Raw genomic sequence first — 72,089 nt, forward strand, 5'->3', positions numbered from 1 at the left:
ACAAAGTTTCAGGTGAATCGGAGTAGTGTAGAATGAGAAAGTCGAAATTACTATTGCTGTTCTGGTTTTACCCGAATGTAAGACTTGCGCCTGTAATTGGTTATTTTGGCTGGAATTGCTTCCGAATTGGTTGTTGAGGCCTTCTGATGAAATTTATCCCTGTTTCTTAGCTTTCAGATGGTTTTGGAATTTCTAGATTTGGACTTGGAGAGCCTGAGTTATGAGGTTTCCGCTAGAATGCGTTTTGGTGAATCTGTTTTACGTTTTTGATGTAGTATCTTGCATTTTTGACCTGTTTGCACTCAAAACTGGGTTGAGTGACCTTCTGTGATGTTGTAGCCCTGTCTTTTAGCTTCGAAATGGTGGGTCTTGTACCCTCATCTGATAATCGTAGTGAAATTGATGCCAATACCGTAAAATGAGGACAAAAACTATTTTTTTTCAGGGCCAAAGATAGTTACATTTCCGAAATTTCTGGTTTCCTTTAATGTTTGTATATGCTTATGGAACCCTAATGGGGTCATGTTTGGCCTTGGTTTATGACTCGTTATCGAGTCTCATTGTATTTGTTTGCATGTTTTAGGACGTGACCGTGGTGCACAACGTTCTTTTGACGGAAGTGCATGAAACCACATTTGCGAGCTTGGTGAGTGTACTACTCACTTGTGTGTTATTCTATGACTTTGATACTTGAACTTGAGATGTTGAATGTTAATTGATTGAAATGAGAGTGTACTTTATCACTCTCACTTATTGTTTCGCATGTTATTGGAAAGTTATTGGAATGTTAAATGAAATGTTATATGAAATGAAATACATGACTTGGTGTCGTTTGGACGAGTCTCCAACGACTACAATTGTTATCCTTGAGCTCAACTCCATTGGTAATTGATTGAATCGAGCCGGCGAGGGCTTGGTCGTGCCAATTAATGTGCCTTGGGGCAATGTTATATGGAATCTTGTAGTATGAGAGACTCTCGATTCCGGTTTACTCGAGTAATACCAAAGTGCAAGTGTTTGGAGTTCGGGCCCGGTAGGGGAATGTTAGGTGGAAGGAATGGAAGTAAAGTGGAGTCTACGGTTGGTCATTTTTGAACATTGACGGAGTGTCAATGACATCCGATCAAGAAATGCAAACAAGGAAAAGGGCTCTTGAGAGCCATCCGTATCCTTTTCACCACCACTAATGTGTGCCTTTGTTTACTTTTGGTATATTGAAATGAAAAGCTTTATGTTTACATGAACTTGGTTGCTTAAGTCATAGTATCTCACTGGGCAATTAGCTCACACCGTTCCTTTTGTTTTCCTTACAGGCATATGACTACTTTTGGAATGATTCTTGCTAGTTGGTTACTGAATGAACTAGATGAATATCTCTTTTGTATTGTATATCAAGTGGGACCCTAAATGTATCTTTAGGGCCGTTTTCACTTTAATTTGGCAAACCAAACATGTAGTAACTGTTGGATTACTTTTGTATGCCATTGTGGCTTGTAATTGCAAAATGTCAAGTGTATATGTGTTTTAATATTTGGTTGGGTTCTGACGGGTCGGTTACTATTCATGGCCGGTTACTATTCATGGCCGACTCCGAATTTCATTTGTTTTATGTTGGGTAATTTTACCATTTTGACTGGTTTACGCGCGTTATAAGTTCCGGAACGCAATAGATCGCTCTAAACTGTATCGTTAGTCCTGGCGAGAGCTGGGCAGGCAATCCGCTAACCCCTTTGGTTCGCCTTAGGGGAAGGTGGGGCTGTCACAGGTGGTATCAGAGTCTAGGTTTGATTTAGCCTGGGTGTTATAGGAATGCTTGATTTGAGGGTTTATTGTTTATGGCCTTTAAGATTATTTATGGTTAATTGCTCTTTTGGTGTAGGATGGACGGATCTAGTGGACCAAGTGGTGACTCTGTAGGCGAGCGACCTCGCGGAGCACTCCCAGTGATTCCATACCAGATACGGTCAGGAGGGGCCGTCATGCGCTGGAGCCCGTCTAACCGTCTCCGACGGTGTGAGTGTAAACATAAGTATGCCTATCCGAACACTCTCGTGTTTGCAGTGGACAGGGAGCGTAAGGAGTTGGGCTGAGAGAATACTCGACTTGAGGCCGAGGTGTCTCAACTTAGGGCGGCCAATGAGAGACAGGCCGTGCGCGTTGAGGGCCTGAAGTACGACGTACTTGAGGCAGAGGATAGGGTTGATGACCTCTGCGCTCAGCTGAAGGAGGTCCAAGAGCGCGAGAGTAAGCGAGCTCGCAAGGTAAAGAATCGAGCCGCTTCGATCCTGAACCTTTGCGCCGAGGTGGTCGAGGGCGTGAGCGACGAGGACTCCTGTGCGGGGTCTGAGGCTGAGGTTGGATCCACTCCATCGGGTGGGTCTCATAACTCGTAATCGGTCTAAGCTACGACTCCTAGAGTTGTTGTGGATAGTTTTGGTCTTGTATATAGGGCGGATAGGGAGTAGGGCCTTAACTAATCATTTTGTGCGGCTAGATTAGCTACGTGTATATTCTTTTGATGAGGCCATTCCCTTGGGGATTGTCCATACTTGTAATTGACTTGACTGAACTTGACTTGACTGATTGTATATATGTGTGTTGTTTGTCTTGTTTGTAATGTATATATATGTGTGTTTGAAAAGTTTTTAGTTTACTTACATGCAATGTTTTATATTGGTTTAGTACCATTGCCTAGACCAAGTAAAGTTTATGGAAGGAACACGTAGTGGACGGGGACGTGGGCGCGGAAATAGACAACCCACACCGGATAGGGGTATTGGGGAAACCTCTACTGGACCTAACCCTGACCCTAATGTGCAAATCGCTGCCGCCATGCAGCAAATGACTAACTTGCTAGCACAAGTGGTGCAGCAACAAGGCCAGAATACAAACCCTAATCCTGGAAACCCTGGAAACCCTGGCAATCATGTCGAGAGCGAAGACAGAGCTCTCGAACGTTTTCAAAAGTTTGCTCCACCCAAATTCATTGGGGGACCTGATCCGGATGTTGCCGAGCGATGGCTCGAGAAAATGGTTGATATTTTTGCGGCTTTGCACTATACCGATGAACGGCAGGTGACCTTTGCTGTATTTCAATTAGAAGGGGCGGCCCGTTCCTGGTGGAACGTCATACGACAAAAATGGGAACGGGAACAAACGCCCAGGACTTGGGTGAATTTCATTCGGGAATTTAACGCGAAATTCTTCCCTCCTCTAATTCAGGAAAGGAAGGAAGACGAGTTCATCCGACTCCGCCAAGGAACTCAATCGGTGGCGGAATACGAGAGCCAGTTCACCCATTTGTCCAAATTTGCGCCTGAGCTGATCATGACAGAGCAAAGGCGAATCAGGCGTTTCATTCAGGGCTTGAACGTCGAAACTCAAAAGGACCTCGCAGTGGCTCAAATCAATACTTTTAGCGAGGTCGTAGAAAAAGCCCAAAGGGTAGAGAGTGCTCGATTGCAAGTCCGGAACTTCCAGGCGAAAAGCGAGGCTTTCCTGGAAGCAGTTCTGGACAAGGGGACAAAGGTACTCCCTCCAAGTTTGGACGCGGAGCTGGAGGTGGGCGACAGTCAGGTTCCGGCAGAGGGGCTCAGTCTAGGGGCGGCCCAGCCGGGAGAGACCAAGGTGGAAACTTCCAGAGGGGCTCAGGTTCGGCGTCTCGTGGACCTTGCGGGTACTGCGGAAAGCCGAATCACTTTGAAGACAATTGTTGGAAGAAGGGAGGCAAATGTCTGCGTTGAGGAAGCGCAGACCACCAGCTTGCTACCTGCCCACTCATAACGCAAGACGGAAGGGGAACTCAAACCACGCCAAAGACCAATACGGGACCGAATAAGGGGAATGAGGCGAAACCTAAAGTGCCAGCTCGAGTCTATTCCTTAGAACCTCGACAGGTCCCAGAATCCTCAGAGGTCGTAGAAGGTACGATCCCTATTTTTCATCATTTTGCCAAAGTTTTAATTGATCCTGGTGCCACCCATTCCATTGTTAACCCTGAATTCATGTGTGGCATCGATATAAAACCTGTTAGTTTACCATACGACATAGAAGTTAGTACACCTACGGGGAATCAATGCTTGGTTACTAGTATGGTTTATAGGGATTGTGAAGTGTGGGTAGGAGAGAAAAGATTGTTAGGGGATTTGATAAGTCTGGTCATTAAGGGGTATGATGTGATTTTGGGTATGGATTGGCTAGCCAGGTATAATGCCCAACTGGATTGTAAAACGAAAGTGGTGGAATTCTGCATTCCTGGTGAGGCGACCTTAAGGTTGGATATAAGGGGTAGGTTAGCCTCATCTGCTTTGATTTCGGGCATTCGAGCTAGGAAATTGCTAAGCAGAGGAGCGCAAGGATTTTTGGCCTTTTTGATTAACACCCCCACGGATAAGTTGAAAGTGGAGGATGTGGCCGTAGTGAAGGAATTTCCGGATGTGTTTCCTGATGAATTAGTAGCCTTACCTCCGGAAAGAGAAATTGAATTCAAAATAGACCTGCTACCGGGAGCCTCACCCATCTCAAAAACACCATACCGAATGGCTCCTGCCGAGCTCAAGGAGCTAAAGTTGCAATTACAGGACCTTCTGGAGCGGGGATTCATTCAAGAGAGTGGGTCTCATTGGGGAGCTCCTGTACTGTTTGTAAAGAAAAAAGATGGGGGTTTGAGGATGTGTATTGATTATCGGGGCCTGAATAATATTACAATTAAAAATAAGTATCCACTGCCCCATATCGATGAGCTATTTGATCAATTGAAAGGAGCGGTGGTTTTCTCGAAACTGGACCTCCGCCAAGGGTACTACCAGTTATTAATCAGAAAGGAGGATATTCCGAAGACCGCCTTCAATTCGAGATATGGGCATTACGAGTTCGCAATTATGCCCTTTGGACTAACCAATGCTCCTGCCGCCTTCATGGACCTAATGCATAGGGTTTTTAAGCCCTACCTGGATCGATTTGTAGTAGTCTTCATCGATGACATCTTGGTCTATTCCAAGACCCGTGAAGAGCATGAGCAACACTTGAAGACTGTCTTGCAAACCCTGAGAGACCATCAACTGTATGCCAAGTTCAGCAAGTGCGAATTTTGGCTGGAGAAAATTGCTTTTCTGGGGCACGTAATTTCTCAAGGGGGTATTTCAGTCGACCCGGCGAAAGTTGAGGCTGTGACTAATTGGAAGAGGCCAGAAACTCCCACAGAGGTCCGCAGCTTTCTGGGACTGGCTGGATATTACCGGCGTTTTTATCAAGGACTTCTCCAAACTAGCCGGTCCTCTAACCGATTTGACGAAGAAACATGGTCGGTTCTTATGGAAAGCCCGAAGTGAGACAAGTTGTCAGGAATTAAAGAAAAGATTGACCATGACTCCAGTTTTAGTCTTACCAAACGGGGTGGACGGATATGCTGTGTACACTGATGCATCCCGAGAAGGCCTGGGTTGTGTATTAATGCAAAATCGAAACGTGATCTCTTTTGCCTCGAGGAAGTTAAAACCCCTCGAGCAAAATTACCCGACCCACGATCTGGAGCTAGCTGCAGTTGTTTTTGCTCTGAAGAAGTGGAGGCACTACTTATATGGAGTAACTTTCGAGGTTTACTCCGATCATAAAAGCTTGAGGTATCTTTTCTCACAGAAAGAATTAAACATGAGGCAGCGACGGTGGATGGAATTTTTGGAGGATTACGACTGTACCATCAACTACCATCCGGAAAAAGCAAACGTGGTGGCCGATGCCCTAAGTCGCAAAGCTCAGGTCGCGAGTCTAATGATCAAAGAATGGGAATTGTTAGACTCCGTGTGTGAATGGAAACCCTGCCCTGGGAGCCATAAGGTGATTTTTGGCAATATTAAAGTGACTTCTACCTTCTGGGAAAGGATTAAAGAAGGTCAAAAGGAAGATGCACTGGTGCAGAAATGGGGAGAGAAAGTGGGAAAAGGAGAAACCACTGATTTCAATTTTGGTCCTGAGGGTATTTTAAAATACCGAAACCGAATAGTGGTGCCGAAGGATAAATCATTGAAAACGGAGATTCTAGAGGAAACCCATCGATCCAAGTATACAATCCATCCGGGTAGTAGTAAGATGTATCAAGACCTGAAAGGAAATTATTGGTGGGACAATATAAAGAAGAAAATTGCTCTGTACGTGCAAAAATGTCTCGTTTGCCAACAAGTTAAAGCAGAGCATCAAAAACCATCGGCCTTGTTACAACCCCTGCAGATACCTGAATAGAAGTGGAAAAACATCACCATGGACTTCGTTTCAGGTTTGCCGCGAACGCAGCGAGGACACGATGCCGTTTGGGTGATCGTCGATCGATTAACGAAGTCGGCCCATTTCTTGCCGGTGAACATGAAGTATTCCATGGACAAGTTGGCTCAACTGTACATGAACGAGATCGTAAGGCTACACGGCGTTCCAGTCAGTATCGTCTCTGATCGAGATCCACGTTTTGTATCTCGGTTTTGGCAAAAGTTCCAGGAGACTCTAGGGACGAAACTCAACTTGAGCACAACCTATCACCCTCTGACGGATGGACAATCAGAACGAACCATTCAAACTCTCGAGGACATGCTACGAACTTGCATTCTGGATTTTGGAGGCAACTGGGGTCAACACATGACCTTAATAGAGTTTGCATACAACAATAGCTACCATTCGTCGATTCAAATGGCTCCATATGAAGCATTGTATGGACGAAAATGCCGATCACCAATTTACTGGGATGAAGTTGGCGAGAAGAAGACATTAGATCCAACCACTATTCCTTGGATGGAGGAAGCTCGAGAAAAGGTCAAGTTGATACGGCAACGACTCCAAACAGCTCAAAGCCGACAAAAGAGCTACGCAGACAATCGAAGAAAAGACTTGGAGTTCGAGGTTGGAGACAATGTATTTCTTAAAGTCACACGTTTACGAAATGTCACAGCGGGCAAAGGAAAGAAGCTCCAACCGCGGTTCGTTGGACCCTACAAGATTCTCCAAAGAGTAGGAACGGTAGCGTATCGATTAGAGCTGCCGTCCAGTCTTTCTCGGATTCACGACGTTTACCACGTCTCGATGCTAAAGAAATACTATCCCGACCCAACCCATGTCTTACAACCAGAGGAGATAGACGTAGACGAATCGCTTGCTTACGAAGAAAAACCTGTCCAAGTGCTTGACCGAAAAGTCAAAGAGCTAAGAAACAAGCAGATTCCATTGGTGAAGATACTGTGGAGAAACCATGGGGTAGAGGAAGCTACCTGGGAAGTGGAAGAGGAGATGCGAACGAAATACCCTAACCTTTTCGTGAATTAAGGTGAGAAATTTCGAGGGCGAAATTCTTTTAAGGGGGAGAGAGTGTGAGAACCCGTAATTTTCATTTTCTAGGTTTCTCGCATTTTTATGGCTTGTTTTCTGCATTTTCGTGCTTAGGAAAAATTCTAGATGAATTTAAGGAGCAGATATAATTTTTAGATCTTTTTTTCTAGTATCGAATGGATTTTTAGAAATTAAGAGCGTATACCGGACGTGGGACCCACTAGTTCGAAAAGTTCAGAAAATTTCGGCCAACTAGGTTAAGTTTTGAATACTGGAATTAATTTACCGGGTGTTAAGAGATAAGTAGAGGGTGCTAAGTGGATTGGTATAAGAGAGACAAGGTAGGTAAGTATTTATTAAAAGGTGACAAGTGTCACCATAGGAGTGGTTTGACCTTTTTGAACACTATTCACCTTTTTACCAATTTGGTTAAAATAACTTAAAAATGACCCAAAAATCATCAAAAAATCCTCCATGGTGGCCGGCCCTCTCATTCTCTCTTTCTCTCTCTCTTACTCTAAGCACAAGGAAGAAAACTCTTCAAGCTTGCTCCAAATCATCAAAACCAACCATCCAACCTTGATTTTGCCCCATAAAACCACTTAAGGAGGTGTTGGTGAGTTGTTGTGTGAAGTTATTTGAAAAGTTAAGGTGTCCAATAGCTCTCTCTCTCTCTTGTTTTAAGGTAAGTTGTGAAGAACCACCCTCCTCCCTTAATTGATGCTTAAATCATGCTTAGTGGTAGTATGAGATGCAAGTTTATGGGTTATTTCTTGATTTGTGGTTGAAGTGATGAAGTTTTATTATTTTTGGGGATTTTTTCTGTTTTAATATAAGCATGATTGTGTGGCTATCTATGATGATTAGAAATGGTATATAATGACTCTAGGAGGTGGAAAAAGTGATTAATTGCAACCAATTTCTGGTTTGGAAGAAATTTCAGAAAATTAGGGTTCTTGAGGAAGCATTCTGCCCGAATTTTTAGCTCCTAGTTAGAGGCCGAATTGGCCTTCGCTTAAAACATGAAAGTTTTAGGGAATGACATTGTAGAGGTGCCTACAAAGTTTCAGGTGAATCGGAGTAGTGTAGAATGAGAAAGTCGAAATTACTATTGCTGTTCTGGTTTTACCCGAATGTAAGACTTGCGCCTGTAATTGGTTATTTTGGCTGGAATTGCTTCCGAATTGGTTGTTGAGGCCTTCTGATGAAATTTATCCCTGTTTCTTAGCTTTCAGATGGTTTTGGAATTTCTAGATTTGGACTTGGAGAGCCTGAGTTATGAGGTTTCCGCTAGAATGCGTTTTGGTGAATCTGTTTTACGTTTTTGATGTAGTATCTTGCATTTTTGACCTGTTTGCACTCAAAACTGGGTTGAGTGACCTTCTGTGATGTTGTAGCCCTGTCTTTTAGCTTCGAAATGGTGGGTCTTGTACCCTCATCTGATAATCGTAGTGAAATTGATGCCAATACCGTAAAATGAGGACAAAAACTATTTTTTTTCAGGGCCAAAGATAGTTACATTTCCGAAATTTCTGGTTTCCTTTAATGTTTGTATATGCTTATGGAACCCTAATGGGGTCATGTTTGGCCTTGGTTTATGACTCGTTATCGAGTCTCATTGTATTTGTTTGCATGTTTTAGGACGTGACCGTGGTGCACAACGTTCTTTTGACGGAAGTGCATGAAACCACATTTGCGAGCTTGGTGAGTGTACTACTCACTTGTGTGTTATTCTATGACTTTGATACTTGAACTTGAGATGTTGAATGTTAATTGATTGAAATGAGAGTGTACTTTATCACTCTCACTTATTGTTTCGCATGTTATTGGAAAGTTATTGGAATGTTAAATGAAATGTTATATGAAATGAAATACATGACTTGGTGTCGTTTGGACGAGTCTCCAACGACTACAATTGTTATCCTTGAGCTCAACTCCATTGGTAATTGATTGAATCGAGCCGGCGAGGGCTTGGTCGTGCCAATTAATGTGCCTTGGGGCAATGTTATATGGAATCTTGTAGTATGAGAGACTCTCGATTCCGGTTTACTCGAGTAATACCAAAGTGCAAGTGTTTGGAGTTCGGGCCCGGTAGGGGAATGTTAGGTGGAAGGAATGGAAGTAAAGTGGAGTCTACGGTTGGTCATTTTTGAACATTGACGGAGTGTCAATGACATCCGATCAAGAAATGCAAACAAGGAAAAGGGCTCTTGAGAGCCATCCGTATCCTTTTCACCACCACTAATGTGTGCCTTTGTTTACTTTTGGTATATTGAAATGAAAAGCTTTATGTTTACATGAACTTGGTTGCTTAAGTCATAGTATCTCACTGGGCAATTAGCTCACACCGTTCCTTTTGTTTTCCTTACAGGCATATGACTACTTTTGGAATGATTCTTGCTAGTTGGTTACTGAATGAACTAGATGAATATCTCTTTTGTATTGTATATCAAGTGGGACCCTAAATGTATCTTTAGGGCCGTTTTCACTTTAATTTGGCAAACCAAACATGTAGTAACTGTTGGATTACTTTTGTATGCCATTGTGGCTTGTAATTGCAAAATGTCAAGTGTATATGTGTTTTAATGTTTGGTTGGGTTCTGACGGGTCGGTTACTATTCATGGCCGGTTACTATTCATGGCCGACTCCGAATTTCATTTGTTTTATGTTGGGTAATTTTACCATTTTGACTGGTTTACGCGCGTTATAAGTTCCGGAACGCAATAGATCGCTCTAAACTGTATCGTTAGTCCTGGCGAGAGCTGGGCAGGCAATCCGCTAACCCCTTTGGTTCGCCTTAGGGGAAGGTGGGGCTGTCACAGGTGGTATCAGAGTCTAGGTTTGATTTAGCCTGGGTGTTATAGGAATGCTTGATTTGAGGGTTTATTGTTTATGGCCTTTAAGATTATTTATGGTTAATTGCTCTTTTGGTGTAGGATGGACGGATCTAGTGGACCAAGTGGTGACTCTGTAGGCGAGCGACCTCGCGGAGCACTCCCAGTGATTCCATACCAGATACGGTCAGGAGGGGCCGTCATGCGCTGGAGCCCGTCTAACCGTCTCCGACGGTGTGAGTGTAAACATAAGTATGCCTATCCGAACACTCTCGTGTTTGCAGTGGACAGGGAGCGTAAGGAGTTGGGCTGAGAGAATACTCGACTTGAGGCCGAGGTGTCTCAACTTAGGGCGGCCAATGAGAGACAGGCCGTGCGCGTTGAGGGCCTGAAGTACGACGTACTTGAGGCAGAGGATAGGGTTGATGACCTCTGCGCTCAGCTGAAGGAGGTCCAAGAGCGCGAGAGTAAGCGAGCTCGCAAGGTAAAGAATCGAGCCGCTTCGATCCTGAACCTTTGCGCCGAGGTGGTCGAGGGCGTGAGCGACGAGGACTCCTGTGCGGGGTCTGAGGCTGAGGTTGGATCCACTCCATCGGGTGGGTCTCATAACTCGTAATCGGTCTAAGCTACGACTCCTAGAGTTGTTGTGGATAGTTTTGGTCTTGTATATAGGGCGGATAGGGAGTAGGGCCTTAACTAATCATTTTGTGCGGCTAGATTAGCTACGTGTATATTCTTTTGATGAGGCCATTCCCTTGGGGATTGTCCATACTTGTAATTGACTTGACTGAACTTGACTTGACTGATTGTATATATGTGTGTTGTTTGTCTTGTTTGTAATGTATATATATGTGTGTTTGAAAAGTTTTTAGTTTACTTACATGCAATGTTTTATATTGGTTTAGTACCATTGCCTAGACCAAGTAAAGTTTATGGAAGGAACACGTAGTGGACGGGGACGTGGGCGCGGAAATAGACAACCCACACCGGATAGGGGTATTGGGGAAACCTCTACTGGACCTAACCCTGACCCTAATGTGCAAATCGCTGCCGCCATGCAGCAAATGACTAACTTGCTAGCACAAGTGGTGCAGCAACAAGGCCAGAATACAAACCCTAATCCTGGAAACCCTGGAAACCCTGGCAATCATGTCGAGAGCGAAGACAGAGCTCTCGAACGTTTTCAAAAGTTTGCTCCACCCAAATTCATTGGGGGACCTGATCCGGATGTTGCCGAGCGATGGCTCGAGAAAATGGTTGATATTTTTGCGGCTTTGCACTATACCGATGAACGGCAGGTGACCTTTGCTGTATTTCAATTAGAAGGGGCGGCCCGTTCCTGGTGGAACGTCATACGACAAAAATGGGAACGGGAACAAACGCCCAGGACTTGGGTGAATTTCATTCGGGAATTTAACGCGAAATTCTTCCCTCCTCTAATTCAGGAAAGGAAGGAAGACGAGTTCATCCGACTCCGCCAAGGAACTCAATCGGTGGCGGAATACGAGAGCCAGTTCACCCATTTGTCCAAATTTGCGCCTGAGCTGATCATGACAGAGCAAAGGCGAATCAGGCGTTTCATTCAGGGCTTGAACGTCGAAACTCAAAAGGACCTCGCAGTGGCTCAAATCAATACTTTTAGCGAGGTCGTAGAAAAAGCCCAAAGGGTAGAGAGTGCTCGATTGCAAGTCCGGAACTTCCAGGCGAAAAGCGAGGCTTTCCTGGAAGCAGTTCTGGACAAGGGGACAAAGGTACTCCCTCCAAGTTTGGACGCGGAGCTGGAGGTGGGCGACAGTCAGGTTCCGGCAGAGGGGCTCAGTCTAGGGGCGGCCCAGCCGGGAGAGACCAAGGTGGAAACTTCCAGAGGGGCTCAGGTTCGGCGTCTCGTGGACCTTGCGGGTACTGCGGAAAGCCGAATCACTTTGAAGACAATTGTTGGAAGAAGGGAGGCAAATGTCTGCGTTGAGGAAGCGCAGACCACCAGCTTGCTACCTGCCCACTCATAACGCAAGACGGAAGGGGAACTCAAACCACGCCAAAGACCAATACGGGACCGAATAAGGGGAATGAGGCGAAACCTAAAGTGCCAGCTCGAGTCTATTCCTTAGAACCTCGACAGGTCCCAGAATCCTCAGAGGTCGTAGAAGGTACGATCCCTATTTTCCACCATTTTGCCAAAGTTTTAATTGATCCTGGTGCCACCCATTCCATTGTTAACCCTGAATTCATGTGTGGCATCGATATAAAACCTGTTAGTTTACCATACGACATAGAAGTTAGTACACCTACGGGGAATCAATGCTTGGTTACTAGTATGGTTTATAGGGATTGTGAAGTGTGGGTAGGAGAGAAAAGATTGTTAGGGGATTTGATAAGTCTGGTCATTAAGGGGTATGATGTGATTTTGGGTATGGATTGGCTAGCCAGGTATAATGCCCAACTGGATTGTAAAACGAAAGTGGTGGAATTCTGCATTCCTGGTGAGGCGACCTTAAGGTTGGATATAAGGGGTAGGTTAGCCTCATCTGCTTTGATTTCGGGCATTCGAGCTAGGAAATTGCTAAGCAGAGGAGCGCAAGGATTTTTGGCCTTTTTGATTAACACCCCCACGGATAAGTTGAAAGTGGAGGATGTGGCCGTAGTGAAGGAATTTCCGGATGTGTTTCCTGATGAATTAGTAGCCTTACCTCCGGAAAGAGAAATTGAATTCAAAATAGACCTGCTACCGGGAGCCTCACCCATCTCAAAAACACCATACCGAATGGCTCCTGCCGAGCTCAAGGAGCTAAAGTTGCAATTACAGGACCTTCTGGAGCGGGGATTCATTCAAGAGAGTGGGTCTCATTGGGGAGCTCCTGTACTGTTTGTAAAGAAAAAAGATGGGGGTTTGAGGATGTGTATTGATTATCGGGGCCTGAATAATATTACAATTAAAAATAAGTATCCACTGCCCCATATCGATGAGCTATTTGATCAGTTCCAAGGAGCGGTGGTTTTCTCGAAACTGGACCTCCGCCAAGGGTACTACTAGTTATTAATCAGAAAGGAGGATATTCCGAAGACCGCCTTCAATTCGAGATATGGGCATTACGAGTTCGCAATTATGCCCTTTGGACTAACCAATGCTCCTGCCGCCTTCATGGACCTAATGCATAGGGTTTTTAAGCCCTACTTGGATCGATTTGTAGTAGTCTTCATCGATGACATCTTGGTCTATTCCAAGACCCGTGAAGAGCATGAGCAACACTTGGAGACTGTCTTGCAAACCCTGAGAGACCATCAACTGTATGCCAAGTTCAGCATGTGCGAATTTTGGCTGGAGAAAATTGCTTTTCTGGGGCACGTAATTTCTCAAGAGGGTATTTCAGTTGACCCGATGAAAGTTGAGGCTGTGACTAATTGGAAGAGGCCAGAAACTCCCACAGAGGTCCGCAGCTTTCTGGGACTGGCTGGATATTACCGGCGTTTTTATCAAGGACTTCTCCAAACTAGCCGGTCCTCTAACCGATTTGACGAAGAAACATGGTCGGTTCTTATGGAACGCCCGAAGTGAGACAAGTTGTCAGGAATTAAAGAAAAGATTGACCATGGCTCCAGTTCTAGTCTTACCAAACGGGGTGGACGGATATGCTGTGTACACTGATGCATCCCGAGAAGGCCTGGGTTGTGTATTAATGCAAAACCGAAACGTGATCTCTTTTGCCTCGAGGAAGTTAAAACCCCACGAGCAAAATTACCCGACCCACGATCTGGAGCTAGCTGCAGTTGTTTTTGCTCTGAAGAAGTGGAGGCACTACTTATATGGAGTAACTTTCGAGATTTACTCCGATCATAAAAGCCTGAGGTATCTTTTCTCACAGAAGGAATTAAACATGAGGCAGCGACGGTGGATGGAATTTTTGGAGGATTACGACTGTACCATCAACTACCATCCGGAAAAAGCAAACGTGGTGGCCGATGCCCTAAGTCGCAAAGCTCAGGTCGCGAGTCTAATGATCATAGAGTGGGAATTGTTAGACTCCGTGTGTGAATGGAAACCCTGCCCTGGGAGCCATAAGGTGATTTTTGGCAATATTAAAGTGACTTCTACCTTCTGGGAAAGGATTAAAGAAGCTCAAAAGGAAGATGCACTGGTGCAGAAATGGGGAGAGAAAGTGGGAAAAGGAGAAACCATTGATTTCAATTTTGGTCCTGAGGGTATTTTAAAATACCGAAACCGAATAGTGGTGCCGAAGTATACAAACCGAATAGTGGAGAAATCATGGGGTAGAGGAAGCTACCTGGGAAGTGGAAGAGGAAATGCGAACGAAATACCCTAACCTTTTCGTGAATTAAGGTGAGAAATTTCGAGAGCGAAATTCTTTTAAGGGGGAGAGAGTGTGAGAACCCGTAATTTTCATTTTCTAGGTTTCTCGCATTTTTATGGCTTGTTTTCTGCATTTTCGTGCTTAGGAAAAATTCTATATGAATTTAAGGAGCAGATATAATTTTTAGATGTTTTTTTCTAGTATCGAATGGATTTTTAGAAATTAAGAGCGTATACCGGACGTGGGACCCACTAGTGCGAAAAGTTCGGAAAATTTCGGCCAACTAGGTTAAGTTTTGAATACTGGAATTAATTTACCGGGTGTTAAGAGATAAGTAGAGGGTGCTAAGTGGATTGGTATAAGAGAGACAAGGTAGGTAAGTATTTATTAAAAGGTGACAAGTGTCACCATAGGAGTGGTTTGACCTTTTTGAACACTATTCACCTTTTTACCAATTTGGTTAAAATAACTTAAAAATGACCCAAAAATCATCAAAAAATCCTCCATGGTGGCCGGCCCTCTCATTCTCTCATTCTCTCTCTCTTACTCTAAGCACAAGGAAGAAAACTCTTCAAGCTTGCTCCAAATCATCAAAACCAACCATCCAACCTTGATTTTGCTCCATAAAACCACTTAAGGAGGTGTTGGTGAGTTGTTGTGTGAAGTTATTTGGAAAGTTAAGGTGTCCAATAGCTCTCTCTCTCTCTTGTTTTAAGGTAAGTTGTGAAGAACCACCCTCCTCCCTTAATTGATGCTTAAATCATGCTTAGTGGTAGTATGAGATGCAAGTTTATGGGTTATTTCTTGATTTGTGGTTGAAGTGATGAAGTTTTATTATTTTTGGGGATTTTTTCTGTTTTAATATAAGCATGATTGTGTGGCTATCTATGATGATTAGAAATGGTATATAATGACTCTAGGAGGTGGAAAAAGTGATTAATTGCAACCAATTTCTGGTTTGGAAGAAATTTCAGAAAATTAGGGTTCTTGAGGGAGCATTCTGCCCGAATTTTTAGCTCCTAGTTAGAGGCCGAATTGGCCTTGGCTTAAAACATGAAAGTTGTAGGGAATTACATTTGAGAGGTGTCTACAAAATTTCAGATCAATCGGAGTAGTGTAGAATGAGAAAAGTCGAAATTCCTATTGTTGTTCTGGTTTTACCCGAATGTAAGACTTGCGCCTGTAATTGGTTGTTTTGGCTGGAATTACTTCCGAATTGGTTGTTGAGGCCTTCTGATTAAATTTAGCCCTGTTTCTTAGCTTTCAGCTGGTTTTGGAATTTCTGGATTTGGACTTGGAGAGCCTGAGTTATGAGGTTTCCGCTAGAATGCATTTTGGTGAATCTGTTTTACGTTTTTGATGTAGTATCTTGCATTTTTGACCTGTTTGCACTCAAAACTGGGTTGAGTGACCTTCTGTGATGTTGTAGCCCTGTCTTTTAGCTTCGAAATGGTGGGTCTTGTACCCTCATCTGATAATCGTAGTGAAATTGGTACCATTACCGTAAAATGAGGACAAAAACTGTTTTTTTTCAGGGCCAAAGCTTGAATCGAGCCGGCGAGGGTTTGGTCGTGCCAATTAATGTGCCTTGGGACAATATTATATGGAATCTTGTAGTATGAGAGACTCTCGATTCCGGTTTACTCGAGTAATACCAAAGTGCAAGTGTTTGGAGTTCGGGCCCGGTAGGGGAATGTTAGGTGGAAGGAATGGAAGTAAAGTGGAGTCTACGGTTGGTCATTTTTGAACATTGACGGAGTGTCAATGACGTCCGATCAAGAAATGCAAACGAGGAAAAGGGCTCTTGAGAGCCATCCGTATCCTTTTCACCACCACTAATGTGTTTCTTTGTTTACTTTTGGTATATTGAAATGAAAAGCTTTATGTTTACATGAACTTGGTTGCTTAAGTGATAGTATCTCACTGGGCAATTAGCTCACACCGTTCCTTTTGTTTTCCTTACAGGCATATGACTACTTTTGGAATGATTCTTGCTAGTTGGTTGCTGAATGAACTAGATGAATATCTCTTTTGTATTGTATATGAAGTGGGACTCTAAATGTATCTTTAGGGCCGTTTTCACTTTAATTTGGCAAACCAAACATGTAGTAACTGTTGGATTACTTTTGTATGCCATTGTGGCTTGTAATTGTAAAATGTCAAGTGTATATGTGTTTTAATGTTTGGTTGGGTTCTGACGGGTCGGTTACTATTCATGGCCGGTTACTATTCATGGCCGACTCCGAATTTCATTTTTTTTTATGTTGGGTTATTTTACCATTTTGACTAGTTTACGCGCGTTATAAGTTCCGGAACGCAATAGATCGCTCTAAACTGTTTCGTTAGTCCTGGCGAGAGTTGGGCAGGCAGTCCGCTAACTCCTTTGGTTCACCTTAGGGGAAGGTGGGGCTGTCACACTATTAATTCATTTTGGATCCGTTTGGATTGGATACTATTTCAAAAAAAAAATTAACTAAAACAATACTATATCACTTTTTATAATACAATGTATTTAAAAAAAATAAAAAGATTAAAAAATTATATTTAAAATAATATTATAATATTTTTTAAACATTATAATAGTTAAAAGTTGTGTGGCTAAGTAGGATATTCAAATATGAAAAAAAAAGTTAAAAAGAAAAAAAAAAGAATGATAATAGATTAGATTATAAAATTGGGGAAACTCGTCTTAAATTTTTTAATAATTCTATTTTGTCCATCAATCAATCCATACCCCACCCACTAAACCATCATCAATCAAAAAATTAAGGAGCCCCACCACTTCCATCAACCCTCCCTCCCTCTTGACCTTTTCTAACAAAAGTTAGAAATTTGACTTTTATAAATCTAGATTTCAGAAGAAACCTCAAAAGTCGGTAACTTTTATCAACTCCCGAACCGATGTGGGATGGCAACCCCGCAAGGGCACTTCTATCAACCCAAATCCCACAAACTTTCCAATCCCATGCGCCGCTCACGTGACTCAACTAAACTGAGTTAGACTTTTAAAACCCCCAAAAAAAAACCAGAAGAAAAAAATAACAACCAATTTTATCAAAACAGCAAACAAAAAAAAAACACTGGCCTAAGAATTCGGTGAGATGGAGAAGCCGGCCGCTGACGGAGGTTCAAATAGCCATTTCCGCCGTTACTGGAATTCCCATTGTTGTTATTAAGATCAGTAGGCAGAGATAAATCCTTATTATGGTTCTTACGAGCCGCCGATCAACCCCGACCACAGCTCTCAGACCACCCGGCTGCAACCCGGAGGAGTCGCGGTTATTGCCTTTGTCCCGGACTTTGGCCTGGAATTTCATACAACGCAGCCTTTTGCGGCTCCCCCACTGTAAAATGAAGTCAGACGACGTCGTAGCAGGGGACCTGGTCTCATTGCTACTATTATAGTGGTGGTTAGGATTCGAATTCCTCTCCATCCTTATCTCCACCTTTTCTGGCCTTTTTTTTTTACTTACACCTGTCGGACAAATCACCACTGTAATTAAATTTCTTTATTGCAGCATTTAACTGGAGTTTAACAAATAAAAGTCACAAAATTAAGACCAAATCAGAGTTGGTGATCAATTATTGACCATTCAGGATTTGTTTGCTAAAATTTGGAAATTCTGGGTTTCTAAAGTGGTACTAACACTGGATTTGGAAGACGAGTTGGTTTCCAGGAGAAGATCTTATCAATTCATATGAGATGGAAATTACATTTTTCAAGAATAAAAAATGGAGGAAATGGACAAGTTTAGCCATTTATATTCAAAACAGACACCATTGAAGGGAGGAAGAAAGAAGGGGAAAGGATAAAAAGCGTCATCCTCTTGAGCCCAAAATTGCGTATACAGTCAAGGGAGCAATTAGAAAATAAAATGCTTCTCTTGAAAAAACAGAAACTGAAAATTTTCTGGGAGAAACAGCGTATGAAGAAGATTTTTTACCTTTCATAACAGGGTTCGTTCAATGGAACAAATCTCTGAGTAATTCAATTGGATTGTAAAGATAAAAGGCAGGGAAAATCCCAAAAAACAAAGGTTTCCATCTGAAAAACTATAGAAAAAGAGCAAAAGTTGAACAAGAAAACATTCTGATCACCAATTCCAATGATCTGACAGGCTTTTGCTTGCTGAAATTTAGACCAGCAAACAGGGGCGGAGGGAAGGGGGGGCCAGGCTCCAATTGTTAAAAAAAAAAAATTTAAGTAAAAAAATTTTTATTATATTGTCTTGCCTCCAAATATTGATAAAAAATTTCACTTTGCCCTCCCTCCGATTGTTATAAAAAAATTTCTAAGTAAAAAAAATTTTTCTTATATTATTTTGCCCCTCCAAAATATTGATAAAAAATTTTGCTTTGTCCCCTCCTAAGGACCCAAATAATATGTTTGAGAGTTATTTGGACAAATAACAGAGACTCCCCCCTAATTGCAATTCCTAACTCCGCCACTGCCAGCAAATGTTCTGAAACTCTTGCTTGGGAATCCAAATAATCACATTAGCTCAAAATTATGCTGAAATTCTGTAATCAAAGAAGTTGCTCATGAAAATCTTGGCAATCACTTTGGAATCTCTATCAGAAAGACCTTAGTTTTGATACATCACACGAGTCGGCCTCAAAATCTGTAAAAACAAAACCCCATAAAAAATTTCACCAGTTTATTGAAAATCAAACATCAGCAGTAGATGAATTCTCTGATTTTGGAAAATGAAAGGAAAAAAATTTAGTACCTGAATTTGTATTTATACACTTGGATTTCATTTTGAAAACTCATATCAACAACCGAGAACCAACAATGGTTCTGATCGTCTTTAGTCCTCAGAATTAGGAACTGTTTCAAGTAAATCAGAGCTTTAATCCTCCGTCTGAATTCCAAATCCGATCTTCACCAACCCAGAAACTGATCTTCCGACTTAAAAATTCCTGCAATCTCCCCCGTCGAACAAAATTCATCAAAAAAAGACAAGCTTAAATTGCCAAAGATTCATACAAGAAAATCCACGAAAATCAAATTTCCAATACCATCACTAACCTCCAAAGCTTCAGGATCAGACAGAAAAATGAGATTTCTAAGGAAACTCAAATCCCAGTCCACAGAATTCTTCTGAAAACAACTCCAATTCCTCTTTGAATAATGTATCTGTTTAACAAAAAACAGGCAACATAAGATCAATTTTCTCAACTACTACAGATAAGCTGGGCCTTTCACCACAATTTCTCAGTACAATTGTAACAGAGCAGCAGGCAGGCAGATCTCTATCCTTCTTAGTTCAAGAAAATCCATCCAACATTTTCACCTACCCAGATGTTTCCAGCGAAATCAAGACGCTCCGCTGCTTCTATTTCTCTTTCTAGATTCTTAAAAGAATATGGCAGAAAGGAAAAAGAGAAAATTCAGAGAAAGAGAGAGGAGAGTGCTGTTTCCTTCTTCTTCTTCTTCTCAACATAAGTAGATAACGTCCCAAGTGAATTCAGCCAAAAGTTTCGTCGTCCCCTCACGTGCCCGGCATGTGGATTGGAAGCATCATGTTGTTCGCGCATCGCGCGTTAGTTCCCCATCTGGCTTCACCTGTCAGTGTCCCATGTGCCCGTACTTCTTTTTTTCTGTTCTTCTACTGCATTTGCTCTCTTTCCGCTACCTTTTCTCTCTCCATTTTTTTTTGGGCAATGTTGCTCTGTCGCTTACCCAGATACAGCCTCCACTTCCATCTTGTCTATTTACTTTAGGGTTTACATACACAGAGCAGCAAATACCTCTCCGCCGCTTTCCTCACCAAAAAATTATACTACCAAAATCTTCAGTAGCGGTGAGCTTCCTTTCTCTTAGCTTCTTTTTTTTGTTTGGTCAATTTGCAGCTTCCTTATTTTTATCAGTTTGCAGCTTTCTCTATCTTTTTTTTTTGGGCAATGTTGCTCTGTCGCTTAGCCAGATGCTCTAAACCCTGGTACAAAAGCTTGTTGAGGTATCTGGTGATGCATTGTCTTCTTACAACGCAAGAAGTATTGAGCCTTTGTCTCTCGCGCGCTCTGGTTGCAACGGTCCAAATCATGTGCCGTCCGTTTGGTTCTCCTCCCCCTTCAGTGTAAGTTTTTTTTCCCCTTTTGTAATGCAGCTCCTGTTTTCCTCTTTTCTTCTGAGTTGAGTCTGTTTTGTTGTCCAGAAAGGTGCAATCTTGGTCTTTTCCTCTGTACGTTTTAGGCTAGAGTTGATATGTTTCGTCCTTTATTTCGCTTGGCCAAGCTAGGACCTTTCTTGCCTTCTCTAGATCTTCTGTTTTGCTCTCCGGAGAGGTGCAATCTTGCTCTTTTCCTCTGTATGTTTTCTGAGTTGTCATGTTTCTTTAGATTTCTTTTCTTTCTACTTCTACCGTATGTTGTTCTCCGATCTCTTCCCCTTCTTCTTGCCTCTAGGGTGTTTCTTAAATTTCCGCCACCGCCCCTCTCTCTCTTCCCTTTTTCCTTTGCCTGTCTCTCTTCCTTTCCCTCGTTCCTTCATCAGTCCACTACTGCTGCTATTGGTTAAGACGGAACAACTTGCTCTGGTAATTCCATAATTTTTCTTTCCTTTTTTTTGAACTATTTTATCTTAGATGCTTTGAATGAATTCCAATTCTCCTCTGGACCAGAAAGATTGAAGAGGTTTGTCTTTGTTTTCTTTTTATTATCCAGCCATATTTCTTTCTTTTCTTCCATTCTTCTCATTTAGTTTTTTTTCACAGGGAGCTGCCTTTTTTTTTCCTTTTTTTAATCATTCTTTGGAATACTTGGTAGCATATTATTTACGGAATCTTCTTCATCTGTTATGATGTTAAAGTTTTCTTCATCTGTCCTCCTATTAGTAAATAAAGCATATTTTCTTCATCAATTTGATCCTATGTTGTTTTAAATCCTATAAGCAGATATAATGATCTCACTTTGTTTTGTGTTTCATTTTGAAGGGAATCGAAATGCTTTCACTTGGCTCATTCAAGACTGAAGCTATTCTTTTGGTAAGTGAAGGAAGCTTAGTAACTTAAATAAACTTAGTTGTATAAATGCAATAAGATTAATTGAAAGGTGACGACTAAGACTGTGTATGACAAAAAATTTATTATTGTGTATCAATGTTTTGTCAGTCAATATGCTTTGATAGATACAAATGGACACACATGTATTTATGCATTTTTTTCAGTATTCCCGCTCTAATTGATGCATCTTCTAGATTGCACTATCCTACCATTTGTTTACTATGATGTAATATATATGTTTTAAATTTGCAGGCTGGACTTTTTGTATATGACATTTTCTGGGTCTTTTTTACCCAAGTAATGATTAGTGTTGTTAAATCTTTTGATGCTCCTATCGAGATACGTGTGTCATATTGCGTTCTGTATATCTTTAACAGAAATTCTTGTACTTGGATTCTGTCTATCATAGTTTGCAACTAAGTGTAATAATATATACATTCTACAGTTTTTGTTCCCAACGGCTGACTCTGCAGGTCTGTTTTCAATGCTAGCTCTTGGGGATACAGTAATTCTTGGTATGGCTTTTATTCTAATTGTTCTAATAGTTGTTGTCAGTTTGTCATCCTCATTTTGGCTGCTATGTTGAGAGTCCATGGCTAAGTTTTTGAATTTGATGTTCAATTGTTTTTCTTCCTCGGCTGCTTATAAGGGAACACATGTATCCGGTGATGAGATTTATCATTTTTAATCCAACCCTCTCCACAGCATTGCATTTTTTACTATTTGGAATAATTGTGTAGCTTTTCGTTTTCATCTCTAAGCTTCTTATTTGGTTGGTGATCCCTTGTGATGTGTGCATGGTTCTAAATTGTATGAAGAAATACTCGGAAGCATGCTAAGTAAAATCTGCATCTGTAATTTATATATCTCAGGGATTTTTGTGGCATTGGCATTGCACTTTAAAGTTTCTTAGGGGGAGCAGAACCAATATTTCAAGAGTGCTTTTGTAGGATACTCTGTTGGTTTGATCCTGACAATAATTATCATGAACTAGTTTCAAGGTGCACAGGTAGGTGTTTTATGCATGTCCTTACCTTTGAAAGTAGATAGATACATTTGAGAAGTGTAAATTTGTTCCAGTGAGGGTCCATACTTCTCATTTTGTTGATCCTTTTTAATGGTTATTTATTTAGGCTGCACCCTTGTATATTGTACCGGCTGTCATTGAATTTTTGGCTGTGCACGTCTTTTGGAAAGGAGAAGTGAAACCAGTAAGTCTTTTGTGATCATGAATTTATTTTATAACTGTTGTTAAATGCTGAACTTCTTTCTTTCCTGGTGTATTATAGTGAAATGACTTTATGCATGTCTTTGGGAGATACTTTTAAATGGCCGGAGAGCTGCCTGGCTCATGGCCACTTAATTTTAAACTTTTGCAACTAAGACAATGAAAATAAAACTAGAGATAGCAACTAGCAATACAAAATCAACGAAGGTATTATTGTTTAATTTTTTGGATTCTGAATTTTTTTCATAAGTTCTTTTCTGAAGGTTCGAGTTTTGCTTGCATATTTCTTATGTATGATTGAATGACATTCTGTAGATGGAAAGGGCTACCAATAGAATGTTTACTTTTTGGACTGAAATTTTTTATGAATTCTTCCCTGAAGGTGCGAGTTTGCTTGGCATGTGCATGAGTAAACCACATACTATAGATGGACTGGGTTACCGATTGAACCTTTTAATTATGACAACCTTAAACAAGAAGAAAATTATATTTAGAAGTTTTTAAGTTCCATAATCTGTCATGCTACATTTTAGTTCAATCACAGTACTGGTTCTGAGTACCTTGATCTTGTACATAAGTTTAATTTTATTGCTTACATGATAAATTGTCATAAAAGTGAAGTATGGAGTAGCCCAACAGTATGCAAATTTTAGTTCGATCATCAAGCACTGGTTCTAAATACCTTCAGCTTTAATTTTGCACTTTTATTCTAGAACTAAAAGTAGTTTTTTTTTTAATTTTGCACTTTAATCCTTCTGCTTTGGTTGCTTTTATTCTGTAATTAGTGCGTTTTGGTAAGCTTGACGAACCGATCCTTCTGCCTAATCTTGATATTTACCCTTTTACCTGTTTTCCAACATTTGGTTGATGGCAATGCCTCTATAATTGAGTCATTGGTTTCCTTTTTTTGTCCTTTTTTTTATAGAGTAGTCATTTTGTCTCTGAACTGATATTGTGACAAACTAACTCGTCTTTTGGTTGACTGATTTGTAATAGATATGATAGGAGTTGTTTTATATATTTTACCAGTGAGAAAGGCACTTTTAGATGGTGTTTCTGTTGTTGCTAGAGATTACGTTGTTAATCAAAGGTGATTCCCGGTGCTTGGATCTTTCCGTGTTGCTTTTGTTGGCTCCTATATTTTTTGAGATTGCTGACTCCTTGTTGTTTATGTTTGTTGCTATAGTAAGAAGCCTGTGCTTCTGACATTGTTCCGTGATTTTTGAGACTGAAGTGGGATGGACCAATGTAGATGCTATGGGGTCTATTGAGTCCAATCCAGTTATTATTGGTATTAGACTCAGAGTGAATCCCTGATAATTGTGAGATCTGTTTCTTTGTATATTCAGGGTTCCTTAGTTAATTTGTGTTAGGCTATTGTGTTAGTGGTCACTATGCTATCATTTTTTTCTTGGTACTTTTCCCTTCTGGGCTTTAAATCACGGATTGTTTGCTAAGTCATGGCAAGCTAGAATGTTATATTGATCTTTTGAAAGGTGACATTTTTTTTAGGCACTCTGATGGAAGGTGAACCTTATTCCTTTTTTCAACTGATATCTTTGAATGTTTTTCCCTCGTCCCAGGAAAAATGTTTTTTTTTTTTGGTAGGAGGTGCCAACATGTTCTTGCTTAATATTGCATTAAGTGGTGCGATCCACGTTTGAATTTGCGTATGCCAAATTGTGAATTCAATGGTTTGTTGATAAGCACTAATTCATTGATCTCCAAGGAAAAAACGTCAAGGATATGGATAGAATTTGAAACTTTTATTCAGACAATGCTTAAGAATGCGCAGTCTAAAAATATAGACATGGCCTAGGATTGCTTCGAGGCCCGTGAGCTTCCCCACTATGTTTTTGTTTTCTTTCTTTATTTGCTAATCAATTTAATAAAGCCAATTTCACCAATTAAACAATTTAAGACAAGGTTCAACTAGCTACCCTAACAATCAAAAGAATAATTTTCTCTAAGAAAAAATAGAAATGACCTTAAAATTAGCTAAGGAGCAAAGGCTGCATGTTACATGTCTTCCAAAAGACATCCGATAAAATTTATTGTCCAAAAAGCATAAAGAAATCAGTAATCATTCATCCAATCACTCCAAAAATTTGGTATTCTCCAACTTCTAGCAACTTCACAGTCATGCTAAAATTTGTATCACTCCAACACCTTTATTGTAAAGACCAATATAGAAGGACATTTAAAAAAAAAAAAAGGGCAGAAGGGCTGGTTGTCAAATACATGCAAAATAAATATGGTCATAAATATATAGGCATGTTGTTCATATATTATTTCCAGCTATTAATCTTGAGCTGTAAATGAATAGGCATTTTTCTCATTTGATATTCATATTCCCAACTATTAATCATGAACTGGGCATATAAGCTTTTATTTCTACCGCGCGGAGCGCGGTTTATACCTCCTAGTTCAGATGAAAACTACAAAACAGAATGACATAGTCTCTCTCCCTTTCCTTCAAACCCCTGGCTTTATACCCTCCCTCTTTTTTTTTTGACGGCCCAAATGTCTCCTCGTTCCATACGTCATCATCTTTGTTAATTCCACCGTATTCGTCGTTAATTCGTCGGATGGAATCTGCACACATTTAACATTTTCACTCTACCCCCTCAAATTTTAAGCCTATTTTACCTCGATATTTCAATTGCATCACTCAATTACTCTGCACAATTTATTTGACCCAATCCAGACCAACCTCAATATTTTGCTAAATGAATTTTTGGTTTTACCAATTTTGTAAAAGAATTATGTAGTACCCCCAAAAAATCATAATTCATTTTCAAACCAAATCTAACAAAACTATTTCATATGTCTATTTTTCATTTTTTTTCTTCCCACATTTACGCTATAGTTGGTTTTTTAGCGAGAGAGCAAGGTTTCACTGACAATTTATTGTTCTGTCATCGGGCAATGTAATTTGAGTGTAATTACATAAAATTATATGATTTGATCATATAGAATGAAAAATTATTTGAAGAGGGATATAAAATTTATCAACTCCTACATAAATGTATATTTTCCAAAATATCAATCTAGGGAAAAAAAACAATTATTATGCTAATATAGGACCTTTATGAATTATAAACATAAACTATGTGAGATGAGGACATTAAAGTTTTTAATTATCTATGCAAAATTAGGACCTTTATGATATTATAAGCATCAATTATATGGGATGAGGACATTAAATTTAAAAAAAAAAAAAACTGCAGATTGTTCACAATATTCAACTACATCAAAAGAAAATCTAATGATATAAACAAAAAGTCATTTTATCATAACTTTGGTTGGATTTTTACATACTCTAAAACAACAATTTTGCACTTCTCTAACTAGTGAATCATTTCAAAAAGGTTGATTGTACATTACTCCATTTATTCTATGATCTATGCGTATATCGTATATTTACAATTTCAATCAATTGACAAATAAATGTATTGACTTTAGTTCGTTTCCCTTGAAATGTTAATGACTTATTTGTCTGCAATTTTAGAGAGCTACCAAAACCATTTCTCTCTCTCTCTCTCTCTCTCTCTCTCTCTCTCTCTCTCTCTCTATATATATATATATATATATATATATATATATATATATATATATGTTATAATGTTACTTCTACGTTCAGAACAAGCATGTCAAAAAACATTTTTTAGTCGCGTTAGAAACTTCTAAAATTTCAAAATGTCTGATGCTACTTTAATTTTACTTTTTATGTACTGATTCTAATTCGCCTCACCATATGTTCTTGAATCTACTCATGAATTTCTTACGTGTGGTGTTTGGGCTTATTGTGTCGATGCACCGATATTAGGCGGAAAAAGATATGTTAAAAACAAGGGATAATTGCAGAAACCTCCCCTGAGATTTTTGACATTTGAATTGACCTCCCCTCTAGGTTTTGAAATTGCATTCACCTCCCCTGAACAATAACAATTCGTTGCAGAAACCTCCCTGACAGCTTTTGTAGAAGTAAGATAAGAAATTTCTTCCAATTTTGCCCTCTTCTTGCTTGACAATTATTATTTGCTTGACAATTGCTTAACTAATTATCTAATTAGTTAATAGTTAAACTAATTAACTATTAACTAATTATCTGATTAATTATTAACTAATTAACTAATTATCTAATTAACTAATTAACTAATCATCTAATTAATTAATTAACTAATTAACTAATTTCTATTTATCTAATTAACTAATTAACTAAAATTGTTGTCTATCCGAAACTAACAAACTATTTGCATGTTAAACTAATTAACTAATTAATTGCTTAACTAATCAACTAATTAACTAACTAACTAATTAACAGACTATTTGCATGTTAAACTATATGCAGTACGCATTACCTATTTAAAGTGTCGGCTCTTTATGGGTATTTTATTTTCAAACATTTAATTTATGATAAAAACATCAATGTTTGTAAGTAAAATTCAAAAAGTGTTACAGTAATATTCTTACAAAAAGGGAGGGGCATAGGGCCATAAATTAAATGTTTGAAAATAAGAATATTGATATTTTTTGTAACACTTTTTGAATTTTACTTACAAACATTGATATTTTTATCTTAAATTAAATGTTTGAAAGTAAAATACCTATGAAGAGCCGATACTTTAAATAGGTAATGCGTACTGTATATAGTTTAACATGCAAATAGTTTATTAATTAATTGGCTAATTAATTAGTTAATTAGTTAAGCAGTTAATTAGTTAATTAGTTTAACATGCAAATAGTTTGTTAGTTTCGGACAGACAATAACTTTAGTTAATTAGTTAATTAGATAAATAGAAATTAGTTAATTAGTTAATTAATTAATTAATTAGATAATTAGTTAATTAATTAATTAATTAGATAATTAGTTAATTAGTTAAGCAGTTAATTAGTTAATTAGTTTAACATGCAAATAGTTTGTTAGTTTCGGATAGACAACAGCTTTAGTTAATTAGTTAATTAGATAATTAGTTAATTAGATAAACAGAAATTAGTTAATTAGTTAATTAATTAATTAAATAATTAGTTAGTTAATTAGTTAAGTAGTTAATTAGTTAATTAGTTTAACATGCAAATAGTTGTTAGTTTCGAACAGACAACAGCTTTAGTTAATTAGTTAATTAGTTAAGCAGTTAATTAGTTAATTAGTTTAACATGCAAATAGTTTGTTAGTTTCGGATAGACAACAACTTTAGTTAATTAGTTAATTAGATAATTAGATAATTAGTTAATTAGATAAACAAAAATTAGTTAATTAATTAATTGGATAATTAGTTAGTTAATTAGTTAAGCAGTTAATTAGTTAATTAGTTTAACATGCAAATAGTTTGTTAATTTAGGATAGACAACAGCTTTAGTTAATTAGTTAAGCAGTTAATTAGTTAATTAGTTTAACATGCAAATAGTTTGTTAGTTTCGGATAGACAACAACTTTAGTTAATTAGTTAATTAGATAAACAAAAATTAGTTAATTAATTAATTAGATAATTAGGTAGTTAATTAGTTAAGCAACTAATTAGTTAATTAGTTTAACATGCAAATAGTTTATTAGTTTCGGACAGACAACAGGTTTAGTTAATTAGTTAATTAGATAATTAGTTAATTAGATAAATAGTGATTAGTTAATTAGATAAATAGAAAATAGTTAATTAGTTAATTAATTAATTAGATAATTAGTTAATTAGTTAATAGTTAATTAGTTTAATTATGCAGAAATAGTTTGATTAGTTAATAACTATTAACAATTAGATAATTAGTTAATAGTTAATTAGATAATTAGTTATTAATTAATTAGATTATTAATTATTTAGTTAATTAGTTAAACTATGCAGAAATAGTTAATTTAGTGTAATTTTTATTAACAAATGTTTTGTTGGGTTTGATGAAAGTACTCATCACATTCATTTGGTAAAATTAAATCATGGCAGGGGTACTTTAGTAAATTGACCCGCTTTTCCCTATTAAATTGCCTCCAACTTTTGATAGGGGAGGTAAGTGCTATTTCAAAATTGATAGGGGAGGTCAATGCTATTACTATAAAAGTCAGGGGAGATTTCTGCAATTATCCCTAAAAACAAAAACAAAAAAAAGTTTCAGATTTTTGTGTTTGTAAAACATGCTTGGAAGAAATTCTATTAGTCAATGGACAAAAATACTTCATATATATATATATATATATATATATATATATATATATATATATATATATATATATATATATATATATATATATATATATAAGTATATAGCATATAGCGTTGGAGGGTGGAGGTTGTTTTTTCTCTTATCCTTGACACACATTTTTTTCGTCAGCCTATCTAGAGAATCCAGTCATATGTGGCCTAACTATTTTTAGTATGTTTATCAGGTAAACAAAATTAAACATTCAAAGCATAAAAGCAAAACTTGTCATTCCTTAAAGTAATATACTAAATGAGATGTTGCTTTAATTTTTTTTTGATTAATCTTATACACACTAACAATAATGTATTATGCACTATCTTCATTGAATGGATAATAACTGATTATCTGAATTTATATTTAAAATTTTAATTTTACACGTCCAGTCGTGATAATATATATATATATTATCAATTCATATAAGATTGATTTTATTTATTTATTTATTTATTGTTAGCCAATGGAGATGTTGCGTTAATAGATGCCCTCTATTCTGTAATTCGCGGACAACAGAGTGCTGATAAAGAAGCCTCTCATTATGCTGTCTGTCTCATTACTGTATGAAATGATGGACATGGATCTCAAAGCGCATGAAAAAACCGTTAATTCTTTGTTATTTTAGCCATTGTTATTTGTTGCTTGTGCTCTAAGTTTGAACCTAAGCTCCAATTGTGTGTCCTTTTATCCATTGAAAAGAAAACGCAACCCACAATCCCTTGTCATCAATATGTTTTCTATCTCCCCACAATCACAATGCTACAACATATTCTCCTTTACGACCATTCAAACCAAAAGTAAAGACAAGAAAGAAGGATATCATCACAAATTCTCATGCATCGAAATTTGACCCCCAAAAAAAAAGAAAAAATCTAAGAGTTGGCAAATATTATCTGTCTCTCTCTTTGTTTTTTTTTTTTTAAGTCTCTGGAGTATTTTATTCGGATGAAGAGATGAGATGGAAAATCTTTTTCTTTTGGGTGCTACTTGAGGAAGGTGATGATTCCAGAGTTTTGTGTGGGGGATAATTTTGAGCAATGATGGTGATGTGCAAAATTTGTCAAGGGACGATGGAGAGTAAAGAGTAGGGGCAATTTTGTCACAAAAATATATAAAATATTTATTGGTAAGTTTCAAGCCAATATATAAACTTTTGTCACAAATAGTGTAAGATATCGTTTTATTAATTTTTTTTTTGTCACAAACATTAATAAGCTTTATGAATGAATTATTGAACATTTTCACATTCCTTTTTGTTTTAAAAAAAGGGACATCATTACGCAGAACAAGATAGATATAGGAGCAAAGCCAAACCCAAGGGAAAAAGTTGTACAGATGATTACAAACATATATATATATATATAATTGAAAGCACAAATATATATATATATATATATATATATTTGTGCTTTCAATTCCAGATGCATTTATGCTTTCCATGAGACAGAGCACATTGGTTACCCATATTCCCCTCTCATGCTGTCACATAAGCATTTTGCTGCAGTATAAACTAACTAACCAACACAAACGCAATGATGCAGCAAGACTAGAAAAATACAACCATATGACAATTGTCATTATCTAAATAGAGCACCTAGGCTTTTCGGTAGAGATAAGATATGATATGCTTCTGAGGATTATTTACAAGGAAGCAAATCCAATGAAAAGCAAGTAGCTATTTTACAATCATAATTGATCATTATGTGCAAGCAAAAATATGCTGTCACACACTAGGTAATTTTGTTATCAATTTCTGAAACAATCATTCATCAGGCACTGAATCCCCGGTGGAGAGAGCTCCATGAATTGGATGGAAGGCTGACACAGGCTTGGGCTGCGGCCTCAGCCATCTGATCTTTTTTAATCCCAGCGTTACAGATATTCGCAATGGATCGCATGTGTTTCATTCCATATTGGGACAGTGAACCACAATGTGTCTCAAATGTTCTGACCTGCAAAGATAACAAGAGCGCTTGAATGTTTAAGATAAGGTTCTTACAGGGTGAAATATGTTGCGAAACCTTGCCAAAAACTGGAATGCAAACACTTAGCAATAAAATTCCCTTAGCTAAAGAAAGTACAGAAAAGAAAAAACCTAAAACAACGATCCCTACAAAAATATGTCAATAACTGTAATTGGTGTCATTCAGTATGTTGCTTGGGGATTTCAGAAAATGGACATAAAAGTTTACCAAAGATTTTAGGCAGTCCCAGTCATCAACAAGAGGATGGCCCACTGGCTGGACAGTGTTCAGTATCTCAGAACCTTTCTCAATTCCAAACAAGAGCTTTCCAATTAGTTTCACGCTATTGTCAATATGCATTTTGTGTGACATAGCTTCAACAACCTGCTTCTGAGCTTCAACTTTCCTCGCAGAGCCTTCAGGAGCCTTGCGGAACTACAAGCATGAAAGAAGTAACAGCAAAGTCAGCCACATCTTGGGAAGGAATTTAAGCTTTTGCACTATTATCTCCCCCTCATTAGGAAAGGGGATCATTCTAAGTCACCCAGTCGAGGATTTCTGCTCTGTTCTCATAAAACAAAAAATTACTAGTATAGTTTCGGCTAGTTCTCTTGTTTACCCTGCAAGAATACAACATGAGCACATTCTTAATTAATACCTGTTCTAACCAACAATCTTTATACTAATCAGCACTTAGTTCTATATAACTAGGGAGCAAATAAATCTCCAAGAAACACTTTTCGTTCCTGCATAGCAGTGAAGCCAAATGTCTTAACTTCTTTTCAATCTACCATGGGCTGAGGGGCAGATTTACCCTTGTCCTGCTCCACATCACTGTTATAACTCGTAAACTAAAACTTGGGACATCATAAGACAAGCATCAGAACAACTCAATGCACTACAAGGAAGCTGTAATACCTTGTCCCAGAAATGAAACAGATCAGCATCACGTTGATTAACAGCTTTTGAAGATGGCCATAGGGAATTTTCATCCACAAAAGTGTAATTATCATTTGCAGGGTTGGTACCCATGTAGAGGAAAAGATCCTCCAAACTCAGCTTTAGGTCACCGTATTGCATAACATGGGAGCCATAAGCTGAATTACTGCTTGAGGTTCTCTTTTTAACCTGCCAATTTCAAGCATTTTGAAATCACAAGATGGTACTTGCTAATTGTTTTGAGTAATGAAACATAAAATGTTCCTTTCAATGTAATTTAAAATGAGGAACAAGCCCTTACCAGGTGATATTGCTGCTTCAGAGTTTCGGTCCGCAAATTGTGTATCTCGCTGTAGAAGGGAAAACTATTATGATGAGCACCAAAAACAAATGAAGAAAACAGAAATCATGTAGACCACTTTGATTGTTAGAGACTAAAAAAATACCCAATAACTATATTCAAATGTTACACCTCCAATTGAAGTCCATATATTGTATTCAAGTTCATATATATTGTATTCAAGTCCATATATTGCAGTTCATTGGCACTTTTCTTCAGCATACTGGTGATATGTAAAAGACAGTATCATGATCACACCAACATGAAACCTTAAAAGATTAGCATTTAAAACAAGTATATCTCCAGATTAATATCTGACATGACAGTTAATAATATGCACAAGTGGCTAGGATATTTCAATACCAGTAAAACATTCCTGTCTTCCATCCAAGCAACACTATACAAGTCACCCAAGCAGGTCTCATATTCTGGGGGGGCTAGGATACTCTCCAGGGCAGTAGGTCCCCCAGCTACTTTCCTCAGCATTTGACGCTGTGGTAGCATATATATTTAGATCTTCAGGAAGAAGTCCCTCAAATATACTTCCTGACTCGCAAGCTTCTAGGTAGAAAACCTAGATATTGATAACAGTATCCAACACATTTTAGACTTCAGTAACCATCTATGCACCCTCTTTGAGCATAATTTACAAGGAAATGTAAAAAGGAAAGAATATATACCAGACTTTTGTGTGTGCCAGAAGCATGCTTCTTTTTCAAGACTTCATTCAGATCGTCTGCATAGAGATAAGGACCTGACGGCATCCCTGATTGCATGCCAAAATAAAAGTAAATATCCTAAAGTCCAAGTTATTGATCGATGGCATGATTTTAAATGACAACAATGTTATCAGTAAAAGAAAAATCCTACAGTCCAAGTTATTGATCAACAACATAGCATTAAGTGATAAAAATATAATCAACCAAAATTTTTTTGGAATTTAAACTTCTACTTTATGTAGACAATGTAGATTTCAGTATTTTTCTTTCAGATGGTGGACCTATGCTTTGACCATACTTAGGATTCAAATTCCAAAATAATAAAGAAAACAAACAAGTAGACCATCCAACACAAAGGAAAAGTATTGCAAATCTATCATTTTAAAGCCTAAAATTATAAATTAGAACTGTATAGAACATGAAATATAAAAATTAGTTTTTGACCATCCCACAAATTTCCCCAGGTACACAAAATTTGGGATAGAAGAGAAAAGGTTTATGCAAAAGAAACGAATTATTAAAGGAATACAATTTCCAAGCTACAACCAAAAATCATAGGTATGTCTCTTATTTTGAAATGGAGAGGCTTCCTATCTGCCAGGGTTTCTTTTTCTTTTTTCTTTTTCCCCTTCCTATAATAGGTCAAGTACCATCATAGAATGGTGCTTAAGGACCAATCTCTAGTAAGGAAAGCATAAGTGGCAGATGCAGCTTTCTGATTAGCAAAACATGAATGTGACCCATTTTTGGGAATTTAGACAGTGGAAAAGAACATCATAACAAAATGATTTAAGGGATGAGTTAACTGCTAATAAGAAGAGATGTTAAAGTTAATTACCAAGAACCCCAGGACCACCATGATCTGTATAGTAAATAAATATATGATCATTTGGACCACTGTCCACAACCTTGCCAGTACCACCAGTAATTGCAGTTTTGTTTCCAAGGATAGCAGCTAAAAAGTTTTTGGCATGAACATCATCTCCAGTATAGTCCTGCCACACATGGGTGCATCAAGTCTCAATAGAAAATATTAGAATTCTACAAGAAATTCATTCTTCAGGAAGAAGAAGAAGAAGAAGAAACCTTTGGGACTCCTTGATAGACATCATCACCATGAGGGCTGTTAATGATAACCCCAGGCCTAGGGTTCTCTTCATTGTAAGCAATATCATCATACATGAAGACAACAATATTTTCATCCTTAAGACCTCCCCTCTTCAGGATTTGATAGGCATGACAAACATTAGCCTAGATCAAAAAACCATCAAATCGTTAAAATGCTAACTAAGTAAAACAAGAAAATAACTCATATCCTCTACAAAGATGTGGTCAAGACAACATTACAGCAGGAATTATTAAGCAAGAGTTGTACTTATGAACACCAACATTGCACTTCATGAACAGATAGACAACATTAAAGACCATAGAATCAATAAACACAATTGTACATATTTCAATGTCATGGTATGCAAGAGTCCTTCTAAACAGACATTCACAACCTTCCTTTTTCAACAAATTGCCAACCATAACAACTATAGTAACAAAGTTCTTCACAGATCCAGAACAAAAAAGTCTAATTTATTAGCTGAAAGAAGTAATTAAACAATTCCATCGCAGTAAAAATCACAAAAGCCTCGAGTCTCCAAGAGTGGAATCCCATGTTTGAAAGAGAAACCTAGCCGCCTTAGGCATGCATGTTTAGAGTAGAAATGCGAATTTCCTCTTCCAGACTCACTAACACAACAAGACAAAATCACAGCATCTCAAATCAATTAGTTCTTCCGGCAAAAAACAAACATGTAGCACGCATAAGCAATTAGAGATTCTTAACATTGTAGAAAACAGGTATGCTGCCCCAATATTGTCTGTTGGCCCAAAAAACGAGCTAACAATGGTAAAGATTTAGACAGAAAGTTTAACAGAAGCCTTTACTTTTTCAGATATCCAAACTATAATTACTCTTCAACAGCCAAAACTGGAGCTTTCCTTGTCTTAGATTCTAAAACGTGGATACTATATCCTACACTGCCAGTATTACCTTGTGCTGAAAACCTCGGTTATATAGCTCAAAATCATTTTTCCCCCTTCTATGGAACATAACTCAAAAAGGCTTAGATACAGGACATCAAGACTGAGCTGAGCAACCAACAAGAAAAAAATTTCCCACACTTAAGAAAAGCAGCTCCACTCCTTAAAAGCCTTTAACAGTAATCAAGTTAATATTATGTACCACGTAATTCAGTCCCTAATCAGATGAAACACGAAAACTTTATCATTGTCTCAGCTGACAATGTCACAAGGATTTAATTATCCTTAACCATTCTCAGCTGTAGCAAAAATCGTGAAGCTATGAAGCCTTCCAATTTATCTGGAACCCAAATTCTTAATCCAAATAATCCTTTAAAAAAATCCGTTCTTGTTTTTTTTTTGTTAAGGGGAAAAAAAACGTTGCTCTGCAGCTCGATCATCAGGAGGATACTTCAACAAAAAAAAAACAATCTTACGAGAAATAAACTCAATGGAGAAAATTTCAGCAAAATAAAACAATTCGTCAAAAGTACAGATTTGATCACCAGGTGGCGGTAATTCCAGTAACCGTTGGATCCGGCAATAAGAACAGCCCATCTAGTCCCCACTGAGTCGCCACCGGCGTCGCTCCTCTCCTTGGGATGGAAAAAGTCCGCAATTTCCGACGGTTACTTTAGGAAGTTATCACGAGCCTCAGCAACGGCGATGATCGAAAGTGCAAGGAGGAGCAAGGCAGCGGTGGCGTACCGCATCATTTTGGATTGCTGTCTCTGGTTATGGAAAGAGAGGTGAAGTTAGGCATAGAAAATTCGAAGTTGGGATTGCCTATGCATATACTCCATATTTATAGAGATAAATCTTAATTTCAATTTGCCCCTTCCAAAGATGCCAATTATCACTCTGCTGTTACCAAAAATTAGTTGTCTTTATCCATACCCTTCAACATTTTTATAATAATTTTTTGCTCAAGAGAACAATTAAAAATGATTTTTCCTTTTTAAAGGTAAGTGTTTCTTATACTACTTTAGAAATAGGAATTTTAATGGCCCTTATTACTTTAGAAATGACAGAGAATGAACCAATTATTATTTTTTTCCAAAACGACAACATTCTATTAGTATATGGAAACGAATTACAAAAAGGCTGGGCAACTGCCCTCACAATCCATCTGCACAAGTTCATACAGCCACGCTGGGAAGGCCTTCTTCCATTCAGCTAAATTTTCTAAAATAACTGCCAATTTGGCTAGCGTATGACTAATAGAGTTGTTTACTCTCCTAATGAAAGTAAAACAACATTCATCAAAAAAATCTCGAATACTCCTAATATCCTCAAGCACCGCTGACCCAATCCTATCATTACCTTCCCTGTTAAGCTCTTCCACAACCTGTAAACAATCTACCTCAAACACCACCTTTTTCCACCCATTTTGCTTTGCCAACTTCGTAGCCAGTCTGAGAGCCATTGCTTCCTCTTGCTTTGGGTTCGAATAGCTTGAAGATGGTGCAGCCCACGCACCTAACACCAACCCTTGCCAATCCCTCGCCACCACTCCCGAACCTATTCTATCTCCCTTACTATGCAAGGCAGCAACTGAATTCAATTTTATCCAACCCTCCTGTGGCCTTTCCCAGCCATGCACCTCCCTGTCCTCTTTCGTACCACTGTTCCTAACTTCTCCCTCAGTCTCTTGAGCCTCCTGATACTCTTGCACTCTACTACTGCCTTATTAACTGCAACCACTAGATCTCTCCCACAACCATTAAACTGCTTATCATTTCTGAACTTCCAAATTTGCCAAAGCAGATTAATTGTCAGGCATATACGTTCATTACCCTTCTCCTTGCTCACAGCTTCTTTAAGCACTTCCCACCAGTGCCAAAACCTGTTCCTGTAATCCTTCAGGCCCTCCCAGCTTAGAGGTGCAGCTTTCCATATTAGCTTTGCATTGCTACAGAAAAACAACATATGTTCAATGGTTTCTGGCCCTTCCCCACATCCTTTGCACATATGATCTCCCTTTAAACATCGTTCCCTTATCACTGCATTTACTGGTAGGATGCATGCAAGCATTTCCAGATGAAATGCTTTAATTTATGCTTCACATTCAGCCCCCAGAGGAAGTTCCAGTGCTGATTTGCACCTGTCCTCCCATAGCTGGTTCCTGCCTCAATCCACACGTCTCCATCCATCCTTTTCTTTTCCTTTGCCAGCCTGTACCCAGATTTTACAGTGTACATGCCAGTGTTAGAAAAAGCCCAAAATAACCTATCCTTCCTAGGCACCTCACTAAGTGGAATACTCAAAATCTGCCTGCCCTCATCCCTATCAAACACCTGGGTTATCAGTTCCTTGTCCCACACTCTCTCCTTGATAAGCTCATTTACTTCCTGCAACTCAACATCCCCTGCCCTTCTAGTCTTTACTTTGCCATCACCAGACCCTGGAATCCATCTATCCTCCCATATATTTATAAATTTGCCATCTCCCACCTGTTTCCTTATTCCCTCCTCCAGTATACCCCTAGCCTGCAGCAAACTCTTCCAACAATAGGAATCTGTACCATAACTTCCTGTTCTCCAAATAGATGTTCCCCTAAAGTACCTGGCCTTCAGAACTCTACTTACCAGTAAGTTGGGATTCATCAGAATCCGCCACAACTGCTTCGCAAGCAAGGCCAGATTGAACTCATGAAGCTCCCTAAATCCCAACCCCCCTTCTGCCTTCACCTCAGTCATCTTCCCCTAACTTAGCCAATGCACCTTATGCTCCTTCTCCTTCTGACCCACCAATACTTTGTCATTTCTGAGCAAATCTCCTTGCACAATATTTTTGGGAGAAGACATGAGGAGATAACATAGGTGGGCAAGGCCATAATAACAGATTTCAGAAGCACCTCTTTCCCAGCTAAACTTAGCAATTTCTCCTTCCATCCTTTCAATCTAGCTATTGTTTTTTGCCTTATAAAATCAAAGACTTGTCTCTTTGATCTACCAATAACTAGAGGCAATTCCAGATATTTGCTTTGAGAGACCTGCTGCATTTCCTGGAGCACATTCATCACCTCCATCTTCTGTCTTCGACCCACAGTCCTACTGAAGAACAGTGAGGACTTCTCCATGTTGATCAACTGACCTGAAGCCTTCCTGTACACCTCCAGAATCCTCCTTAGCTGGCCTGCCTCTCCCTCACTTGCTTTACAGAAGATCAAGGAATCGTCTGCAAAAAATAAGTGAGATAATCTAGGTGCCCCTCAAGCAATTCTCATGCCTGTCAAGGAACCTTGACTATTAGCTTGCTTAATCAGAGACGAAAACCCTTCAGCACAAATCAGAAAAAGGTAAGGAGACAAAATATCCCCCTGTCTCAAACCTCTAATTGGCCTAATAAACCCAGTTTTTTCCCTATTAATGTTCACAGAATAAGTCACACTAGTTACACATTCCATTATCCATTGAATCCACTTAGGACAAAAACCAATTTTCTCCATAAGCTTCTCTAAAAACATCCATTCCACTCTATCATAAGCCTTGGACATATCTAGCTTGACAGCCATATACCCATCCCCTCAAGTCCTTTTGTTTTTTAAAAAATGAACACTTTCATGAGCAATCAACACATTGTCAAGAATCTATCTGCCTGGCACAAAGGCAGACTGAGAAATACTAATGCAATGGTTCATGACACATTTAAATCTGGTAGTCAGAACCTTAGCAATGATTTTATAAATGACATTACACAAGCTTATAGGTCTAAAGTCTGTGACTGAAATAGGAGAATCAAGCTTAGGAATCAAACTGATCAAGGTCCCATTGACAAATTTCAAAAGAAAACCAAAATGAAAGAAACTCTGAACTACTTGCACAACATCAGTTTTAACAATATGCCAAAACTTCTGGAAAAAACAAGGAGTCATACCGTCTGGTTCAAGAGATTTGTTTGCATGCATTGAGAATACTGCCTGATAGATCTCCTGTTCTGGGACTTCCCTGGTTAGCTTCCTGTTCATCTCAGCAAAGATAGACTGTGGGACTCCTTGTATTACTTCTGTAAATTCCTCAGGATAATCTGAAGTGAAAATTCGCTCAAAGTAGTCTAAAATCTCTTTACTGGTTTCCTCCTCACTTCCACACCAGACCCTATCCCTTCTCTTCAAAACACTGATCCTATTTACCTTCCTCCTTCTAGCCACAGTAGCATGAAAATAACCAGTGTTCTTGTCCCCTTCCTTTAACCATTTCAACCTTGCCTTCTGACTCCAAAATAACTCTTCCTTTTTATAGGCAGCAGCCAACTTCCTCTTTAACCCCAAAAGTTTAATCCTATAATCACCTGGCCTATTCAACTTAACCTCCTCTATTTCCTTTTTAACTTGCTCAATCAGCTTCTTTGCATTACAGAAACTTCTTTTACTCTAACTCAGCAGATCCACCCTCACTTTTTTTTATTTTACACTAGACTTTATATAGCTTGGATCCTTGTTGATGTTCTCCCCAAGCTTTCTCAATTACCTCCTTTATATCTTTATTCAGTAACCACCTCCTATCAAACATAAACCTTTTCTTCCACACCTTACCTCCTGGATTTGTATCTAGAACTAACTTACAGTGATCTGATGCCTCAGTTTCCACATGCAAACACTTTACCTTATCTATCTTCCGAGTCCATTCTTTCGTTCCCAAGATCCTATCAAGCCTCTCCTTCACCTCTCCCTCATTCCCCCAATTATTATACCATGTCCAAGGAGGTCCATCAAAGCCAATATCCAGCAAGTCATTGTCATTGATGAAAGAGTTGAAGTCTTGAAATCTTACTTCTGCTCGCACATTACCCCCCCACTTCTCACCATTGGAAATAATATCATTTAGATCTCCCATAATTGCCCAATACTCCCCCCCCACAGCACCTTTCTTCTACTAATTACATTCCATTGCTCTTTCCTAATCCCTGCATCTGAGCTAGCATAAGCACAGATACACCACCAATCAAAGCCAAATTATGTGTCACCAATTAGTAATTCAATGGTGAAACTGGTAAACAACACCTTTTTCACCTTTAATTCCTGTTTCCAAATCACTGCCAACCCCCTGCCCTACCCACTAGATCAACAACAAACACCTTATCAAATCTAATCCATTGCATCACACTGTTTAGATAACTTTTTTTTCTTTTTGGTTTCTGATAAGAACACTAAAGAAGGAGAGTGGAGTCTCACGACCTCCCTCAACTGGAGAACTGTCAAGGGGCTCTCCACACCTCGATAGTTCCATACCACAGTCTTCATTTAGATGTTAGAGTCCCATTAAGGGAGGACTCCAATCCCTCAGCTACTTCCATCCAATCACAATTGCCATCCTCAGATCTGGCTCTCTTCCAGTTTTCCTTTCCTGCCTGCTCCTCCTCCCCCTCCCTTCCCATCTCCTCTATCTTCCTCTTCCCTTTCTCCCCAGCCGTGACCCCACTATTTGCCTCTACCAATGGTTTCCTCCTACTCACCTCCATCACCAACCTTCTCCAACTCTTGTTTGCAGAAAGACTACCTTTAGGTCTCCCCCTCTGCTTTCCCCCGTTCCCTCCTTCCTCCTCTCCCTCAGCTCTCACAACTCCTTTCTTACCTCCTGTCCCCTTAATCCCAACTCTATCCTCCCTACCCTTTCCCCTAACTCCATCAATCCACATCAGATCAACTAAATCCCCCATTCTTACCTCTGAGCTTTCCTTCTCCAGTTGTGTAGCTTGTACCCCTTGCCTCCCCTCGTTTCCCCTCTCCTCAATAATCCTTGCCCCTTTTCCTGCATCTTTCTGCTCTATGCCTCCCTCTTCCTGTTTACTCTTCCTCTCCCTTCCCCAACCCCAGCAGGTTCTCTCTTCATCCCCTCTCCCTCTCCCCTCAAAGCTCCAACGTCCCCTTCCAACTCCTCCTGAACAATATGTTTAAGATCCTCCCTTTTATGAAAATCATCTGTGTATGTTAAAAGGAGTTTTTCCCCCTCCCTCCTCAGTTCCCCAGTAGCATAACTTTGACTCCCCGCTTCCCCCCTATCCTCACGTCCATATCCAGACTTGCTTTTCCTATTAGGACTCCTAGGGTAACTAGCTCTCAACCAATTCCCATACTGTGAAGACCTATCAGTGTTCAAGCCTCTTTTACTGCAGTTCCTTTCACCATGACCAATCAGACCACAGCCAAAGCAAAAATCTGGACATTTCTCATATTTAAATTCAATCCACCTCTTAACACCATTCAGCTAACCATAATGCCTCTAGGTAGGGGAATGGAAAGGTCTATTTCATCTAACACCTTCAACTGTTTCCCATCCTTGCCCCCACTCTGAGGAATAATAACCTCCTTCACCTGCTGAAATATATTCCCCATCTTCCTACCAGCTTCCTTTGTTACCCAATGCAATAATATATTCCAGATCTGTACCCAAATTAAAGTTCTACGCAGCCTCTCCTCATTTTCGTCCACTCCAGGTTCCCAGCGAAGCAAAATTAAAGGCTGACCATCATAGATCCATGGCCTCCTATCCAACACCATCTCCAAATCCTGCTCCTTATCAAACATGAATTGGAACAAATTACACCCAACCTCCACTATTTTTAAGTGCCTCACCTGAGACCACATGCTGTGCGTAAAACTCCTAATACCATTTACATTAGCTCGTTTTTCTCCCCAAACCTTGCCTATCAGACTTTGCTTGCATTCTAATACTCCTGTAGCCACCTCATCCTCCTCTAACTGGACTCCCACCCTTTCCTTCTTCGACAATCTGAATCTGCGCAAAACCTCCTCAATATTCTCTATTGGCCTATCCACAGTCCACCTCGCTGCTAATCACAGGAAGCTTCCAAAACAAATCAGACCAGGAGCTACTCAGCGTCCTTCAATGCCGCCAACAAATCTAGTACCAAACAGTCCTGAAACAAGAAGCCAACAACAAGGAAAACAAAATTACTGACCTAATACTACGAAACAGACTTAAAACAGAAAGGAACTCAGCAACAATTGCTCATTATTCAAAAGGATCTAAAGAGGACCGATAGATCTGGCTGCCAGCAAAAGAACGACCCAAGTTTATTCCAACAGAAAACAAAATCGGTAAGTTGCCATTAATGGAAGACAGAAATCGTTAAGTTTCCATTAATGGAATGCAGGAAACGTTAAGTTTCCATTAATGGAAGAATTATTACTCAAGGCACTAAAAGCTGATGGTTCAGCATTTGAATTCTGTTGCGGGAAGTGTGAAAAGTATGAACACCCACCAAGAGGGATTTCCACTCTCTAGAATAGAGAGAAATTTCCTCTCGCAAAGAGAGACATTTTGTGCCAGTATGAACCAATTATTTACTTGCACATGCTTTTTTATGTTATAGTGAATATTATACATTTTTCAATTCATATGTTAAACACTTTAGAAATGTGAAGTTAAAGATGAAAAACTTATAAACGTAAAGTGGAGTAATATTTGTTAACGTATGCATTCACACGTGGTTAGGTCAATGTTGGTGTGATATGGAAACCTACTTTTCCTTGGGCTCTAAAGAATAATAGACAGACGATTAACTATAAAAGTGTCCATTTGCAATCTGAACAAAATGTTATAATAGAACTGTTATAATAGACACACTTTTCCTCCATGCATAGATACTATCGTTTAATTGACTAATAGACACACGATTCATCTCCATAATAATGCAAAAATAATTTACAAACTTACAATCCACTACTCCAAAACTCCTATATCAAAATAACCCTTTTATAAATATACCACTACAACACTGTTATATTCCTACCAGCTACTAGAAAAACCTATCATCAAAATACTTGAGAAGAAAATGAACAACCACGCACCACACACCTTTTAACAAGACATTCCACATTCTTATAGAGCAAAACCTCCACATTGATTCACAAAAAATCACATAACATAATAGTTGTCACACAACTATGAACCAAACTGCCAAGTGTCAACTTCAATAAAAATACATGACACCCATGCATGCACAAACAAAACCAATCTTGCCACTGCACATAAAAACCTGCCACAGTTCACCACATTTTGACAACGCAAATGTTTGACACCAAACAACCTACCATCAATTAAATTAGATTAACACAGGTTAGGGGCAACCTCACGCATAGCGCGAGGCTTAAAAAACTAGTCATAACTATATATAAAGCGTCAATGCCTCTTTTGAACAGTGACTTTCGTCCGGTTTCAGCGTAAATATTGACTTTATGAGGGGTAATAGTTTTGTCCGTTTTCAATGTGATTTCGTGGTCTTTATTCTTTAAAGGGGGTTCTCGATTTTCTGCTCCATTAATTGAGGGTCTTTTGGTCAACAGAAAGAAATTTGCTTTGATTTTTCCATTTCATTCTTGCTATCATAGGCTGAGAATGCCACATGTTTTTTTCCCACTTTTTAGATACAATACCTGGTGGCAGTAGCTGCCTAATTCTTAGCTCTCTCGACTGACCAATTACCTTCTTTGCATTCTCCGTCAAGCGCCCACCTCTTGCTTTCATCACCTTGATACAGAAGACAGAAATGGACCAAAAACTCCCTACCAGAAGAGATGAAAAAGAATGGAGAACACCTCTTGGTGATGAGGGAGTAGATACTATTGATGATTAGACTTTAGCCAAGAGATTTGGGAAAAGGAATTTGTTACAAAACTGTTCGATGATATTCCCTGGGCACTACTGATCCTTTATACTAGTAGAGAGGCAGTGCAAGTGAAGTTAGTTATAACTAACTTCATTTGCCATTCCTTGCATGTGATCAGCACGTAATCTTTCCATGCATGACCTTACTATTTTTGTTAATTGGTTACATACCATCTAAACAGAAAAACAAATGCAGAAGAAGATAACAAAGTTACTAAAAATGCCCAAAATATCCATGGTCAATATTTGTGTGCGTAACAGATGCTCCCTCTTGAGAAAGTCCTTGTCCTCAAGGACTAAAGGCGGGGAACTTCTGTTTTAAGTCGTGCAAGAACTCCCACGTTGCATCCTCTGGAAATGAATTACTCCATTGGACCAAAACCTGAGTTGCTGCCTAATTCCCTTTCTTCGCAATGCGCCTATCCAGAAGAGCAACTGCTTCGATCAGCAGTTGACCTTGATTGCTGATTGCTGCTGGTAAATGGGGAGCGACCGTCTGAGTTCCTATCTTCTTTTTCAATAATGAGACATGGAAGGTTGGATGGATGCGTGCATGATCAGCGAGTTACAGTTTGTAGGCCACTTTCCCTATTCTTTCTATGACTGGAAAAGGCCCAAAATACCTTGGAGCAAGCTTCTGACAACTGGATGATTTGAGGGAATGTTGTTTGTATGGGTGTAATTTGACATAAACCATGTCCCCAACTGTGAATTCTCAGTCAGACCTACGGGCATCAGCAATTTGCTTCATGCGATGTTGAGCCTTCTGAAGGTTGTGCTTAAGGAGGTGCAGTACTTTTTCCCTTGCAGCCAAGCTTCTATCCACGGCCTCTACCACAGACGAACCAGGAAGATAAGGAACATGGAGAGGGGGTAGCTGCCCATAAACCACTTGAAAGGGAGTGATTTTTATAGCCGAGTGGTAGTTCGTGTTGTACCAGAATTCGGCTAGGGGCAGCCAGGAATACCATGTGCGAGGCTGTTCACTTGTCATGCATCGCAGATACCCTTCCAAGCACCTATTTACCACCTCAGTTTACCCATCTGACTGAGAATGGTAGGAACTAGAAAAGTGTAGCTGGACCTTCAAGAGCTTGAACAGCTCTGTCTAGAATTGGCTGAGAAAGATCGAATCCCTGTCACTGACGATGGTTTGAGGGAGTCCATGTAACTTAAAAATAATATCCATGAAGGATTGAGCAACCTCCATCGCGGTGTAGGGATGAGATAAGGCGCAGAAGTGTGCATATTTGCTCAAACGATCTACTACCACCATAATGACTTGCTTTCCTTGAGATTTTGGGAGGCCTTCAATAAAATCCATCGAGATGTCTGTCCATACTTTTGTAGGTATTGGCAACGGCTGTAAGAGACCCGGATAAGCTGCCAAATCTGCCTTATGCCTTTGGCAGATGTCACAAGCAGAAACGAATTTGTAAACATCCTCATGCATGTGTTTCCAATAAAATGTCCCATTTAATTTATGAAATGTCACCAGAACTCCAGAGTGTCCTCCAAAGGAACTTGTGTGCCAAAATTTTACTATTTTGTCCTTGAGCATTTTGTCAGCTCCTACTACCAGTTTTCCCTTCCTCCTCAACACCTGGTTGTTCCAACTATAATGCTTGGCCCTGGAAGTGTCACCCGAGATCAGCAGCTAAATGGTTTCCTGTACCTTAGGATCTGATTGCCATGATTGCTGTATCTCAGATAGCAAATCAGTAGTAATACCATGGATTGCCCAAGAGGTGGCGGTTGCATGAGATATCCTGGATAAAGCATCAGCTATGACATTTTCACTACCCTTCTTGAACTGCATCTCATAGTCATACCCCATCAATTTGGATAACCACTTCTGTTGGCTTGGTGTTGAAATTTTTTGCTCCATCAGATATTTGAGGCTCTGATGATCAGTTTTGATGATGAAATGTCCTCCTAACAGGTATGGTCTCCATTTCTGTATTGCATTCACAATGGCTAGCATTTCCTTTTCATAAACTGACAGGCCCTGGGGCTTAGGTGCTAAGGCCTTGCTAAAGAATGCTAGTGGTCTCCCCTGCTGTAGCAAAACAGCTCCAATGCCCGAGTTGGAAGCATCCGTTTCTACTACAAACTCCTGGGAAAAAACTGGTAAGGTTAGTATAGGAGGGGATGTCATAGCAACCTTCAATTGATCAAATGCTGTGGTGGCTCCATCATGCCATGCAAAGGCATTTTTCTTGAGCAGATCTGTTAAGGGCCTTGCTGTCATCCCATATCCTTTAATAAACCTGCGATAATAGCCTGTCAAACCCAAAAAACCCCTCAACCCCTTAATAGTAATAGGTGTAGGCCACTGCTGAATGCTCACAAGTTTCTGAGGATCTGCGCTAACTCCCTCTGCCGAAATCACATGACCCAAGTATTCAATTTGGTCAGCCGCAAAAGAGCACTTGTTCTTCTTGACCTTGAGTTGGTGTTTGAGTAAAGTCTCAAACACTGTTGTCAAGTGTTGTATATGCTCATTCCCCGACTTACTGTATATCAAGATGTCGTCAAAGAAAACCAGCAAGAACTTCCTTAGAAAAGGCCTGAAGATGTCATTCATTAAACTCTGGAAGGTTGATGGTGCGTTGGTTAGGCCAAATGGCATAACTAAAAATTCATAGTGTCCATCATGAGTCCGAAATGCAGTTTTAGCAATATCATCCGAATGCATTCGAATCTGGTGATACCTCGACCTTAGATCTAACTTAGTAAAAATAACAGCTCCAAACAGTTCATCAAAGAGCTCTTCGACCAGTGGAATAGGGAATTTATCCTTTACCGTGGCCTTGTTGAGCTCCCTATAGTCCACACACATTCGCCAAGTACCGTCTTTCTTTTTTACCAAGACTACGGGAGAGGAAAAAGGGCTATTACTGGGTCTAATAACACCATTATCCAACATTTCAGTCACCAACTTTTCAATTTCACCTTTTTGAAATGCAGGGTATCTATAGGGTCTAACATTTATTGGTTGTGTACCCTCCTTGAGATAGATCCTATGGTCATGCATTCTAGCAGGGGGTAATATCATAGGCTCTTCAAATACCTCATTGTAGTTTGCTAAAAGTAGCCCAAGTTGGTGTTTGTAGGGAGTTACCTTTACTTCACGTTCCATGGAGGCACAGTCTGCTGTTACTTCCTTGTAGTCATTTTCTGCCGTCACCAAGCACAGTTGAGCTGTTTCAATTTGCTCAGGTTTGCTCAGGAGCTTCTGCATTTGCTTTTTTGAAACTACTTGAACTGGTTGTTGCCTGGTCCCCCTTAATACCGCCTTCTTGCCCTTCTGAACAAACTCCATTCGTAACTCAGCGAAATTCCACTTGACATCCCCTAAAGTCGATAACCACTGCATTCCAAGTACTACTTCACAACCGCCTACAGGTAGGACCAGTACATCTCCCTCGAATGCTTGGCCTTGCATTCTCCACTGGAACCCAGGGCATAGAGTGGTCGTGGTGAGAGAATTTCCATCTGCCACTACTACTTTAACAGGAGCAACTTGCACTGTTCTCAGGCCAAACTTCCTTACCATGTTGGGGTGTAGGAAGTTGTGGGAACTGCCACAATCTATAAGGATACTGAAGGTTTTTCTTTCGATTTGGCCATGTATTCTCATAGTCCTGAAATTAGGAACCAGTAAGCTACACATGGCACTTGTAGAAATTTGAGCTAGATTACCTTCTGTCAACACTTCTTGCTCATCCTCCTCCAAGCATTCTAGTTCCTGTCCCTCAGTCTCCTCTTCAATGCATTCAATCCTGAAAAGCTGCCTCCTCTTGCACTGATGACCGGGACTGTAACGTTCATTGCACCAGTAGCATAGCCCCTTAGCTCTCTTTTCATCCATTTCAGCAGTGCTCGAGAATCGGGAGTTTCGCCTCTGTTCCCCCACATTTCCCCCCCTGTTCCCCTGGTTTGGGTAATATAGGAGTGCTGTTCAGATTACCTTGCCTGGCGAAGCTGTTACTGGAGCCAACATTTGGTGAGTAAGGGGTAGGCATCCTTGAGGGTCCCGGGTGCTTGTTGTTTTTCCAAGCATTCAGAATTTTGGCCTCCTCAATTTTAGCTAGGCCCACTGCGTGTTATAGGTCGCGTGGCATGAACATCCTCACTGACAACTGAATTTCTTCCCTCAATCCCCTTATGAAACAGCTCATCGCATATTGCTCAGGAAGAGCCACTCGATTCAGCAGCTCTTCGAATGAATCCTGGTATTCCTTCACGGTCCTGGTCTGCTTCAAGCTTTTCAGATCTCCCATGGGATCATCATAAAGGCAATCCCCAAATCTGGTGCCTAAGGCCCTCACGTACTCTTCCCATGAAGGTGGATCCCTGGAAATCCTAGCCTTCATGAAAACTTGATGCCACTGCAGAGCCTTATCCTCCAAATGCATCGCAACTATTCTGACCTTAGTTTCTGAAGGAGTTTCATCGATTTCAAAGAATTGGTCACACTTATATAACCAGCTCTTGAAGTCCACTCCTCCGAATTTGGGAAACTCGATGCGAGAGAATCTGGTCGGAGTCTGATAGCTGCCTCCGCGGCTTCCTGGATATTCATCCTTAGAATTGCGTGGTGATTCTTGCTGCCCAGGGTTCTTTTGGTTACAAACTTCCAAAACCAAACTTTTGATTGCTTCCAGTTCTCGTTCGAACTGCTCCCTCTGTTCCTTCAGCAAATCCGGATGGTTTCCTCGAACTTCCTGTTCTCTTGGCCCCTAGTGCCTTCTGCCATTACCACTGGATTTTTTGACTGAGCTGGGATGAACCAGCTCTGATACCACTGATACAGAAGACAGAAAGGGACCAAAAACTCCCTACCAGAAGAGATGAAAAAGAATGGAGAACACCTCTTGGTGATGTGGGAGTAGATACTATTGATGATCAGAGTTTAGACAAGAGATTTAGAAAAAGGAATTTGTTACAAAACTGTTCGATGATATTCCCTGGGCTCTACTTATCCTTTATACTAGTAGAGAGGCAGTGCAAGTGAAGTTAGTTATAACTAACTTCATTTGCCATTCCTTGCATGTGATCAGCACGTAATCTTTCCATGCATGACCTTACTATTTTTGTTAATTGGTTACATACCATCTAAACAGAAAAACAAACGCGGAAGAAGATAACAAAGTTACTAAAAATGCCCAAAATACCCATGGTCAATATTTGTGTGCGTAACACACCTCCTGTTGCTCCTTCATGTGTTTTACTAATCCGGTACTCTGTCCTTCTATCCTCTTAACGAGCTTATCCCTTTGAGAAATTTCCTTCTTCCCTTTCACCCACCTAATCCAACTTAAATTCTATATCCAAACCGCCTCCCATGGGATCTGTTATAGCAAAATTCATAATGCCGGCTATGATGCTATTTTTGTAGTGGTTTATGTATTAGGCATGGAGGTTATGGACCCATTCCATGGCAGGGCAACTCGAATGGCAGATCTGAGATGGGAACAAATTAAATAGTTCCCCTCACTTGCATGCAACTGGGTTGCAGCCATGCAGCCATGGTACTATTCCTCCCTTTTGGCATTGAATACTGAACCTTTTCACGCATGATTTTGCTAAGTTCCCAACTTTACTTTGGTATTTTGATAAAGTTTAAAAATCAAAGGCAGTATAGGATATTGGGTATCAAAATTAATTTCTAAATCTAATCCTTTGGTGATTTTCAATGTTGGGCCTTGACATCACAGAACACGTATTGCTTTTTCTTGCAATTTTCTACATTAGATTATTTCAGATAGCCCTTCCCAATGATGCGTTGGGGGTTATATATCCACAAAAATGCTATTTACCGAAAGTTTAGCATATTATCAACTTCTTTCTTTGGGTTGGTAGTTATGGATGCTGTTATTGGTTTTTGTCCAGCAACTAGAAATCAGTATTCATGATTTTTAGGGAAGGTGTGGTCTAATTGTACGATTTTTCCATTATTAAATTCACTCTGTTTTTTAATATAAATAATATGATTGCAAAATTATTGGTGACTATCAGTTCATCATTGCGGCTTTTGTGAGAGTTGTGCTTCCAAGATTCATGCATGAGTAGAACAATTAGTTAAAGGGTCGTATGATTTCATTAGAGTCGACTGCTATACTTCTGATGCAATTTCCCATCTATGAAAATTAAGTGAACTTATACCAGTCAAGTTTAGTACCAACATGAGCTCAGTCGCAGCTTTATAATTGTTTTAAATTACAGCAATTTCGAAGTTATTAGGCACATTTTGACTTTTTTGTTGTTATAATGTTGCTGGAGTTTTTGAAGTTAGTTGATCATTGAACTTCAACAATGATAAGCTATCACTTAGGATAGCTCTGCATTCTTTTTTCCTCTTCTGTTTCTTAGGATAGCTCTGGTATTAAGAGTTGAAAAAAGCATGGACATTGTGTAAGTTGAGAGCTTTCATATCTGAATATAAACAAAAGTAAAAAAAAACATGGCCTTTGCATTGAGGAAAGCATCTGTGCTAGCAAGATTGGAAAGTACATAGCAATATCCATCTGCTATTGTATATTTTATGACTGCCCAGCTTTATAATGATATACCCTCTGTATTGTTGAAGAAATATGATATATTGAGCTCAAACTATTACAAAGTTGGGGAAAAAAATCATTGAATCAACTAGGTTTGCATATTATTTTTAGCTTTTAGCTTAGTAGTTAGCTTAGAAGTGAAAAGATGATGAATTTTTGATATTGTTTGGATTTAAGAAAGAAGTCAAGGCTTTAGGACATTAGAGATGATTCAATGCTTTACAACCACTATTTCAAATACAAACTGGGCCTTTTTGAGAACTTTTATAACTGCACAGCAGGTTTCCTCTTACTTGCTTATCCAGGTTGTATGGAGAGATTTTCGGTTTTTTATCAAAAATTTTTTTAGGAAATGTGGAAAAATGTTATTGAAATAGAGGAATTTTACATTAATTTGCTGGAAGTTTTGTTACTTCCTCTTTTTCTGTGGTGGATTCTAATTAGTAGCTAAAAGATGATATGTTGAATTGGAGTTTAATATAGTCATGATTAGAGGGTAAGAAACTTTCAAATGTAATTTCCTAGTCAAAAGAAAAAATTTGGCGATGGGATTTGCAGTGTGAGATTCAAGCCCTTGATTGCCTTTCTGCAGCTATTGCAAATATGATATATTGAAGGGACTAAACATGTTGCAGGCCTTCCCCACTCATATTGCAGAGAAAAGATCATACTTGTAGGCAAGGAGAATGATCCTTTATCTTGCTGTAAAACATGCTTCAATTGTTTAGATTTTTGGAAATGCAATGATAGTTTCTTGCTTTCACAGTGCTCTTTTTTTTTTTTTGGGAACAATTTTGCTCTTATGAGCTGCACATGGATCGACTAACTCTGCAAGGAAGTTTGTTCCTTGCTTATGGTTAAGTATGTGACTAGAATACTGCTGCAGCTTTTATGCAGAAATGAAACATGCCTAACATTTCATATCTTACGAAGGCTGTCACAGTATCCTTCACCAGATCTTGTAAGCTTGGTTCCAACTTTTGAGCTTCCATGAAGGAGCAAATTGAAGATCGCCTTAGACTTGCTTGTCATGAGCGAAAATTATCTTTAGCTCAAAGAGAAAGCATACAATAGAAAGGATTTTGAACTGCGTTTGAACCTTTATGTGTATATACAGACCTGTATCAACTATCTCTTGCGGGAACTGGGAATTTCAAACAGCGTTTGAACATTTTGTGCATATGCAGGTGAGTATCAACTCTCTCTCACGGGAATTGGAGATTTGGTAATCACACTTTATGCTTAAATTCTCCTTTGTGCTTTCTTGTTAGTTTTGCCTTCTTTTAATGTTTAGATAAGAGTAAATATTTCCTGTTTCTTTCCTGTTGATAGTTGGAATTGGTTACAATATGAGGTTTAGACAAAATTTTAATCCTATCCTCTTAGGAAGATTAGGGAGCTCAAAAAACAGAGGAGCTTGCTATTGCGACTAAAGAAGAGGAGAATAGAGGAAGGAGGAAACTGCGGTGGGTATTATTGCACACATACATGCAAAGTTTGAAACGAAAAAGAATCATGGCAAAGGAAATGGAAAAGTACATTAAAATTCCTTTATAAATATTTCACTGGCCTATCTTGATTTTCATTATGTGAAGATGATTTTTTCTTTTTTTTTTTTATAGAAATTTTATGGAGTTGTATGGTAAAATTTTTGTCCAATCAGCTCTAGAAAATAGAATTTTATAGATCTTCAAATGTAACAAATAACGAAGTTAAGCTTATCCTGGGCGCAGCCACGCGATGCGTGGTGCCCAAAACTAGTATAAATAAAGTGTCAATATGCTTGATGAACAGTGACTTTCTTCCTCCTTTTTCGTCCGGTTTCATTGTGAATCTTGGTTGATTGGGGGGTAATTTTGAAATTTGGTAACCTTTTGAAAGGGCTGAGCAATGGATGGAACATTTAGTGGAGTTTCGGTGTATGCGTTGTCAGCCGTTCGATCCATTTTGTTACAATCTCATCCGTTTGTTTTCTCTGTCTTTTGTTTGCGTGCTGCTTATATTTCCGGCATAAGCACTAATTTTCATTTTCTATTTACATTTTCTTGGTAGGCATAAGCACTAATTAACGGCAAAGGAAAACTGGTGTCTCATGGTTTCTTCTTGTTCAGTTCCTGCAACAGTCTATTGGTTTGACTGGACCACAAATTCACTATGGGAGTTGGCTTTTGTTCCTTTTCATAGGCGACTAAAACTGAGTTTGGTCTAGACTGGTATTCTGGCTTTTTTTTCCCCCACAATCGCACTTTTCTTTGCTTAGAATTACAGGCAATCTTTGTGCAGATTGCAATACTAATTTGCTTTTCGGTTTATTTGAGTTGAAGAACAGCCATTGCAATTCATTGCTTTTTGTTATCGTCAACTTCAATAAACTAATTCTGTTTTGTGGTGGTTGCGCATTTTTTGAACTACGATCTTTTCCTTTTGCCTGCTTTGGAGTTAATGTTCTAATCTATTCATTGGAGCTCAATGAATCCTATTAAGTGAGGTTCTTTCTATTCGTGGTATGATGCACAGGGCTATTGTTTCTTGCTACAAAATGCGTATTGCTTTGTTTGGGGGTTATTAATTTTGAGTTCCTTCTAATGTCATTTATGCATTTCTACATTTCTCTTAACTTGCTCTTTAATTTGCTGCGTAGATTAGATGTTTGCCGTATTGCTTCTTCTACCTTTCTGTTTGTTGTTTATGCACAATATCAATTTATTGCTGTATGTATTTCACAAAAGCACTTGGGATCTCCCTATCTAATATTCGAGTCTAATGTTTAAGTAAGCGGAGTCCCTATCTCCTTTGAAGACAAGTCCCCAGAAGGCCCCAGTGGATACTGGACACTCCTGACATTCCTCCAGAAGCAGATGGATAGAATTGAGAAATGGCACAACTAAGGTCACCCATTAATATATCCCCAATTGCAAAGGTGAACTTTGACAGAACAAAAACACAATAGACTTGAGCAATTATAAAGAATACATATTTGCTCTTATGGGTGCTCTTGGAAAAAAATGGAAGAGAATGGAATAAATTTAGGATTTTGATATTAATCAAAAAACAAACTGAATGAACAATCACGTGCATAGAGAATGACGGTGAAGTGGCTGTAAGGGATGTGTTCAATGTGCCTTCTCATGGAAAATTTGAAGAGAAGACATGGCTTTGCACAGCAATGAGGCACATTCTCAGCAAAGAAGGAGGAAGAAGGTAGTGGTGCCCATAAGAGCATTCAGATTGCAGATAGAATCACAGAATTCTTGCTCAGCCTTGGCATGGCTAACCAAAAATTCAATCGGCTTTGCAGCGTTAGAATTCTCATCCGGCATAGGAACGGCATTCAACCCCTTTTGTGTAAACTCCAACTTGGCATCCCTTTCGATCAAAAGTAGATCGGACATATGCTTGGTGAAATCATCTATCGTATTCTGAATGGTTTTAACCTTCTCGAGATCTAACCCTAAAACCCCTGCCACGGACTTTGGCTGGGGATTCTTCCTGGCAATGGCTCTATGCTGAGCTGCAGATAGACAATGCTATGTCAAGATCAAAAGGAATGGAACCAACCTGAATTGGACGTCTACACTGTGGTCGACCCCAGGAAAGTAAAACCCTCCACAATCAAAAGAGCAAAAAGAGAGAGCAACATTAATGATGATAAAAACCAATGGAAGGTGGTAAGAGAAAACCAGAATTTGCTAATTCTTTTGGTGGCTTCCAAGACTCAGTTTGGCCCCAATCCTGAACCACCGACTTCTGCTGGAGGTCCTGAAGCACGTCTCTAAGCTCCCTCTGGAAATGATCGAACAGGGTGGTATAATGAGTGCAGACCTTGAGGCAGATGGCTTCGAGACCAAGGGGCACGCATGGGGACGGCGTTGAGGTATGGCTGGGCTTGGATCACGAAGGTCAAACCTGGTCCCATCCGTTGTCCGACCTCGGAGAATCCCCCCTGCATCTCAGCAGTGGCAAAATCGGAAGCCATGGCTTTCTGCCTTGGCATATCCATCCAACAACGCGCTTACCCAAATCTCTCCGCCCGAGCGGATCACCGTTCTGATACAGGTAACGTACGTTAGCCGGTGAATATGTTTCCTGCCCATTCGGTCCCTGTGCTTCTCGCCTCCTTACCCTGTCTCCGTCACCTTCAGTAACAGTCGTAATGGTCGCAATCTCAATAGGCCCTACGCCGGTTTTTAGCTCGGCGATTCAGCATCAGCGACAGCTCTTCCTCCTCATCTGTTCTTAAGGTTTTTGTGTTTGTCATTTTAATTTACTTGATATCAAACTTGAAGGTCTGAAATCAAAAGTAATCTTAGTTGTTCTTTTTTCTTAGTTTCTTATGAATCAGATAAAAACTAAACTAAAGAATGCTAAATTTTATGTTGGTCTAAAAAGCTTCTCCTATCAATCTAGAATAGCTTGGATCACAAAATACTATGTGCATGCCTGCATTCAAGCTCCCAAAGATACATTACAACTCCTTTCACCTGTAGCTGAAACAAATACTTCTACTACTACAAGAATAGGAACATCAAGCTCAATAAAAGTGGTTGGTCTTAACTTCAATTCAAAAAGAATTGATCCAAGCATTATTGAGCTATTAAGGACTCGATAAACAGTAGCTTTGCAATATAATACATCGAATACAGTTGTAAAGTTTTATTCAAGGCATGAAAATCATTATAACATACAACTGCTTAAACCGTATCACCCTACAAAATAAACATCATGAAAATTCCTAAAAATATTTAAAAATAAAATAGTGGCAAACAAAATGTAATACTTACCAAATTATCTACTAAAACAAGCCATTGATACGTTCGACGTTGATACATATGGCCCATATTACGACTCTGCCGAATAAGACTTTTTTCAACAAGTATCAATCGAAGAACCTATCCATCCGTAGCGCCTTTAACTGATTAACAAACACAACATCCTGCTCCATCACACTAAATCTAAAAAATAATTGCACCTAAATAACAAATTTACATACTACTTTTCTTACAAATAAAATTCAACTACTACAATGAAATGATTTTAATACACAATACAATCCACTTTTATAGAACAAAAATCAAGCTTTCGTCCAAGCCAACATACACATTCTTCGTACCTGTCACAAATGTTCTGAAGACTATAATAGGTGCCAGCCACACCAAAGAAACTTAGCACTCATGCACACAATATGAAATAGTTATGCCATCTAGTCAAACAATTGCTTCATATTTTAGTCCGCCTTCCATGCAATACAATATTCACTCAATCTAACAAATACAAGGTCTGACCATAATTCTCACATACACCAGACATGGCTCCCCAAAATCCACAAATTCTTCCAGCTAAGACAACAAAACCAAACTATTACTATATCTGGGCAGGGCCACGCTTACGTGGCCCCAAGCACTAGTTAATACTAACAGTTTCCTAGAGAGGAAAATATAGAAAAAAGATGGAAAAGTCTGGAGTAACGATCGTTATGGTAACGAAACTGTTTTTACCTGATATAACAGGTAAAAACACTTTTAGCGACCATTTGATTACCTGTTGTATTGGTCATCTAAATAAAATAGTACATAAAATTTTAGTTAGTAAGTTTTACATAAAAAATAGTAAGTTAACTCAATAAATTAGTAACTTTTATGTCTCAAAAAGTAAATTTGAATAAATATGGAACTTACTTTTTTTTTTTAAAGTAAATTACTACTCTATATCCGAAACTTACTTTTTGGAGAGTAAGTTTAGTTCAAGTAATAGTAAGTTTTTATAGATTAATAGTAAATATTGTTGATAGAATAGTAAATTTGGTTAATCATCAAAGCTTACTAGTTTGTGGCATAAATTTACAATTTTACTTAAAGAAACTTATTGAAACAAGTATTAGGAAGTTTATTTGAAATAATGCTAAGATTTTTTTATTAATAATTGAAGCTTAGTATTATAGTTAGTAATTACTCGTAATGTAAATGTATGATACACAATTGTATGTATCATTTATAAATGTTATATGTTTTAAGCATTTTAAATATACTATGAAAACTTCTTTTTTTTTTGCATATGACCTTATAAAATATGTAAGAATAATTTGTCATATTATAAATCTTGAGTTATTTTTGAATTTGTGAAAGGTTAGAAAGTTTGGATGATAGTAACAAAAAATCCTTCGAGTTATATATAGAATTGCAGTAATCTATACATCACAATTTCCAAATATTGACACCTATGAATATAATGAAATGGTACACAATTTTCATATATTAATGCCTATGAGTTTAATAAAATGGTAAAATCTTAATAAATTTATTTTCTAGGTAACAAGTATAAAAATTAAAGTTGCATTAACATAGCATAATCTTTGAAAATTATAGTAAAATTACCCATATGTTAAGTTCCGTGACTTTCAAACATACTTTGTATCATTTACATAATGGATTTGTATCCATATGTTTTCTATCAAACTCTTTTTTTATTGGCAAATGGCATGTAAATTATTATAAAATGTCATTTTATAATAATCATAATTTTTTTATAGATGAATTTTATGTAAACTGTTAAAATTATGAATTCACAAACGACTAAATCTGACTACTTTATGGCATATATTAGTCTAAATGACTAAATAATTATTGTAATCATGTGCACGTTGATTGTTGAATTGAAATTTCCTTTATTACTAGTACAAGTTCTTCTAATCAAAGCAAAACAAAATCAAATATCTTTCCTTTTGTATGCAGTAGTTATGCTTAATAGAAAATTATTAAACCATTTTTACAATACATAATTTCTCCTAAAATTATTAACATTTTCCATGACCTCTAACCTTGTCAATAATACTAACCACTGACATGTAGTAATCTTAAAAGCAAAAGCCATCAATATAACAGAAAAAGAATGTTTTCATGCTGAACAAAAAAAATTGCGATTCTATATAGAATTGAAGAAATTCATCATGAATGAGAATGAATTGCAAAGTTATCACATTTCTAATTCATGTGCATCCAGAATTTCATGCAGCATTAGTTTAAAAGAAATTTTCTTTTTCACACTAAGGAATCAATCCCAGTCTCTACGTCTCTTTTATTTTTGCTTTAACCATTAAATGAGATCAAAGTTGTTAGCAGTAAAATATTAAATAAATTTAATTCCATTTCAAACTCTAGTTAATTGTATACTAATATTTTACACCACAATCAATTGAGCACCAATTTCCTTTTTTTAAGTAGCTATTATTTATTTTATTACTTAGGTTAAATATTTACATATAAAATAATAGCAATAAAATGCCAATCCTCGGATCAATGGAACTTCAATTATTGTTAATAAAACTAATTTTGCATTGATAAAAATTAGTCTACAGAATGAAAAGTCAATGGCAACAATTGCTAAAATATAGCAATTTTTAATTATGGGAAAATAAACAACTAAGTTCCCAAAATATTTCACTTTTATTGTTTAAAAAATCTCAACTTGTTGACTAAATTCAAAATAATTCTATTGTCAAAAATATTTTTTTCTCAAATTAACTTTCATGATTAAATGTGAGATACAAATATGGTAAAACATCCCTCATACATATGTCATGGAAATTTCAGACTTTTAGTAAAAAAAAATTTTGTTGTTAAAATAATATTGTATCATAGTGTACTAATTATTTTAGGACCATTTTATACGTGAACTAAATTTAATTTAAATTATACAATAGATTATATATGCATGTGATTTTCACTTATAATTATTGGATCCTATTCTTATGAACAATCTCCCGAGGAAAAAAATCCAGATCATACTGATTTTCTTATATTAATTGTTATATTAATTTTTTCATTTTTATTATTATATTATTTCTCATTTTGTTTAGGCTTTTACTCTTATTATTTCTTGTGTCTCAGAGGTAAATTTATTAAAACTTTATCATCTTATTATATTCATAGGTGTTAAATTATAAAAATTTTGATATATAAACAAGTAATATTCTATATATAACTAGGAAGATTTGTTGTTATTGTTATCCAAACATTCAAACTTTTCAAAAATTGAAAATGATTAAAAACTTATAATACGACAAAATTTTATTACATATTTTACAAGATTATGTGAAAAGTCAAACTATTTTTCATAGTATTTTAAAATATATAAATAATTTTTAAAAATTATACCTATAATCATGTATTATATAGGTATATTATGAGTACTTATTAACTAAGGTACTAAGAATTAATCATTAATAAAACATCTTATCGTTATTTCAAATAAATTTCCTAATACTAGTTTAAAATATGTTTTAAAGTAAAATAGTACATGTGTCCCATAAATCAACAAGTTTTGATTATTAATCAATTTCACCATGTTATCAGTAAGAATTACTATTTATGTATAAAAACTTACAATTATTTGAATTAAACTTACTCTCTAAAAAGTAAATTTGGGATATAAAGTAATAATTTATTTATTTAAAAAGTAAGTTTAATATTTATTCTAATTTACCTTTTGAAGTATAAAAGTTACTAATTTATTACTGTTAACTTACTATTTTAGATGGAAAACTTACTTTCTTATTTTTAAGTGTTATCCTATTTAGGTGGATATGCCTATCAAATAATCAAATGATCACTAAAAGTCAATAAAAAATAAATCGAAAATGGTCATTTAAGTGTTATCCTATTTATGTCTCAAAAAGTAAATTGAAATAAAAATGAAAGTACTTTTTTAAAAAAATAAATTACTACTCTATATTCGAAACTTACTTTTTGGAGAATAAGTTTAGTTCAAGTAATAGTAAGTTTTTATAGATTAATGGTAAATCTTGTTGGTAGAATAGTAAATTTGGTTAATCATCAAAACTTACTAGTTTGTGGCATAAATTTACTTTTTTACTTAAAGAAACTTATATGAAACAAGTATTAGGAAGTTTATTTAAAATAATGCTAAGATTTTTTTATTAATGATTGAAACTTAATATTATAGTTAGTAATTGTTGGTAACGTAAATTTATAATACATGATTGTATGTATCATTCATAAATGTTTTGTGTTTTAAGCATTTTAATAAATGTATGTATCATTTATAAATGTTATGTGTTTTAATAAATTTATTTTCTAGGTCACAAGTATAAAAGTTAAAGTTGTACTAATGTAGCATAATCTTTGTAAATTATAGTAAATTTACCCATATATTGAGTTTCGTGAGTTTCAAATATATTTTGTATCATTTACAATATGGATTTATATGCACATTTTTATCAAAATTATTTTTAATTGGCAAATAGTATGTAAATTATTATAAAATGTCATTTTATAATAATCATAATTTTTATAGGTGAATGATATATAAACTGCTAAAATTGTCAATTTATAAATGAGTAAATCTTACTGCTTTATGGCATATGTTAGTCTGATCAACTAAAAAAATATTACCTTAATTAAGTGTACGTTGGTTGTTGATTTGAAAGTTGCACCCCTGTCACTATTTCATTATTACTACCACAAGTTTTTCTAATCAAAGTTACATTTCATAATTTCTAATGAAACTAGTAACATTTTCTAAATAAATTAGAATAATTTGTAAAATATGTTATTTTTTTACCAATATAATCAAAAGAAATTTGCACTCTTAAAAAGCAAATGGGAAGAAAGGACGATGGCATAATTATGAATGTGAGCAACAATATACATATCACACCATGAGTTTAGGTTTGATTTGTTCAAAACATCGGTAATTTATTCGTTAGTAGATATAAAATGCATATTATTTTTCTGCATATGGAAAATACAATTTCATATATACTAACCATTAACAGAATATGTAGTTTGAACACGATCAATTGAGCTCGTATTTCATTTGTTTAGTTATCATTTATTTTGTTACTTAAGTTGAATATTTACATTTGAATAGAGTATTGATATCAGAGCTTCAATTATTCTCAATGACACTAATTTTATGCTGATAAAAGTTGGTCTAGACAATTAAGTGTCAATGACAACAATTGCTAGAATATATTTTTTTTAATTTTTTTGAAAAATGACAAAAAAATTACACTTTTTTTTGTGAAAATATCAAATTGTTAATTCAATTCAAATTAATTTTATAATAAAAAATATTATTCCTCAAAGTAGTTGCTTAATCCGTATCTATGCCCGTACTAGTGTCGAATGGGTAACTAAAATAGGAAATTGCAACAAAAAATAATGTTACAATAAAGGTGCAAATAGGTAGGACTTTTGCTAATTTTAACCCAAAATGATAAAAAAGATAGGCTTTTTTGTAGTTTTGAATTCAAAAGTGTTGTGGTTGTGATAGAATTGTTTGTTAAAATTTGAAACGGTTCAGAATTCCAGAGATAAGTGACAAGGTGATTTTTTACTTAAATATGGAAAATTTTTACTTTTAGTATTAGTAAGTTTAATTTAAACAAAGTAAATTTTGTCAAATAATAAGTAAATTAAATTACTCAAAGTGTAAATTTCTATTTCTGACTAAAACTTATCTTTCAGGCATATACTTACCAGTTTTAATTAAAAACTTACTAAAGTTAATATTAATTAGTTTAATATAATATTTAAAAAGTCGCTAAAAAACTTGATCTATCACTAAAGGTAATAGAAACCTATAATAGTAGGTTTCCCTAATATCGTTACCATAACTACAGGCACTGTAGCATTGTCCGAAAAAAGATAAGAAGAGAAAAAAAAAAAAAAAAAAAGAACTAGACTGAGTCCAATTAAGGTGAATTCGTACTAAATACTAATTATACAGTTCACTAATTTAGCATCAACACTAGAGGAGAACTTTTACAGCTTTAGCTCTTCTAATTTTAACAGCTTTCTATTGTGTTTAACAAGGTACACATGGGTGCATGCCTGGTTGAAAGGAAAGCATTCTGCCCAATGCCTTTATCGCAACAAATTAACACGAATCCAAGGAGTCAACCTCATGCAGATCACAAGAATGAATAATTGAAGAAAGGCAAGACATAAAAGAAATCTGATAATTTTGATTGAGAACTAAATGGACGAACGATGTTTGGATGGTCATCTTAATCAAGAATCAATATTGAGAAAATGACAATGGAACAAGGAAAAGCATGAAATGAACAGATACACTGGTTTCTTTATTTGAATCAAGAATCAAGATCAACAGAAATCCAATATAACAGCTAACAGAATCTCATCTTGCCATTTTCCCTACTTGATATCCAAAGCTATGGATGAATAGATCATCAACTTGAGTCAAAGGCTGTGTGATATTCTTCAAGACTTTGATCATGTAAAGGTCCAATGGCTAGAAAATCAGTATCTCCTTATTTAGTTTTCTTACAAAATTTTTTTTGAAAAGAATTCAACAGGAAGATGCATTTCTTGTTGCATGTTCAACATGTGTGTTCTATGTGCCAAGAAGATCCTTCAAAGTTGGGCCCTGAAACCTAGATGCCGTTAACAGAGCCATTCCAGACTACCTCAACTTCATTATGTTCTTCTTCTTGGGTTGCAGGTTCTTCAGGGTGATTTTGTAGATCATGAGGGACCTCTGAAGTTGGGCTGTCAAGCAGAAATGCATCAGTAAAGTCATTCAATCCTACTTCTGCTTCTTGATTAATGTTGTCCTGTTGCTGCGGTGCAAATTGATTAGGTTGGTCTAGTGGGCCAAAGACATCCTCCAAAGTTGGATTCCCAAACAAGATGTCATTAACAAAGCCTTCCCATTCTCCTTGAACTTCATCGGGTTCTTCTTGTTCTAGTGCAGGTCCTTCCGGGTGATCTTGTAAACCAGCAAGGACCTCTAAAGCTGGGCTCTCAGGCAGAAACTCATCAATAAAGCCATTTGATACTATTTGTGGTTCTTGATTATCATCTTGTTGGGGTGCTGCAGGTTGATTAGGTTGATTTACTAGACCAGTAACTTCCGCCAAGTTAGGATTCTCAAACAAGATGATGCCAGAAAAGCCACCCCGATCACCTTCAAATTCAATTCTTTCTTCTTGTTGGGGTGCAATTTCATTTGCAAGTTGATATTGTAGACCAGGAGGAACCTCTGACGTTGTGCTATCCATCCCTACTTCATCAGGTTGTTCATTATCTTCTTGATGGGGTGGTGCAGGTTGATGAGGCTGATTTGGTGGATCAAGAACATCTTCTATACTTGGGTTCTCAACTAGAATGTTGTTAACAAAGCCATTCGGATGATCTTCTTGATTCGCCATTTCTATTTTGTTGTAGTACCAATGATCTTCAGGAGTTACAAGAACGTTAGACTAGTGAAAATGCTGTCCAAGTCTTGAGGTGTTAATACACTTCTTGATGGGACGTGTGGGAGTTTCTAGGTGCTAATGCATTTCTTGATAATGCAATGTAAAGAATAAGAAATCTGAAGTGAAAGAGATATATATACATATATATATATATATATATAGGTATGTATGTAACTTGATTATGTACAGTGCAATCGGGGAGGATGGAAGGGGAGTGAAATGAATAAAAAATCAGGACGACTTCTAATTGTGCATGATTGGGTACAATCTTTTTGGTAAAGCTGCTAATAGTTTCATCCTAAATCAGTAATGATAAAGGCGGTAACTTTTTCAATCCAAAATAACAATGGACAACAGGAAGAGTAATGAAGAATTGAAGTACTTATAACCATGATTTTTCGCTATATTGACTGACTTAAAGCGAAAATTGCGAGGATTCCAATTATTTTGTTAAGAGAGAAAAGAAGAAGTTGCCCAATATCAGTATAAACTATTTGTTAAAGTTGACTGTGGTACTTTTCAAGATAGCGACCGGAGAAGGCAACTGCATTGTTCAAATCAGTTCTCCTTCTTGCAAAATACTAAGTGGTTCAAGATAATAAAGGAGCCACCACAATTTTATAACCAACGAAGACCAAAATTCTTGTGTTCGTCATTATGATTTTTTTTCACTTTCTAAGTACTACATTTTTCTGCTACACTTCAAATAGAAATGCAGGCAACATCCAGAGTTTTTTTTTAAAAAAAAAATATTTTATTAACTAGAAAAGTATTTTCAGAGACATTTTCATACTTTGTAACTAAAAACATTACATCACTTCTTAAAGTTTAACATTTTCTTTTACTGATTATATGTAAGGGTGTTCAAGTCTCACTATATTAGTTTTTTCCCTACCTTTTCTGAGTTTAATTGTAATGCTATTGGGTTGTAATAGTAATAATTTGGGAAAATGACCAATTTCGTTCCTAAACTTTTTCACTAGTATTCATTTAGTTTCTCACTTTTATTCCTAATCAAATTGATATGTGAATTTATTTTGCTATTTCAATTTCGAACTTCTGATTAGCACCACCATTTAAAATCAATTTGACTCCTAATTGACCAACTAAACAGGGGAATTTTGGGAACATCATTCATGGGCTGTAATAAATCAAGTAAATCGTGTAAAAAATTCATAAAGTTAAACTTTAAAAAAGTTTTATTAGGTATTTTTACACGTTACTTGTTTTATTACAGTCTCGTGAGTGATATTCCGATAATACCCCCATTTAATTGGTCAATTAAGAGTCAAACCCTTTTTGATAATTTAATTTAGCACTTAAATTTAATATATTCAAATTTTAATATGTCTAGACGCGTTTGATAACTAAAAATTGAACATCCAAATTAACTAGTGGCACTGAATTTTTTAGACAAAACTTGCTCCATAAGTGATAAGGTATTCATTTATTACTGAATGTGATATACATTCAAATATATTTGATTTAATACTTAACAATTCAATAAATTAATGGATTTAGATTTCATATTTCAGATTTTAAATTTTAATTTTCAGATTTCAGTTTTGTCAAACGCACCCTCAGATTGGTTTTAAGTAGTTGTGCAACCATGAATGTCCTTAATTGGAACTACAAAATATGTTCAAATATCAAATTGATCAGAAATAAAAGTTAAAAACTCAATCGACGCCAAAAAAAAGTTTAGAGACAAAATTGGCTATTTTTCCTAATAACCATATAGTTAGGAATAGAAGGCCTTGTCGAAGGCAGCATTCAAAGCCTTAAAGTTTAAAGTAAAGGTCGAAGGAACTCCCATATAGGCATGGCCACGGTTTCAGAACCTCCGGTTCTGGTTCTTCAAAGAGGTAGAACCAGAACCGCACCATATAAGATGGTTCTGGTTCTGGTTCTAGAACCGCTGGTTCTGGTTCTTCAAAGAGGTAGAACTAGAACCGCATAGTTCTAATTTTGGTTCCTTATGGTTCTGGTTCTGGTTTCCGGTTCCGTATGGTTGTATACAATTTTATTTAATTCCTTATCCTTACCAATTTTAATACGAATATAACAATATATTTAAAATTTCAAATAAAATGTAAAAAAATAAATACAAAATAAAGATCATATTTTAATTTTATTATTATTCTACAAAGAAAGAAGTAATAAATAGATAATATAAATTTTATTAAAAGTACATTACATTGTCAAATTAAAAAATACATTACACTATCAAATGGTTGTCATGTGTTGACTTTCTTGAGTTGGACAATCATCAATGTTGAAGATTCCACTTGAAGAAATATTGCAAAAAATATTTTTTTGCTTGCTTGATTTTGAAGATGACCTACTACCATCAAAACTTGTCATTTGATAGCAAATAAGCAAAAAAAAAAATTGTAAGTAATAATTTAATACTTACAAATTATAATGATAGATATTAGATGAATAGAAAGAATTAAATCATTAATAAAATATATAGAAAGTCCATAAAATTTAAACTTTCTTAAAACCTATTAAACACAACTAATTTTTTTTTGAATTATCTCACTACTTATATTAATTATTTTTAATTATTTTTAACGGTTCTGGAACCGGCGGTTCTGGTTCTATTTTTTAGAGAACCAGAACCGGAACCTTTATCCAAGGTTCTACCATGGTTCTGGTTCCATGGTTTTGGTTTCGGTTCTGGTCCGATTCCGGTCCGGTTCCAGTTCCAAATGAAACCATGACCATGCCTACTCCCATCTCAGAGGAAGAATGAGGACAAAAGATCTTTGGTGCGAAGGGCCCGCTTCATCTGCCGCCACCCTTGTTGGATTCACCGAGGTGCCTTCTTCGGAAAATGGTCCCCTCTATTATCTTCATTCGAATCGTCTATGATCGTGCCAAAGGGCGGAGCTTTCTTTAAAGCACTAATTACTGGGTGAGCTGATACGAGTAGTTACAAATCGGATGCTACCAAAAAACTATCTTTATCTTGTCTTCCTTCTCTCAGGACATTCTCTACGGAAGAGATGCTTCTTTAATTTGGAGTGCTTTCTTTGGTCTTCCCCTTCCTACTACGGTTACCTTATTTTGCCATCTAGACCGACTCACCGCCCTTCTTTGCTTTAATTTGTTCACTCATCGTAGCCCTGCTTTCTAAACTATCTGATCTGGCTCTCTCAAAAAGGAAGAGTGAGAAGAATGCAAATATCTTTTAGGGTAAAATACACTAAACCCCCTTGTGGTTTGGGTTATTATCATAAAGCCTCCTCGTTGTTTAAAAACCCCCAAAGTATCCCCTCATAGTTTGGATTAATTTGGGCAATGAACAAAAATCGTTTAATTTGACGGGAAGTGAATTACACACGCTTGACAAGCGAGTGTGATAATAATACATCAAGGGTAATGTGATAATTTTACGTTTTCTTTTCTTTTTTTTTCTTTTTTTCCTTGTTCTCCCTTTTTCTTCTTTCTCCTGAACGATCTGGAGTAGAAATTACATGAATTTAGATGAAATCTAAGACGCAATGATGTTGAAGATGACGATGACGGTGGTGACCATGGCAATTGAAGCAGCAAAAATTACCATTGATAGATTGATTTGTACACTTCCATCACTGTACCAGATGAATTTAGTTGTAAACTCGGGGGCTGCTGTGCGGGACAAATCCTCCTCCTCCGGCTATACCAGGTGGGTTTGGGATGTAATCAATTGGTGGGCTGAGCAGAGAGTAATATGGCATTGAAGGCGGTGGCGGGCTTGGAACAAATACAGATGGATTGTGATTCAAGGGAGCTCAACGGAATGGAATGAAAAGAATGGAAAGTGATTTCAGCCATAGAGATCCATTAACTGCGACCGCCTCAAAGTTTCAATGGATTGTTTAAAGGATCTGGCAAAAGCATCAAAAGACTCTTTTGCGCTGTTGGCATTTTGCAATCTTTCTGGGTGAGAGAACAAGAAACAAGAACCCATTTTCCACAAACCCAGCAAACAAAAAAAAAAAAAAACGTACAGAGGGTAGAGGGAGAAAAGGAAGCCAGGAAAGTTTCTCTGCTTTTTCTTCCAAAATTCTCTCTGCCATTGGAAAGCTTTTTGAGTACTTTTTCTGCTTCTAAATTTGTACTTTCTTTCTACGTAGCACTGGAAAAAAAAAAGTCCTCTTTTTTTTAAAGTATTTCTTGCAAAACCGTTTCCTTCTTTTTTTGAGCTCTTTTGCGGAACAATTAAGGTTTCTGTTAGCAATTGGATCGGGTCGGGCTAATTTCTGAGGGCTGGACTAGTGCAATTCGGAACTTGGAAATGGACTCAATGGAGGCAACTTCAGCTTCTGCTTCTGCTTCTGCTGCAGCTTGCGACTCTAGGTTCGGATAATGGTTTGGGAGGGCTGTTATCGGCTGTGATGCCAGTAGACATGGGCTCGATTGAGGTGGATGCGGTGACGGAGGCCGAGTTGAAGGAGAATGGGTTTTTAGTTGAATGGTGGCTGTGGTAATTGGTAGTTGTTCTACTGTTGTCGAAGGAAAAAATGGAGATTTAGAGACGATGATAAGTTTTGAAACAAGGTTAATATAGGAATTTCATATTTTCCGTCAAATTAGACGATTTCCGTTCATTGCCCAAATTAGTCCAAACTATGAGGGGGTACTTTGGGGGTTTTTAAATAATGAGGAGGTTTTATGATAATAACCCAAACCACAAGGGGGTTTAGTGTATTTTACCCTATCTTTTATAAGGGGCGTTTGGTAAAAGGGTATCAGAATGAAGTAATGGAATAAACTCCATAACTGGTGTTTGGTTCACTGGTATGGGAATTGAAATTTTGGAATGATTTCTAAAAATTTGGCATCTCTCCATTCCCTAGTAAAAGGGTGGATTTTGTCCAAAACCCAAATGTGATTCCAAAATCTTATAATTACATAATATTTAGTATAATTAATATTTATATATATTATATATTTATATTTATATTTATCTTATAATTACATAATATATATTATAATTAACTAGTTAAATATAATTATATTTATATAATATATATATTATAAATTTATTAATATTATATAATAATATATTTATACTATATATGTATATTTATAAATGTATATTATATGTGCATATAATTATAATATATACATGTATATAATATTAATAAATTATATAATTATAATTATATTTATTATTTTAAATATAATAATATATAATAATACCTATATCTAATATTAATATGCGTTATATTTATATAAAATATTAGTACAATTAATATTTATATATTATATATTTATATTTATATTATAACATTTGTATAATTATAATTAATTATATATTTAATATTTAATTTAATTAGTTACAAACTTATAATAATGATATTATTATATTATATAATTATATATTATAATTATTTAGTTAAATATAATTATACCTATATAATATATTATAAATTTATTAATATTATATAATAATATATTTATAATATATATATATGTATATTTATAAATGTATATTATATGTGCATATAATTATAATATATACATGTATGTAATATTAATAAGTTATATAATTATAATTATAATTATTATTTTAAATATAATAATAAATAATAATAACTATATTTAATATGTAATGTATATTATATTTATATAAAATATTTGTATAATTAATATTTGTATATATTATATAATTAGAATTATATATTTATATTATAACCTTTGTATATTTATATTTAATTAGATATATAATATTTAATTTAATTAGTTACAAACTTATAATAATAATATTATTAGTTAAATGTATTATATAATGTATATTAATTTATGTAATATAATTAATATTATCAATTATACTAATAATTATACATGTTTACTAATAGAAATTATTAATTAGTTAGACTAAATTTACTAATACATTTATACTAATATATTTAATTAGTGAAAATTTCTTATATCCCATTTACAAAGAGCCAATAACTATCATTTACGATGTGGTTTATAATATATTTATTACATTCTATTCCGAAAGAGTTGATGAACCAAACATCAACTATAGTAATGATACACATTCCAGGTACTTGAACCAAACAAATGTATTGGAATGAATGATCTCATTCCAAATCCAGAATATCCGATTCTGAATCCGAATTTGATTCCGATGTTCGAACCAAACGCCACCTAATTGTTTGTTGATTCTATTATTTCCACTATTGTGGTTTACTTGTAGTCTTACAAGGAGAAAAAAAGTAGGGATAATTGCAGAAACTTCCCCTGAGGTTTCTGGCACTTGCACTAACCTCTTCTGAACTTACTAATCCTTAACAATTCAGTCCAAATAATTAAAATATTATTTTAAGGAGTGAAATTAGAATTTTGTACCAGATTTGCCCTTCGTGCTACATGTCCAATGAATAACAAAGTACTATAAATCTATTAGCAATTAATAAACTTTAAGGGGTGTAGTTTATGGGCAAATACACACTACCCATTTAAAGTACTTGCTCTTTATGGATATTTTACTTTCAAATATTTAATTTATGATAAATGTATCAATGTTTGTAAGTAAAATTCAAAAAGTATTACAGTAATATTCTTATAAAAAGAAATCGGTAGCTTATCTACTTAATATAAATTAAATATATAAAAAAAAAAAGAAATGGCCCATAAAGTGTTAATTCTTTATAGTTTTTATCCATTAGATGAGTAAAGTATTGGCCCTTTATGGGCATTTTATTCTGAATCATTTAATTTATGTTAAATACATAAATGTTTGTAACTAAAATTGAAAAGTGTTATATTAATATTTTTATAGAAGGGAAACTAGTAGGTTTTATATTTAATAAAAATTAAATATTTGAGAGAGCCAATACTTTACTCATCTAATGGATGAAAGTCATAAAGAATTAATACTTTATGGGCTATTTCTTTTTTTAAAAAATATTAATTTATATTAAATAAATAACCTATCGATTTCCTTTTTGTAAGAATATTACTGTAACACTTTTTGAATTTTACTTACACATATTGATATATTTATCATAAATTAAATGTTTGAAAGTAAAATATTCATAAAGAAACGATACTTTAAATGGGTAATGCGTATTTGCCAAGAAACTACACTTGTTAAAGTTTATTAATTGTTAATTGATTTGTAGTACTTTGTCATTCATTGGACATATAGTACGAAAGGCAAATTTGGTACAAAGTTCTAATTTCACTCTCTAAAATAATATTTTAATCATTTGGACTGAATTTGCAAAAGATTAGAAGTTCAGGGGAGGTCAGTGCAAGTGTTAGAAACCTCAGGGGAGGTTTTTTGGAATTATCCTAAAAAACTACGTATAGGGGACCTTGACATTTATCTAGGGTCAGACTGGTCAGTTACAAAATAACCCCTCAAGAATGCATTGTTCCCACTTTTTCCCTTCATCATTCAATCCAATCAATCGGCTCCTTAAACTTTTCAACTTCCCTGCTGTAGTACAATGAACCAAAGTAACCTCACACATATTGTTACAAGTCCAAAACCCGAACGGATATGCTATTCCAACGGGAATAGTATAAGGTGGTAGATTTTGACTTGAACTCATATTGCTATTATATAATATACTTCAGGACATTACTCGGATGTACGTTCTTGGTTGCACAGGAAACAAATTCTGAAATTGATCAAAAGACAGAGGATGATATCATGGACATGATGGACATGGACGAGAAGACCTCTAGCAATAAGAACAGTAATAATGGTGCTGATCAATCCCTTGTGGGATTTTATCACAATAAAGGCTACGATCTTGTTGAATTCTTCTCTGTTCCTTGTTCTTCTTCCCAACAAGCATCCCCACCATATTATGCTTCCTACTTCCTTGCCAACAAGACCAATTATCGTGCAATCTCAAGCCAGAGTTCGAGCGCCTTGGCAGTCTTGTGCTCATCCAATGGCTTGCTCCTGCTTTATACATCATGCTTTCTTGATCGCTTTAGGGACTCCGCTTTCATTGTCAAGAATCCTATCGATGGAGATTCTGTAACTGGCAAACATCCACCTCCGGTTGCGTTCAAGAGTTGTCTCAAAAGATTGGAGCAGAAAAGGTTCTTAGTCTATGGTTTTGCTTTTGAACCCAACGCTCGTCCAAGTCCCTATTACACCATTGTTCAAGTAACAGATGTCCTTGCCCCTGAAGGGGAGGGCAGGACATTGATGGTGTGGAAATTCAACTCTCTCAGCCCCTATTGGAAGAGGAAATTTCACGAAGAAGTAGATCCATTGCTCAATGATGTCCACAAGAAATATGCATTGTTGGGCCCTTCAGTTTACCTCAATGGGAATCTGCATTGGCTGTTGCAGCCTTCTGGGGTGATCGCATATAACATAGAGAACGAGTGCTTTGACCTGTCGTTTGTCAAAGTTCCAGGCGATTCAATGCATCTGGATGACCTTGGGTTGTGCAATTGCACCAAGAGAAGTCCAGAGAATAATGCTGCAGGTCCTCGATCGTGTGTCTGCACTTGTAGGTTCCTAGGGGAATGTGGAGGCCGGCTGGTATACACTCGAGTGACAGGGGATTCGTGTTTCTCAATTTGGATACTTAAGGATTATCAAAGCCGTTTCTGGATTCATAACTATTGGATTGTTGAACAATTGCCCGGATCTCTTTTTGATGGAAAAGTATTAGCATTCGGTCAAAAGGCTGATTTTGTGCTTCTCAGGGTGAAAAAGAATATCTTTTCATACAACTTCAGAACAAGAGAGCTCAAGAAGTTCCACCAAATTTTGAAGAATTATGCTCATGAAGATAAATGTGATGGATTACTTGTACCTTACTATCTACCCAGAGATCATCCCCCAGTTATCCCACCTGCTGTCCGAGAAAATAGTCCTTTACTATCAGAAGAAGGTAAATATATCCCTCATCCAGATCCATCGCCTTTCTTGTTTCTAATTCTCCTTCTTCATAACATGCTTAATTCCTTTAAGTTCCAACAGGTACACGAGAAAGTGCTTGGCCATTGGGCAGGGACTCTACAGCCTCAAATGCACCAATGGACCGTTTATTCTATCACTATGCTGTTTCTCATTTGGCAGAGAAGTATAAGATCCCGCGAGCATATGATGGGATAATCAGGGCTGGCCTGGCTTCCAGGATTCCATTGCGCGTCAAATTATGTGTGAGAGCCCACCGTAGCATTGATAGTTATAAATGTAAGTATGGGAATTCTGTTTACTATTTTGTGTTACTTTATGTCATTACCTTTGTGCTTACCATACAGTTTCCATCCTCAGGGGCAGTATCACGCTACAGTGATTTAATTCGTCTGGAAGCCAGTTTCCATAGCGGGTGTGAGTGATGAACTTTTTGTTGACATTAAACTATAGCTAGATTTGTGCTCTTATTATTTCTTGTTCTATAGTTATTAGACAGATCAGTGAGTTGCCCTTCCTAATTTCTCACCATTTTTTCTTTTAGCAGGTTTTCTCAGCTTGGACCAGAAATCATAGAATAATTCTGATAGAGGCACTATTCAAGTTCTGAATTTCTTTTCCTCAAGTTCATATTTTTGGAAGGCTGTTTTGTTTTGATTAGTCTTTTCTCGATTCAAAGTGGAGCATGATAATGTCAGACGGGGTAAACATGTCTGATATATTTTGCTTAAAAATTGCTGGAGTTCAATGTCTTAATGATTCAATCGGTCCTAATGTTCATGTTTTCCATCTTAGTTCACTGAACTGAGAAGATGGATGACCGTCTTTGTTGCCTTTAGTTTTGTTCAGCTGCAAT

General features: G+C 37.1%; 1 protein-coding gene, 3 long non-coding RNA genes and 1 pseudogene across 5 annotated transcripts; 2 read left to right on the forward strand and 3 right to left on the reverse strand.

The window, feature by feature from the left end:
* Nucleotides 1–17,416: 17,416 nt before the first annotated feature.
* Nucleotides 17,417–20,019, reverse strand: LOC113736309 (uncharacterized). The gene is made up of 4 exons (XR_003459678.2): nucleotides 19,752–20,019; nucleotides 19,483–19,590; nucleotides 19,181–19,373; nucleotides 17,417–19,072 (listed from the first exon to the last, which is right to left on the reverse strand). It is a non-coding gene; the product is annotated as an uncharacterized lncRNA (long non-coding RNA).
* On the forward strand, nucleotides 19,860–22,429 carry LOC140038270 (uncharacterized). The gene is made up of 3 exons (XR_011842108.1): nucleotides 19,860–20,257; nucleotides 20,332–20,533; nucleotides 21,389–22,429. It is a non-coding gene; the product is annotated as an uncharacterized lncRNA (long non-coding RNA).
* A 7,986-nt stretch (nucleotides 22,430–30,415) lies between these two features.
* On the reverse strand, nucleotides 30,416–35,678 carry LOC113736777 (vacuolar-processing enzyme-like; annotated as a pseudogene).
* Nucleotides 35,679–35,993: 315 nt separating this feature from the next.
* LOC113737594 (uncharacterized) lies at nucleotides 35,994–37,599 on the reverse strand. The gene is made up of 3 exons (XM_027264799.2): nucleotides 36,914–37,599; nucleotides 36,524–36,812; nucleotides 35,994–36,434 (listed from the first exon to the last, which is right to left on the reverse strand). The coding sequence occupies exons 1-3, from the start codon at nucleotides 37,597–37,599 to the stop codon at nucleotides 35,994–35,996; spliced, it is 1,416 nt and encodes a 471-aa protein (XP_027120600.2).
* Nucleotides 37,600–48,753: 11,154 nt separating this feature from the next.
* On the forward strand, nucleotides 48,754–51,640 carry LOC140038725 (uncharacterized). Of its 2 annotated transcripts, none has more exons than XR_011842296.1 (3): nucleotides 48,754–49,070; nucleotides 50,692–51,286; nucleotides 51,490–51,640. It is a non-coding gene; the product is annotated as an uncharacterized lncRNA (long non-coding RNA). The 2 variants fall into 2 exon arrangements; XR_011842297.1 differs by having other exon boundaries at nucleotides 51,495–51,640.
* Nucleotides 51,641–72,089: the final 20,449 nt, after the last annotated feature.

The sequence above is a fragment of the Coffea arabica genome, chromosome 3e, assembly GCF_036785885.1.
Source record: "Coffea arabica cultivar ET-39 chromosome 3e, Coffea Arabica ET-39 HiFi, whole genome shotgun sequence".
Classification (NCBI taxonomy): Eukaryota; Viridiplantae; Streptophyta; class Magnoliopsida; order Gentianales; family Rubiaceae; genus Coffea; species Coffea arabica.

Excerpts from the sequence above, each read along its gene's own strand:
- LOC113737594 (XM_027264799.2), bottom strand. The coding sequence starts at position 37,599 with ATGACTGAGGTGAAGGCAGAAGGGGGGTTGGGATTTAGGGAGCTTCAT. Across the intron at positions 36,813-36,913 it reads TGCTTGCATGCATCCTACCA|CAATGCAAAGCTAATATGGA; the intron begins GTAAATGCAGTG and ends GTTTTTCTGTAG. Across the intron at positions 36,435-36,523 it reads GGGAGAAGTTAGGAACAGTG|GGAGATAGAATAGGTTCGGG; the intron begins GTACGAAAGAGG and ends TTGCATAGTAAG.